This window comes from Mizuhopecten yessoensis, unplaced genomic scaffold, assembly GCF_002113885.1.
Source record: "Mizuhopecten yessoensis strain PY_sf001 unplaced genomic scaffold, ASM211388v2 scaffold11067, whole genome shotgun sequence".
Lineage (NCBI taxonomy): Eukaryota > Metazoa > Mollusca > Bivalvia > Pectinida > Pectinidae > Mizuhopecten > Mizuhopecten yessoensis.
Window position 1 is genome coordinate 284,842 of NW_018408863.1, and position 66,713 is coordinate 351,554.

Below are 66,713 nucleotides of genomic sequence, written 5' to 3' on the forward strand. Positions count from 1 at the left end.
GGACAGAATCTAATTTCAGCATCGGAACAGTTCCATGGATACGGATCCTGGTATTGTTATGAATTATTACATTGTTACAAAAAATATCCTTAGTGGTGTATGTCATTAAAACTGCAATTATGTCGCTATGCTTCTGCTATAGTTTTAAGTTTTTAACATTGGTAATCTTTTAAAGTGATTCCATTTTAATACGATTCTCATTGGATACGCTATATTACAATCCTATTTATGAACGCATGAATTCCATAATGTACATTTGTGTTTTTTCTCAAACTTATCATTATTATGATTATGCCATTTTTCCTGTCGATGTATTGTCACCCACCTCACCACTCCTGTTTTCACTACCGACCAGTCAGCATTTTACCTTGTATATCAAAAATGTTTGAAAGAACCATGTGTGATCAACTGACTGCCTTTTTAGTAATGTTTTTCATCCTTTCCTTGCAGTCTTCCGACCAGGATTTGGGTGTCAATCCACCCTGTTGCGACTTGCTGAGGATTGGCGTCGAGCCCTGGACAACCATGAGTATGTCACTGCCATACTGATGGACCTGTCCATGGCTTTTGACTGTCTTCCTCGTAACTTGTTGGTCGGGAAGCTGGAGGCCTATGGCCTGAGTAAAGCCTCAGTTAACCTGGTGTCCAGCTACCTGAGCAGCAGGAAGCAGCATGTAAAAATTGGCTCTAAATGCGGTGACTGGCTGGAAATGTTGAAGGGGGTACCCCAGGGTTCTATTTTAGGACCCTTGCTTTTTAATGTATTTGTAAATGATATGTTTTTATATGTGACATCCTGTAAATTATATAATTATGCAGACCACAACACTGTCAGTGAATCAAATAAAGACCCAAATGCTTTAAAACATAATATTAAAAATGACTGTCAAAATTTAATAGACTGGTTTATATTAAACCAGATTAAAGCAAACCCTAATAAATTCCAGGCCATTTGTATAGGGATACGTTCGGTAGATGCTATACAGTCTTTTAGTGTTGGCGAAATAGATATTGTTCCTGACAGTGTTGTCAAACTTTTAGGTGTGAACTTTGATTCATTTTTAAACTTTGAAGCTCATATCTCTGAAATTTGTAGGAAAGCCTCAAGGCAATTGTCCATTTTAAAGCGAATTGGGAGTTTTTTAAACAAACAAGGTAGACTTGTAATTTATAATTCTTTTATTGTTTCAAGTTTTAACTACTGTCCTTTAGTCTGGCACTCTTGTTCCATGAAGAGTGTCAGAAAGCTTGAAAAGATTCAAGAAAGAGCTTTAAGGTTTATACATAATGATCACAACTCATCCTTCAGACACTTACTCAGTATTACCAACAGCGACAGGCCTCATGTAAGGCGTCTGGAGGAAATGGGTTGTGTGGTTTTTAAAATTATAAACAAAATTTCTCCTGAATATATTCATAATCTTGTAAATATTAAGATGTCTAATTATGACTTCAGGAAAGAAAATACTGCAGAGGTGCCCAGGGTCAACACTGTGAAGTATGGACATAAATCATTTGCTTTTGTGGCCGCCCGGGTGTGGAACAGTCTCCCATATGACTTCAGAAAAGTTGAAAACTTCAAAGAATTCAGGAGGCTGGTCCATTCCTGGGATGGCCCCATCTGCCTTTGCAATATCTGCAAAGAGTGATACTTCATACTGTGCCCTGGTTACCTCTGCCACCTGACATTTTGGACTGTGTGATACTTTTATTGTCTTATCTCATTTCTTATATGTTTTAATTCTATTCTATATTTTTGCTGCATCTTATTTGTATTTTAATTCCATATATTCTAAAATACAATTTTTTACAAAACTTGATAAATTTTGTTAATTGATTTCAGTATCATTTTTAATTCACACTATAATAGTGTATATTCTGTCAATTTTTATTCTTTGCTATATTAGTATTGTATGTATATTCCACTTCATAGTGTTTTAATCCTAAGTCCTAAGTACTTCTTGTGTGATATACAAGTATTCATTCACTATTAACTATGTCTTTTATTTACCTATTCTGAATACTTCTTATCTGTGATCATATTTAATGCTTTTCATATATTAACACCATTTTTATATATATATCCCGGGGCCTTTGTAGGTAGGGGAATCCCAATCACTTAGAAACCTGGGATATGTATACTTTCTTTTTCTGTGATGATTATTACTGTTTTATTTTATTATTAATATATGTGATTATCTCCCTTTACTTGTAATATAATATGTTATTGTTATTTTTACATATGTTTGTCGCAATAATAGCTCTCAGCCCATAATGTTCCTTGTTTACCCGTATGCGATGTTAAATAAAGTATCTTGTATCTTCTTGTATGGTCGACAAATTTATAAAGTCGATCATCGCTGGTGCCAACTGTTTGCTACATATAAGTAATGTATATAGTTTTTTTACTATGCCTTTTAGATCCTTGTGTTCTTTCCCTGTTTTTTCTTCATGTGCCTCGTTCTTCTCCATCAATCCATTTCTTTCCTCTTCTTGACTCCACTAACCCTTCCTCCCTAGGATATGCTTGTTCGTCCAAGTCACTGTTGGCAGACCTCCATCAATTTTAAGTGATTTTTTATTTTTGTCCCTCCATGACAGGTAATGACTTATGTGCGCTTGGAGGGCTGCCATATAATAGGCTACAAAGCATTTCCTGGGAAGATCGGGGTATATTTGACTAACTATCAACCCAACCCCTTTCTCTCCAACCTCTGACCCCACTCCTGTCCTGTCTCCTGTTTCTTTTCTTATCCTCCTCCTCCCCCCTCTCTCTCTCTCTCTCTCTTTCTCTATGAATACGATACATTAATAACATATTCATTTTCTTACCATCATGTGACAATTGTGTATTATTATATTTGTCTTTAATACAGGAGAAGTCAATTAATAAGTTGGAAAAACTTACCGACTAATCCTGTTGTCAATATAATGTCAATAAAATATGTTTAAACTATATTAGTTTTGTCTAAAATATTTAAAAGAATAATCTCAGCACTGATTTGTGTTCAAAACACTAGAGGCACAGTAGTCTAGTGGTCTGACACCGGGCTCGTGACCGAGGGGTTGCGGGTTCGAGCCTCAGCACGCCACTGTGTTGTATCTTTGAGCAAGATACTTTACTCCGCTTGTTCTAGTCTACTCAGCTGTAAATGAGTACGTGGCTGGGCAGTGCTAGAATTGCTAGCTGTGAACGCCGAAATGACAGCACCTATGTCGTTGTCTTTTGTTGATATTCGTTTCCGTAGCCCGAGTTTCCTCTGGCCCCGACACCAGACTAAGACATTTTGACAGATAGATGTACCAGACATGTATCTGTCAAAATGTCTAAGTCTGGTGTCGGGGCCATAGGAAACTCGGGCTATCGATTCCGATATTATTGGTTGTGGCGTTATGGTAAACCTTTTTTTTCCTTATTCTCCTCTAGTCCCTTTTCTATTCCTTCACTCCACACTTTATCCCTTCTACTCATTTTCCTGTCTTTTCTTCATCTGCTGGATAATAGAACTACTTGGTAGTAAAGCGGACGAAAATTAAAACCAATCAATTAATCATTTATCAATCACTCAATGAGGATAATAAGCTTTCAACCAAAAATTATTAGCATTTTCCCCATCTGTTTACAAAATGCTATACAGTAAATTACTGATATTCTCAATTCATGTGGATGTGTATCCACATCAAATAAATTAACTATTTACCTCTTGGGTTATGTGTCAAACCACAGACTTTGATAATCTTTTATTTTTTACAAATGTTTATTGTGCTCAAATAATGAACATTAAGCATTTCGAGACGTAGGTCATCACCAAGTAATTATTGACAGAGGGAATTATGTCAGTGGCGTAACAAATCATTTTTTGGGGTGTATGCTAACAGCAGATCTAGCATCCGAGGCGCGTAGAGTTCCCCCTACCATAACTGGGGAAAAAATCAGCTAGGCTCTAGAAGCAATCTCCTATGTTCTAGGAATTCCTTTTAGTCTGATTATTTACAAGTAAAACCTAACTTTTTATAAGAATAATATATATATATATATATATTACTTCACTAATTAGTTTTTGATTTCCAAAATCCTTCGAGATTTGTCAATGTGTCAAATTTGTCAAAGAGAAATTTATAAAAATATATTATTAAAATAAATCGGCTTAGTGTATGCTTGAGCATACAAGCATACATGTATGCTATGCCACTGTCTGCATGTCCATCAGCTGCAAGTACTCATATCATTCACAGGGGTTCGTTACAAATGTCTGAAATACACATATGCTATACTGATATGGGTCACAGCACACATAAATATACACAAAATAATCTAGTTCCGTCGTCCAACCGATTTGAATTTGCGATAAAGTATCGTGGGAAAAATAATTTAAAAACATAGAAAATACAAGTCGTTTAAACATTCCATATTTTAATTGTATATGTAATAATAAGCAAGCTATGAGTGATCCTTACAATAACATGGTTCAGAGTTGTAACAATTCTATGACAAAAACCTTGTATACCATTACATCAAGACTCTAACACAACACCATGGATAAACAAACACGTATACTTGGCAGTGATTCAATGTTATTGTGACGTATATGTTTTATACAGTGAAACTTGAGATAAATTGGGGAACAAGCTATTCAAAGATTTAGTGAACAGATATTCAAGATATTAGAACTATATAGAAAATTCAATGACAGTGTAAAAAAAGAAAATGAATTTCTAGATATAAGAGTAATTTTTAAGTGTACCGTAATAACTCATTCCCCCTGAAAACACATTTGAACTCCTCCAATTCAAAGGTTGGAATAGTTCATTACAAAATTTCAGGGGTGAATGAGTTAACGCTAATTCCATGACAAATGAATGTACTTTTTTTTTTATTTCGGCTCCTTGTGAAAATAATAGGCTGGTTGAGGAAGATTATTCATTCAGGGGCTGCGAAAAATTATGTGTCTAACACTAAACATTTCTTGAATTTTAAATATTTAGGTACCAAAAGTCTTGAATTACGACATCATGATTTCAATCATCAATTTGAAAAGGAAAATACATAAATGCACACAGGTTGCATTCCAATAGAAATAAATACATAACTAAAATGTGTACCTAAATTTACAACTTAAATTAAATACTAAATATGGATTATGGATTATATGCGCAAAAAGCAACTATAAATACACAATAACGAATAGATAATCATACATATGAAACACATTGCAGAAAATGGACATTAAATCGGACAGAAGACTAACCACTGTATTTAAAGTTATTTAAATCTGTGCATGCTTGATGTAACAATATGGTTCTGATGCAATTATCATTATGGAATTAACAGGGAACTCCGGTCTAGTATTGGACATATATTTGAATTTTAACTTTGATGGGATAATATTCTCTTAAACCACATTAGGTAGTCAACGCTAACATGGTACTTGTTAATTTTCTCTCATCAGAGAAAAAGTGAAAAACTACAAGGACCCATATGATTCCTTGAAATTATTCATGATACTGTAAACTCGTTAAGTTTGGCAGCAGTCTAAGTTTTCATGGACAAAAGAATCTGAAAATTTAATGCAGCCACCATAAAGAGCTTTTGCAATGTCAGATCCATGAATCCAACAAAATGTGAAAGGCACATTTTCACAAGATTGCCAAAAATCACAGTTGTAAGGCATTAACTACTGTAGTTAAATTGTATTAAAGGATATTAATAACATACAGAAATTTCATATTTTTTAAAATTTTGCAAACCACAACAAGACTTAAACATAACTGCTGAGAAAAAGCCGAGGTATTTGTATCGTAACTCATTCACCCCCTGAAATTTCATAATGAACTATTCCAACCTTTGAATTGGAAGAGTTCAAATGTGGCTTCAGGGGTGAACGAGTTAATTGGATGTATTTGTCTTGCATACTTTTTATAACAATGCATAGGTTCAAAATATTTTGGCTGTATCTTTTACAAATATTTTTCCCAATTAATTTTTGGGGAAATTTTTAGTTTCAACACTACAAGCAAAATGACAAGTTAGAGGAATTAACAATCAAATTATACATTTTGGTCGCTACATTTTTGAAATAATTCAACAATGAAATACAAAAGAAGCAATGAAATTTGAAAAAAGATAAGTGGCAAATTACTATGAATCACTTGTATTTGAGGTTACTGGCAGGGAGACATATGCAAGACCACACACTTGTGTTTTTCTAACAAATCAGAAAGCACAAGTTGATTGCGCGAATGAATATATAGGTCCGCACAATAAATGAGTGCTTTCTGATTCGTTAGAAAAACAAAAGTGTGTGGTCTTGCTTTTATCACATACCTTCCGTATTTGGTAGAGATTGATACAAAGATTTTATAAACTTTGATATTTTTTGCAAATACCGGGAACTTTTCAGTTCGCCATCGCAAGGGGATTCCCATAAAAAATAGTCCCGGCTAGTAGGTAAAAACAACATTCCGTATTGCACATGTGCAATATAGAACGTTGTATTTCATGGTCTGAAAATTGCTTGTATTACTATAACAAGATTCAACAAGTATGTGATAAATGACCACATACCCTAAATGTCTTGCTGAAAAATTTAGTCAAGAACATTATGAACATTAAAACAAGATATCCATATCTGCTCTAACTCATTTTGTGATAAAAAAAAATCCAGCAGAAATCTTCCGCAGCACAAATATCAAAAACAAGCACACACAAACATTTCAAGAGTTAAAGGATTTTCTAAACAATGAAGCACCGAGCAGCAGATTTGCTGTAATAATGACAGCAATGCACAACAGGCGTACAGAAAGCAAACGTTCACACGGAGTACGGTGGTTGAATGTACTTTTGGCAACTGAACTGAAAGCTCTGCTACAAACTGTTTTGAAATTAATACTATTGAAAAGAATGTTAATGAAAGTAAAGACAGCACTGTACGATTTCAAAACTGTTTAAAAACAAATTGGACAACAGTAAAGCCATTGTATAATAAAACCATTTTTTATGGTGAAAAAAAAATTGCCATTACCAAGGGGTTAAGAAAAACAACAGGAAAATGATGTTTAAGAGTTCGGCACTAACATTAACAAAGGCACTATACTATTTTACAAATAATGTGGACGCTAAGCATAACAGTTTAGATGTGATATTTCTATGATCTAAGAGCAGTTTCAACAATGAGTTGGCAGTGATTATTTACTTAAAAGTTCTAAAACGAGTACTCATATATTTCTAATAATGAGTAATTACTCAAAAATTCTAAAACAAGTACTCATATATTTATAAAAATCAGCAATTACTCAAAACTATTACTCGTATATTTCTAATAATAAGTAATTGCTCCTAAAATCTTAAACGAGTAATTATTTATTTCTAATAATAAGTAATTACTCATTACTTCAAAAATGGGTACTCATTTATCTCTAATAATGAGTTATTACTCATTCCTCAAAAATGAGTACTCCTATATTCCTAATAATGAGCAATTTACTCATAACTTCTAAAATGAGTTCTCATTTATTTCTAAGAATGAGTAATTACTCAAACCTTCTAAAACAAGTCAATACTGACTAATGACTCAAAAACCTCACCAATGACTCATTACTACAATAACTTGATGGCAAGTTACTTAGTATTGAGTCAAAATTTCTAACAATGAGTGGACTGTACTCATAAAAACATTTCAATCATTCTAACTAAAGGGTTATGGATAAATGTAGATTTTCATGCATAACCTGTGTGAGGTAAACAAAGAGTATTTTTCACTTCTTATCAGTTAAACATTTAATTAACCCTTTCACCCCTATGTAACTTTAGTAGACTCAACCATGCATTGATATGGATCAGTCCATTATGGTCTACAGTGGTGAAAGGGTTCAACACTATTTACCGCAAGAAAAATACCTGACAATACTGGAGTCATCTAATGATAACTTAAGTTTATTAACTATTTCAAAAAAATATGGTATGCATATATAACATATACAAGTATAATGTAATAAAAGGCATTGCCGGCAATTGTATATATGGGCCGTTTTAACTTTAGAAGAAAAGTTATCGAATCAACAGCATCATAAGTATCGAAACACAAAAATGTGTCCATATACAAAGTTGTTGTGACACTTTTAGGTAATCTTTGATGTTTTATTTATCTTTAAGTAAAGAAAATCAATCAGATTAATTAACATCCTGACATTTTTTTGCAAATTATCTCCCTTCAACCACACGTGTTAAAGTAAAATTTCACACGTGTGGCATAAATACACCAGTGACAAATATTCTCCTCAGTTTGTTGAAAAATTTGTCCCGACATATGGCACCATGTGGAAAGAAAGGCACAAATAATAATAAAATAATTGACAGAATATATATATATCAATGCTAATATACACAAAATCATTTTTACATCAATCAGACGATGACACTTCCCAAAAATTGATTAAAAATAAAAAAAGCATTTTTGTTCATGTAAAATATCTCCATGAAAAAAATTACTTTTCATGTTCTATCTTCAGCAATAACAACTTAAGGATGTATGCTACCCTCACTTTCAATAAAGGTCATTCACCCCTGAAATTTCATAATGAACTATTCCAACCTTTGAATTGTAAGAGTTCAAATGTGTCTTCAGGGGTGAATGAGTTAATTTATCGACAATATTTTTGAATGGTATTTACCATTAACACTTTGGAAATACTGATTTCCGAAAGGTTGTTAAGGGGAACAACTCCAATATAACACAAATTTATAATATAAATCACAGGATTAATGTAGCATGCATCCTTAAATATGAAACAATTAAAGAATTGTACAAAAAATAAATATTTGTTTTTTTTCTTATAATTTTTACTCAATACCTGAATTGGATAAATACACAGGAACCTGCAAACAAAGGCTTGCCCTAATCAAATAATGGATTAACATCAGCTTAAACAATTAATTTTTTAAGGCCAGCACTAATTAATTGTTTGGTTTGTTTGAATTTTACGTCCTATTCACAGCTATGGTCACTTAAGGACGTGCCAGGTTTTGGTGGTGGAGGAAAGCCAGAGTTACCCGACAAAAGACACCAACCTACGGTCAATACCTGGCGACTGCCCCACGTAGGTCTCAAACCTGCGACCCAGTGGTGGAGGGCTAGTGGTAGCAAAATGTCAGACGCCTTAACCACTTGGCAACGCCGGCCCCTAAATAATTGTATTCCAAACATTTCTGTTGAAATTATTGCTAGTCAAGTATTTATTTATATGCTGATGTGAGATGAACACTTATAGCTGGTATGAAACGATTGCCGACATATGTTTGAAATTGCGAATGAAATATTTCAAAAATTAATCCGACGATCAAACTCTTGGACATCATGAGTGAAACGATTCATTAAGTTGTGTAGAATAATTGTTTTTACTTCCATAATGGAAATAATTTTAAACACTGAATAAATAGGTTTGGCAGTAACAGGTAACTGTTTTCCATCTTATAAAAGTTAGCCTTAATGACAGGTTCTCAATACACAATACACATTTCATACATAATACTAATGACTTAAAGCATTGACTACCTATTTGTGTCCGACAACAATTAAGTGGATGATTTCTTGTTTACTTCTTCGTGATATTTCTTCAGTCTTTTCTTCAACTCAGCCGGAAACTTCTCGTGACAAACTCGACAAACTGGCTTCAAATCAAATTCGAAAAATTTAGTTCTGGAAAACAAAAGAAAAAACCTGACCATTAAATGATGTTAATACAAAATATGTTAAGTAAGTCAAGCTATTTTCAACTGTTCAAGAGATGAACTTTTGAGTATATCTGTGAGGAGATTCAATCATGAATTTTTTAAATTTCCACAAAAATGTATTCCATCAGAAAATAACTGCAAATAATTGAAATAGCATCCTCTTAAGTCTTAATCATGAATCCAAGTTATCTGTAAACTACAGACATGGTTCATTTAATATACAGTTTGAGGAAAAATAAAGCAATTTATAGTATTAAGTCTCATGGAAATTAATTTTCCTTTCAACTTTGAAGATTGTTGCATATACATCTGGAAATATTTTTTGTAAAAATTAAAGCTAATTCAAAAATTACTGAAAGGGTTAAGGTGTGAAAAACTGAATGATGAAACACTATATATATGTATTATCTACAGGGAAATTTTCACAGTAGTATAATTTTTGCCTTTTTTACCAACCGGATATGCGACACCTATTACCTGGTTGTACGTAATTTTACTTACTTGTGACTCATCTTCCTGTCACAGATGGAGCAGGCGAAATGTCCAACACACCATGACTTGTTAAAGGCACTGAAAACTGTAACAAATCATAGAACAAACCCATTATATTCTATAATACAAGAATGTTTTTGCTCTATGAGAATATGTTAATTTCGTATTTACTGACCAACATGATAAGATATTGTGTGAACAATCAATTTTACCATTACGCTGCCATGCTATATACTTTTATTTCTAATCAAAGCATAATTCTGTGATTACAAATGACTTTGACATTAAACACTTTTTTTAAAGCCCTTTTGCATATCCACATATAACTGTGAATCACCTTGTCAAATTTCCAAAAGATTAGCCTTTTGGATTCTGAGATAAGGACTGTACATCTCCTCCCCATCCACGTGCAGAGAAGACATTTATAGAATTTTAAAGTCCTGTGCTAGTGTGAGAGTTATCTCCCTTCATTTTCAATTTTGCAGGTTAATTTGCAGCCCAAATTGCCATTCATAAAATATATTTAACTTTGTATGGAACTCTTTTGTAAAAAGAAGCATACCGCCTTAAATGAGGTTTTCTTTTTTATAATTGTTTCTCTGAAATGTTACACTTACCATCCCCTGCTACCACACAATTGCATACAAAGCAGATGTTCCCAAACAACTGAAACAAGCAATAAAATATAAAATTTACAATCGCTCTATGACAATACATACTGCAATGAGATGTATTCAACGGGACATTCAATGAAAATGAAATTTGTTGTCATTTTTTTAAAATAAATCCTTCATCCTGGTCTGATCCTCTTGTATCCTTATGGAAAACCACCACAGACTTTCCAAAATATCAAAATATATGAGGATTTTTGAACGGCAATCGAAAAAGGACAACTGGTCCGAAGTCTCACTTTGTTTCACTAGAGAATGGCACTTGTTTTAGTCTACGTTTTTATAGACACAGAGGAGAGGGGAAGATTTGTCATTTTTTTCACAGACGTTATCAGATGTTGCATTTCATTATCAGAATACTTGGAAAAGATTATGGGAAGCTTATGCTTAAAATTTTAACATGAGTTTTGTGTTTTGTTAAAATGATCATTTAAAATTCTATCATGTGCATTATTGACTATAAATTTCACTGAATACAAAATATTTGAGACTGAAAATATTGGTTCGCATTGCATTAAGCTAGCAGGCTGTGATAGTATTACCTGATGGTAGTGAGTTTCACAGTAGGCCAAGCCTTTCTTCTCATAATGCCTGGTGCCTAAGAATGGCCGCTCACACTTAGCACACACAAAATGCTGAAAAAACAAGAAAATATTTGTTATTATTAGTTATTATTATATTGTTTTAAAAATCAAACCATATTATAGTTACAAATGAGAACTGGCAAGAATTTGGGAATAAGTTTGAGTTTATCACTATAATTTCTATTTTCATTCATGGATATTAAATTCCTTTTCAATACCATGAATGCCAAGAACTTCATATAAAGGCTTTAATTTAATCAGAAAACTTACCTCTACATGCCAAGCTTTTCCCAGGGCATGAACCACTCTTTCCTCAATTGGACGCCTGTAACACACACAAAAAATAGTTATAATATTCATTCAATATTTTACTTTAACTCCTTCACCGGTACCCCTACATATCTAAACTGGACTTGACCAGTCATTGATTTGGTAAGGTTCAAATGTGACTTTAGGGGTGAATGGGTTAAATTGTTTTGAATTACCATAGGTTATACATCTACTTCAACTGTGTGTTAATCTGAAAACTAAAACATCCCTGTATGACTATCTTCCTCGCAGTAATGACTGCATAAATCAGGCAAGATGTGGGAGGAGCTTGTAGTGACTAGACCCCTCCTTCTTGTTATCAATTACAAGACTCGGGTGCAGACAATACATTTGTATTAACCCTTTTACCCCTTTGTAACTTTAGTAGACTCTACCATGCATTGATATGGGGAGGTCCATTACGGTCTACAGTGGTAAGAGGGTTAACGAATAGATAGGTTTTTAGAACTTAGTTTGGTTTGAAAAAATTCTTTGCCTATACATTTTGATTCAGAATAATAAACACTTACGGTATGGGATTTGGGGGATTTAGCAAGTTTCTGGTTCCCCTCAACCAGGCCTAACTCCTTCGGCTTCACCATGGGAACAGACCTGGTCTAGGGGAACCAAAACCTTGCTACATCCATCAAACTCATACTTTAACTATAGTAAACATTTCACTCATAAAAAACATTCATGGTTATATAGAATTACTACTTGATCATTTATACAATCTTTTTTTGTAAAAGAAGGAATCTGTCAAGAAATATACCTGCAGGCTCCACAAATAGGTATTCCCATTTTGTCGTGACAACGCAGACAGAACAGGTCGCCATTCTTCTCTCTTGCATCCGCATTAAGTTCCCCACTGAAAAATATATAAGGTATACAATTAGGATGCACTGTATGGAAAACATTGAAACAAAATGTGTATCACATATAATTTTCCCTGCATTTTAAATTGATCTAGTATTCTCTAAATCTGAACAGGTGTATCTAAATCTGAACAGGTGTATCAACATTTTTCCTGGTGTGAGATTAATAGAATCTTGGGGGTGAGATTGGAGATTCTTAAGTTGCCAAACACGAGTTGCTTTATCGAGTGTTTGGCAACTTCAAAATCTTTCCCCGAGGGTTGAGATTATCCTATATCCCCCCCAAGGGAGTGAGAGATTATTTTTCTCTCACCCTGTTCTCCCATTGTGTATCATATACACCCACTGTGCATCATTTACATAATGTAATGATAACGTTACATGCTAAATTCAGGGTTGACGTGACGTGACGTTGATGGATTGTTGACATGACGTGACGTTGATGGATTGTTGACATGACGTCATACCATTGTTATGAATAGGGGAATCCCTCCGTCTCAACCCTAAGGGTGAGACAAGGAAATCTCACACCGGTAAAAGTGCGGATACACCTGTCCAGGGTAAGAGAAAATGATATCTCACACCGGTAAAAGTGCAGATACACCTGTCAAGGGTAAGAGAAAAGGATATCTCACACCGGTAAAAGTGTGGAAACACCTGTCCAGGGTAAGAGAAAAGGATATCTCACACCGGTAAAAGTGCAGATACACCTGTCAAGGGTAAGAGAAAAGGATATCTCACACCGGTAAAAGTGTGGAAACACCTGTCCAGGGTAAGAGAAAAGGATATCTCACACCGGTAAAAGTGCAGAAACACCTGTCAAGGGTAAGAGAAAAGGAAATCTCACACCGGTAAAAGTGTGGAAACACCTGTCCAGGGTAAGAGAAAAGGAAATCTCACACCAGTAAAAGTGTGGAAACACCTGTCCAGGGTAAGAGAAAAGGAAATCTCACACCAGTAAAAGTGTGGAAACACCTGTCCAGGGTAAGAGAAAAGGAAATCTCACACCAGTAAAAGTGTGGAAACACCTGTCCAGGGTAAGAGAAAAGGAAATCTCACACCAGTAAAAGTGTGGAAACACCTGTCCAGGGTAAGAGAAAAGGAAATCTCACACCAGTAAAAGTGTGGAAACACCTGTCCAGGGTAAGAGAAAAGGAAATCTCACACCAGTAAAAGTGTGGAAACACCTGTCCAGGGTAAGAGAAAAGGAAATCTCACACCAGTAAAAGTGTGGAAACACCTGTCCAGGGTAAGAGATAACAATATCTCACACTGTGTGGAAACACCTGTCCAGGGTAAGAGAAATTCTTGTTTCACCCTCAGCAAGCTTTGTATCTGGCAATTTAAGTAGTATCCACCTAATAAAGATCCCCCCTTTTTCCCTAAAGGGATGATAGATTATATTAAATCCATATCTGCAAAAGATTATAAAATATTTCATCCATTAACGTCACTAAGAGTTTACCTGCACGAAGAACAGTTGAAGTGGTATGGGTGGTAGGCCTCCCCTTTGTAGCGGATGTGGCCCTCCTCGATGATTGAGCTATGAAAAATTAATAATCACATAAATTATACAATTCTTTCTGTTATACCATACGAATATACATTTAATTTAATATTTGCATATTAAATTATTGTACACATCACAAATTAGACTTAAAGATGCTTATTTTAGCACTGATATTATTTTAGCGCCTTCCGTGCCAATTACCAAATCACTGCATCCTACAGATAGTTGTCAGTGCAGTACTATATGTACGCTTGCAGTAATTGTTTTACGCGTCCGTTTATTACATTCATATACATGTTTTGTAATGATGATCAGTACCAAATTTCTTTGATCAATTTTTCATGTCTCAGACAATGAAACAAAATTCAAAAACAAAAAGCTACAAATTAATTACTTGTCTATATCTTTCTTACTTATTACATTAACACTGTGCATACATGTACATGTATGCAAGGAGGTACAAAACTGGAAGGCGATACTGAATGTGAAATAGGCCTACAAATATAACATGTGAAATATCAAAGTCCATAGTAAATGCTTAACCCTTTCACCACTGTAGCCCATAATGGACTCACCCACATCAATGCATGGAAGATTTTACTTAAGTTACATAGGGGTGAAAGGGTTAGAATCATTTAACAACAATCTAAAATTTTAGCAAAAAATCCTTTGTGATCAGCATCAGAACAAGATTGAATTTTGTCACTGATGACCACTTCCTGAAGCTGAATTCTGGCTACGTAATATACTCACTGACACTTGTGACAGACATATTTCCCCAGTCCTTTGGCTTTCTCCTTGGCATTGCATTCTCGGCACAGTGCTCTGATTAACATAAACACAGGCTTTTTATATAATTTCTATTTTTTATATTTCTTTACCATTACTGGTTTTTGATACATAAATAGTATCAAAATAAAATTGGATGTATTGATCCTGTATTTATTACCATCGTATTTAATTTTGTAAATTCTTAGCAGATTTCTTTTTTTTCACCACTTCTTTCTAAGTACATACAGTACCTAGAACAAATCAAAATCTGAGAGGGGATTCAATGCAGTTAAATACTAAAAGTAGTATTTTGTATATACAGTTACCTCCCCTTATTTTGTTTTGGATATAAATGTAGCACAACGTCCGTTTACCACATAGCTCAGTTGGTTAGAGCCACAGTATTTTAGGTCCAGGGTTCGAACCTTAGACTTGTTGCATTTTAACACTCCGAACACTGTGGTTGATGATTGTTTATTTCATCTCTATCATTTTTTCTTGAAAAGGCCTACAAAGTAAGGTTTTTCCGTTCAGAAATTATTTATCAAAACTATAGTCAATCTGGAAAAATCTGTTTCCAATGTTAGATCCTTCAGTCATATTCACCTAAACAAACACAGAGTGGTTGGCACTTCTAATTGTATTATCCGAGTTTACCTACCTTCCAGCGTTTTTAACGAAGCCCGCATCAGCCAGTGGTCCGGTACAGATCTCGCACCTGAAACAGTTGGGGTGCCAGCTGCCGTTCATGGCCTTGATCACACGCCCGATGATGAACTCCCCTGCAAACATCATTTAGACATGGTCACATGGAACATACCGTTAAAGGTTAAGCTGATGTTTATGCTGTAGACATTTGCTACTTTTGCTTTTAGAATTTACTACCAGGAAAATGAGAAACCAAGTTTGTGCTTGACAACACTCAGTCACTGACAAAGTATGAAAACTACATAATGCAGCAACAGGATGCCAATATGAAAATGTCCAAGAGTCAAAATTCTACAGGTATGGAAATATGTAAAATATACAGCATGAGAAAGATATATTTACAATATTGAAGTTGCAAACACATTACTTTTAAATTCTGATGTGTCTGACTGAAATGGTCTTTCATTTCCTGAATTTCGTTTCACTAAATTTCAGCAAGTTACTGGCATAATATCATGATTCTAGGGTTAGATGAGCTAAAAGGCAGAGATGAAAATTTTGAAGCCAATAAAGATGTGTCTTCTTTTACATTTAAAGCTATAGATAGCACAGCCCCCCCTGGCCTATCAGTATCACATGTAAACAAACTATTACATACCACACTTTCCACAGCATGGAGCGAACAGGACGTGGAAGTCATGCTCACAGTATTTCCTGCCTTCGAACTGAAAAACAAGTATTATATGTTAGTGATTTTCTAAACATCATGATGGACTCAACCTTTCTAACCGATACTCTTAACTGATTTAAAAATACTCTAGTAATTTCAAAACTCTTTGGCTGAATTTGTCAAAAATTTTGATAAAGAATCATCAGATGTTTTCATTAAGAATCAAAATATTGTATTTCAACTGAAAAATCCATACTGAAGACTTGGACTCTCATACAAGACTATGTGCATGTAAAATATGTTTAACTTATTCACCCCTCAAGACACATTTGAACTCTTCCAATTCAAAGGTTGGAATAATTTATCATGAAATTTCAGGGGCGAATGAGTTAACATGGGGTTAAATTTTTGACAAAAGAGAACCAAGTCAGATTCTGGACATTGAAAAAATACTGTATTATAAATGAAACAATGATTATCAACTAAAATTTTATAATACTATACCTCATAGAAGATTCCTTCTGGGAACGGCTGGAAGCACTGAGCACATCTGTAAAGTTATAAAAAAGCAAATATTAAACAACTTAATCTTCTCAAATAATATATGTTAGGTCAAAATATTAAATATATGCAGTTGAATCCCCTAATTCTAGCCACCTTTAATAATAATTTCAGGTCTAAGAGCCTGGTGGAGGGACAATCGGGCTAATGGTACAGTACATTTCGTCTAATATCACATCCATTAATGTCACTTTTCGGTTATTATCATGTTTTTTTGATGCACCGTTTTTCCTGCTATGTAATCTATGCAATTCAATTCTATTATTATCACCTGATTTTATGTCGATTTTCTCTTAATACCAATTTTGGTACACCATTGGGGGAAATAATACACTTTTAAATGGAATCCTAAATTGAATTGTTCTTTCAGATAAAATCATCAGATCAGAATAGAAATAGGTTAGCAAATTCACTGGTTGAAAATGCTCAATTTAAGGGTCCAAAATTAGGCGTCTCCCTCCAAAATTGGGAGAGTTGGCAAGTATGAGAGGCTTCCACACAGGTAAGTTAAGTATGAAACAGACCATAAATGCTTTGCCATTGTCTTCCTTTAATTTGTTCTCTTAAAAGTGGGGGAACTGAGAACACCCCGTATGAGATTACACAAGCATTTAAAGTGTTTATGGTATTGCATAATTTGCATGAGTTTTATACAGATCAGTAACCATATGTTAATTGCCTTAATTCCCAATAAAGCCATTCAAGCCAGGATCTCCACATGTACAGGTAAACAGGATGTTATACCAGGTATATAATTACGAGTAAAATGAATGGGAGAAGGCCTTGAAGTTTAAAACAGGGAAACATGCTTGATAGTTATGAGCCACGATTTGAAAATAGCAATGTACATTTTAGAAGACAGATTTCAATTCATGTGAGGAATATGTTAAATTCTGCACCCCTGAAGACACATTTGAACTCTTCCTAATTCAAAGGTTGGAATAGTTCATTTTGAAATTTCAGGGGTGAACAACTTCATTGTGAAGTCTGACAGAGTCCCCATCAGACTTTTTCTAGACTTATAATTCAAGCGATTTTTCCAGCACATTTAAAACAGTTCTTTACAAATATGCAAGTCATAGTTTTCAGAATAAGAGGTCAAAGTTGTTTGTTTTAAGTGGCGGTTTACAAATACCGTTATGTAGTAGATTTATCAATTAAGTGCCTTCTTACGATGAACTTATACTGACAGTACATGTGAAAAAGTCCTCTTTGAAAGGAACTTACTTTCAACTGAAGAATCAGTTTAGGTGTAAAAAGGTGGACCATTTTAAATTGTTATCCTCATGTTCCCTTTCAGGCAGAGAAGAAATTAAATAGAGGCCTATCGAAGCAGTCCTTACAGTTGCTTAAGGACAAATGTTAATGGATTTTTTCACACATACAGGATAAGGCTATCAATCTGAATCTAAGTGACTGATATTGACTGACTGTTAATGACCTTATATAGGTGCATTTCAAGAGGTTACGTCTTTCTAGTCAAAACACCAGCACACACACCTACTCATCCCAACACACTGTAACTCTATCTGATTCCGCGATCCATGTCAAATCTATCTGAAGTTCCCTATCAGAAATATCAATCACACAGATCTAGAGAAAACATATAGTAACTGAAATATTGGCAAATCAAAATACAAAGCAAAACATCTTATTCTCAAAATAAAAAAAATGAAAATATCATGCACACACAACTCAATAACATATATAACTGTTTCAAGTAGTGCAAGATGCTGTGATCAATTGGTGTCCTATTTCAGATTGAAATATTCTATAAAATGTGAAGTGTCAGAATTGAAGTAATTACATCTTTCTTGTATTCATGACCAGTGCTCTGAATTTTGGAATTTTGCACATTAACATTCAAGCAAATTTTGTTTTAAAGAAAAATTTCAATATTAGATAATAAATGACAATGTTGTAATAAAAAACTTTCAAACACTCGTAAATAAATAAATAAATCTATTGATGCATTCGATAATCTTCAAACATTTCATTGATTCCCATATTTTATTTGAGCTAGTTTATCATTTTACAATTTTCACAATTTTTAAATGTTGGTCATTCACCCCTGAAGACACATTTGAACTCTTCCAATTCGATGATTGGAATAGTTCATTATGAAATTTTAGGGTGAATGAGTCAAAATTGTACATGTGATGTCTGAATACATACACTTGTAATGACATTCAGTATTGAATTGTTTTTTTTTAAATTTGTATTACGACTGTAGTTGTCAATTAAAACACTTTAACTGTCTTTGCATATATAAACCAAACAGCTGCCATTTTCTTCGAAACATGTAAAGCAGTGTTCACAAGCCTTGCTATGGTCGAGTAAATATTTTACCAAATATGAAAGGCAAAAATGTTAATTGCATTCTCTGCCATATTATTTACAACGTGAGCGAGCTAACACAGGACATTTTACGTACATCTAAATATTTTGAATTTATTCATGTTCATGTAATGTAGCATTTTATGAACGATTCCTTGATATTTGCATTAAATCATCATAAAACTATCATTACAGCATCATGAACTAACCTATTTGTACAAAATTTCTGCTCTGCACCTTGTTTACCAGCTTAGAGAGAATTCACATTTATATACATTTATATAAAGAAATACAAGGTGAATGGACTTTCTCAACATTATTTTTTGAACATTTTAATATACATGTATTGTAATTTAATTCATACCTTCCCTTTGTACACAATTTTATAAACTTGTGTATAATACAGCTGTAGATAATAGATGACTGTTATCAATATCGATGTTAACCCTTTCACCCCTATGTAACTTTAGTAGACTCTTTCATGCATTGATATGGATGAGTCCATTATTGTCTGCAGTGGTGAAAGGGCTAAACATACAAATGAAATAATTATCAGTTAAGGAATCTTGTCCGACTACCAACAAAATTTAAAACACAAGAGAATTCCACTAGAATTGTTCAGAGTAACCTCCCCTGAATTTCGTTCTGGATATGACTGAAGCACAATTAACTGGGCCACAATGTCTCCATAGAACAGATAGCTCAGTTGGTTGAAACAGTATAATGAATGATCAGAGGTCTAGGTTCTGACCCTACTCTAACCATGTGGTATTTTTACTGTAGAACACAGTGTGTTTTTTTTAATTATTTCATCTTCCTTCTTTTTTTCGTTTTTTTTTCTGCCTTCCATAGATTCAGAAGAAGACTATACATCCTTGACATTAAGGCTTAAGCATAAGAATGTGAGTGCATCAACAGAGAACTTATAATTAATATTAGTTTTTCAATCAAGTGCTTTAATTTTTATTAAGTTTTTGCCTGAAATTGAACAAATTTGTCCCGTTACATGGTCTGACATACATGTTTATGTCTGTTTCATGGAAACCGTAGTCTTTTTAACTCATTCACCCCTGAAGACACATTTGAACTCTTCCAATTCAAAGGTTTGCATGGTTCATTATGAAATTTCAGGGGTGAATAAGTTAATCTGTTTTAAACAGAATTAAGCACTCATTTTCCCATTGTATATTTGACTATATGTCACTGTCATTATGGTCTGTCAGGAAAGTAAACATACTGTACGTGATTCTCTCTTTACCTCGGCCCAAATGAACAGGCCTCAGGCCATCAGAATGGATTTCTATTGCCCTGAACGACTTCTTCATCAGCTTAAATGTTTGTACATGTACTGGTTGAAACCAGCAAAAAAATATTTTGAATTTTTTTTTTTACGAAAATTGAAATGCAAATAAACTTTTAAATCAATTTATTTTATGGTAATCAGCATGCATCGAAAATAGAAGTGACATTAATTACAATCACAGACATTGTGTATGGCTTCATTGTACATCAAATAGGCATGGGGTGATTGCTTTTTTTTAATTAAAGTATATATATATCTGAGTATACCATTTGACAGAATCATTATTTACAGGTGACAAATGAAAATAACAGACCAGGTTTTTTTTATTAAGTATTTACATGTTATTAAATTTGTCATTATAAACATTTAACACAGACTTAATTCTGTCTCTACCTGAAGTTCATGTTAGTGTGAACCCCATGAATTAAATAAAACAATGTTTCATTGATGCCATATGCTGCTCCAGAATACTAGGGGGTAATATATATACATGTACATTGTTGCTGGATTTGCTGATGTCACCTGATACCTATAAGCAAAAGTGCTGCATTTTTTTCTGCATTATCCACACACATGTATTCCTTATGCATTTTTCACTGACACCCCCCCCCATTGACTAGAAAATTCAAAAGCAGTAAGATTGTTTGAAACAAGATTGTTTGAAACACAGATTTCTTGGACCACCACCACCTTCCCACACCTTTGAGAAAAAAAAAGAAAAAAAAATGGAAACCACATGTGGTTCTGGTAAAAATGTCCGAGCAAGAAAACACTACATAAGTCATAAGAGCTAGACTTAGGTATATATATGAAACGTTTTAATATCTGTAATACGCTTGTTTAAATCATGATCCTATACACATAGGAACCAATAGAGATGTGTAACAGAGCTCAACAATGTATGTATGTGGTTATTGGTAACCACATGTGGTGCCGAAAAAGTGTTAACAAGTAAACACCACGAAGAAGATTGAACTTAACTCATTCACCCCTGAAGACATCTTTAAACTCTTCCAATTCAAAGGTTGGAATAGTTCATTACGAAATTTCAGGGGGTGAATGATGGACGAGTCCATTATGGTCTACAGTGGTGAAAGGGATAAACATGTGTTCTGATATATGAGCTCAACAAAAAATGTAGGTGGTTACCGCATGTGGTTCTAGCAGCTCCCACATGTGGTACTGGGTTAGTACTTACACGAAACATTTGGTGTGCCACACTTGCCCGTTGCAGTTAATCATTTGTTCCCACGGATTTAGATAGTCACTGCACTTTGCACATGCCAAGTCATACGGCTTTTTCTGCAGTTCACTGGTGTATGAACAGCACATTACCAAGATAAACAAAAAGCATTAAGATTGAGCAAAGAAAAAATAATAATGATAAGCATGAAAGTTGTAAATAATTCTTCCAAACACCAAAAGTGATAAATAAAACAGTGATGAAGCAAATTAATTATAAGAAATTTAATAAAAACATTACCAAAGGCCATAAATGGTAACCAAAATATGTATCATGCTAAAATAAATACTGGCCTGCATGCATAAATACGAAATTCTTACATGTGTAACATATACAAGAACGTAGCTTAGAGCATGCACCTAAGGCATTTTGGGCATTTCCAACATTGGAAGCAATTAATTCATCTCTGAACTTCAATTTACATATGATGTAAATAGCTAGCTTAAGGCTTCACAATTTAGTCTTAGAATTCCAATTTTTTGCTGCTTTTATAGTCAATCTTTTTCTTCCAAAAAGGTTCCAGTGAAAATAGTTGACAATTTGGAAGTAACAAAGAATATTATCAAATTACAAATAAAGGAGATATTAATGATGGTAAAAAAAAATTGTATAAATTGTGTAAATTACGAATTTTGTTGAAACCCTGATGGCAACATTGTAAGTGATATGAAGACAAGGAGATTTATAACATCTATTTCAGAATGGTCGGGAAAACATTTTTTTCAAGAATATGTAGGTATATATATGTTTAATCATTTCAGATTACGTTTAACTGATGATACAAATCAATCTTATTTATTTTGTATTTATTTTATTCTAGCTGAATATATCAGGAGGGATAATACATGTACATGTATCATGCATAGGAGAGTAATTTATATGCGTACATTCATTTATGTTCAATACAAATGTATGTTTGCATGCTATAACACTTCAAAAAGGACACATGCCTGCTTTGAGGGAGAACATGTGCAAAATGCAGTAACAATAATCTGATGTAACTATCATTCAACAATGGTATGCATTTTAGTAAGTTATATATAGATATTATGTTTAAAGTGAGGTTATAATCAGCGCGTGTTACTTTACTGTTCTTCATATGAATTCCAACATCATTAGCCAGTCACTAATCTGTCATTTAATCTACCGACATATTTTTATATTGTTGACTTAATACAATTATCAAATTCTGGTACACTTTGGAACCTCATAAACAAGAGGCCCATTGGTCGTAATATGTTACATTTTTCTTTGTTAGCTTGAAAGGGAGTTGAAGACATTCATCTGAACAAATTAAAATACTGTCGGTACAGAAAGCTACAACAGGGATATCATGACCCTAAGCTTTATGGCTCTGTAGAGGAAGTTGCTTTAGGTTTTCAATTGATTTGACACCTGTGACCTTGAAAGATAGTTTTGGACATTCATTTCAACAAATCTAAAATACTGTTTGTTCAGAAAGCAACAACTCAAATACCATGACACTAAGCCTTATGGCTCTGTAGTCTATAGAGGAAGTTGTTGGGGTGCTTAATGCATTTGAGCCATGTGACCTTGAGAGTGAGTGTAGGTTTTCATTGGAAAGATCCATACTGCCTATCACCTCATAAGGTGTCATATTCTGTATTATGAATATGCCTCATGGTTCCTTGAAAATCAGATAAGTTATATATTGACACATTTTTGATTCCCTTTAACCTTAACATTTAAAGTAGGCGAAGATCATTAGTTTGAACAAATTTGGATGACCCTCCATCTCAGTTTCTTTAACTAATAGGCCCAATGTTTCTAAAGAAGAAGCCGTTTAAAAGATTTTAGCACAATTGATCCCAGGTTTAAACTTTAAAATTGTCAAGGTCATAAACATGCCCCAACTTGAATGCCCTCATCCCAGCATCAATTAACAGGCTATTTACCCATTATATCATGAGTCTATATGCCTCAATTTGAGTTGTGTATGTTCAGCTTGGGGTAATTTCTTTTGCATTCACCCCACTCTACATTTGATATCACTGGGTATTATATGGAACCATTGATTGCTGTCAACACCAGGTGTAGTGAGTCGTGACACAGTGCTGGAAAGATGATACATCATTTGATCCGCAGCAGGAGTGTCTTACACCAGTGACTGCCTATAGCCATCAAGTGTCAAACTCTACAGAAATTTGTCTATAAAATTAACCATGGGTTATTTATGTATGGAGAACTTGACTCTCCCCTTTAAATCCTCAATTTTCCTGATCATAAAATCATCACAGTGTTCATATTCAACTTTAGGAGATACACCAGTCTAGTGAAATATGATCTATTGAAGGAAAAATGTTGGCAGTTTGTTTTTATATTTCTATGTCCTGTTGAAACTGAAAGCGAGACATTACATTACATTCAGTCAGCTGGTCCAACCTTACTTATACACCCCAGTATATCATGATCAGTTATACAGCTAAAGTACAGTGAGGTCTCCTAACCCATTCACCCCTAATGTCACATTTGAACCTCACCGAATCAAAGACTGGGCAAGTCTAATTTAAATGTGTAGAGGTGAACGAGTTAATCAAGCCACCAGTAATCCAGTTGTCCAACTGTGCCCTTGTATATATCTATACAACATACTGTCTCACAAATCCATTTATCTTACAATGGTGGAATCAAAAGTAAAATTAAAGTTAAATAATTTCCATTGTACATTAATGCAGCTGGCCTGCACATTTCATCAAAAAAGACACTTCTCGTAGATGTTGTGGACTCTTACCTTAAAGATGTACTAAGTAAAATATATGGGATAGCTTTTTAATTGGAAACCTCAGGAACTCCAAACATGCGTGCCTCAGCCAGAACAGTGAAAATAGATGCTGACATCTATAGTCCTGTTCTGTTGTCTTTAGACACAGCATGTATGGGTAGACTCATATCGCAAGACCCATTTCAAGCCATCATCTTATGAAGGTATATCTTTAGTGGCCAGGGGGATTATAATGTTTAGCCCAGAACACCAAATCTACATTTAGTGTACATATGCAACCTCTAGCAGGATCAAAACTTTAACCAATTTAGATACTACATTTTGTTCCTGGTGACATTTAATAAGTGTTGCATCTCATCCAGATTCGCTTTGTTATATTAAAGTATTTCATTTTCAATTTCAATTTGATGATATTAATTACTACAAAGTATATGGTTAAAAATATACTACTTACTTCAAATACTACATTAACTCATTCACCCCTGAAAACAGATTTGAACTCTTTCAAATCAAAGGCTGGAATAGTTCATTATGAAATTTCAGGGATAAATGAGTTAAATATGTGTTTTCTCCGGGTACTCCGATTTCCTCACACATTTAGACTACTCCTCCCCCCCACCCTAACATCCCGGCCAACAAGAGTGGTTAATGTTACCTGAGAAAACTTGTTTTATAATTGTTGATTTTTTTTATAAAGTTTATGTATTTAAATAGTACATAACCATAGAAGGTCACTTCCTGTCAACAGCCTGTATATGAAACCATGATCAACCTTCGTTTTACAAAACTGCCAACTTCAAATATTTGCACATCCCTACAATATGTGATAAGATAACAGCCATAAAAAGTTGACTAGAATTCCCAGCAGTCCTGAAACTTCACCTTGCCTTAACAAGAATTTACAGTTCAAGTGCAGCCTTATATAGACCAAGTGTAATAAGATTACTATGTGTACAAACTATCTTGTATATGGGATAGGTAAATATAATGGTCAGGTGGGTTATATATTAAACATCCAAATTGAAAAAAAATCTCCTGCTAGAAGTAGTCAAAACCTGCTGAAGGGACCACCTCTGTTAAGAGACTCTCTGTATAAGGAGATCAATTTTAAAGCTCAAAAACTCTTGCTAGAAGTAGTCAAAACCTGCTAAAGAGACCACCACTATTAAGAGTCACTCTCTGTATTAAGAGATCACATGAAAAACTAAAATCCAAATTGAAAACAATCTCCTGTTAGAATCAGTCAAACCTGTTCAAGAGACCACCTCTATTGAGAGACTGTCTGTATTAAGTGACCAATTTTAAAGCTCAAATCTAATTGAATGATATCTTCTGCTAGAAGCACAGTCAAGCCTGCTCAAGAGACCAGCTCTATTAAGAAGCTGCCTGTGTAAAGAGACCATTTTAAAAACTCAAATCCAAATTGAAAACAATCTCCTACTAGAAGTAGTCAAACATTCTCAAGAGACCACCTGTATTAAGAGACCACCTGTATTAAGAGACCACTTATAAACTTGCATCACAATTATTTTCATATTCAGTGAACCTGTATTGAGAGACCACCTGCAATCAAAAACTGACTTATGTACTTCCTAAAGGTGGTTTCTATAAATACAGGATATATTCACAATTAGAATGATAGAATTCAATCAATTATTTCATGTTTAAAAAGCCCCACTGCTACAAGACTTCTTTCCTTAATGAGATACACATCTTATAATTAAAATACATGATGTTATATGCAATAAATCAATGTAACAAGCATTAAAATTTACAAAATCAGACCCCACTTTTTTCTAACATTTAAGTTATTTTCATGTCTGGAAGCTAAGATATATCTCCTTTGTTTTTACCCAAGAAAGTGGAGGTATCAGGGATTAAATGTGTTTTACACCATTTATTTGTTTGGTTTGTTTGTGTTTTACATCCTATTAACAGCTATGGTCATTTAAGGACGTGTCAGGTTTTGGTAGTGGAGGAAAGCCGGAGTTCCTGGGGAAAAACCAACGACCTATGGCCAGTACCTGGCGACTGCCCCACGTATAGGTCTCGAACCCACGACCCAGTGGTGGAGGGAAAGTGGTAGCAGAATGTCAGACACCTTAACCCTTTCACCCCTATGTAGCTTCATTAGACTCTGCAATGCATTGATATGGATGAGTCCATTATGTTCTACAGTGATGAATGGGTTAACCACTTGGCCATGCACCACCTTTACACAGTTAAATATGTACACTTCATCAATACAAAATAACACTGACAGACAACCAAGAGAACATTAATATAACATGAACCTATAATAAGCTATATCAAAATGTACATTTTAAGAGAGTTTATTTTTATTTAACTGTAATTTAGTATTTTAAAAATATTTTCAAAGATTTTAGTACGAGTATTGACGTGTAATCATAAGAATATCGGAGAATACTAGTGAAGTAATTTTTTTTAATATGTGTGCAGCACATATACTTCAGGGTTGTAATGCTGGTGTACCTTCAATTTTGCTATGACATATTCCAGAGGTGCAGAGAGCGACAGTTCGGGTAACCATTGGAGTATCAAGGATGTACCAAACTGTGCATATTATAGCTCTGTCAATACATACTTTTCAATCTTTTAACAGGAACAAAATTAATGATCTGATGGTCCCATAATGAGTTTTATATTCAAAAATTCAAACTATATTTAGTATTTTAACATTAAAAGGAAAATTGATAATAACATTACAAATCTACTGTATTTGGTTTCGTAATAAAGTGGTCTGTTTTAGTTTAAACATCAGGTTTTTTTATCATTAAATGTAAATACATGTACAGTTACTGCCAATGGCAATGCATGGCTTGCAGATGCCTGTGTACATTAATGTGCAGAATAAATTGATCACATGGGTTTTTCTATCAGAGCTAGTATATATGTAGTCAAACCAAGCTACCGTATACAACATAATTAACACCCATGTTCGTACAAATTGCCCTGTTTTTGATGCTTTGAACATATAAAATATCAGCCATGTCTTATAATACAAAGTACACAATGATATTGGGACAGAAAAGTGTTTAACAGTTAAAATTCTTGAAAGGCATTTAAAGGAACATGGGCAGAAAAAGGTCAAATATGGTACATGGATTTATCATGATGTAAAATCTATATATCTCTTTGATATCCTATAGAACATACAATGTAGCTCCCATAATGTATGCACTGATAATATTGTGGACTTCACTTAATAGCACACTGCTTAATATCATATTTCTCTTTATATCATGCTTCCATTTAATGGTACATGATATTAAAAGGAATGCACTGTATTGACCCTTTCAACACTGTAGACCATTATAATGGACTCATCCATATCACAGGTAGTAGAGTCTACTTAAGTTACATAGGGGTGAAAGGGTTAATTAAATAATATGTGTCCACTACATTTGATATCTCAAAAATCCTAATGATGATGCTTTTCACAAAACAATTATCAAATTTTAAATTATTTAACTAATTATGATGACATTTGACAGCTATTTGTATAAATGTCTATATTTTATGCATACTGTGAAGGATACATAATGATGTAATTTGTAAATCTTCAAACTTGCATTCATTAAACTATTTTCTCTACCTATTTTACAACAAATGTACGACAGTAATTATCACACATTCTAAAAAGTACACACGCATCCATCAAATCTATGGCTAACATTTGCTGTAGTCTTAATCCATCTACACCATGCCAGCCAGGTGACTCGACACACACACATCCATCAACTAGTTTTCAGGTTTACAATACTAACTAACAGATGTACATACAGGTTATCTGGCTATACAGTACTGTACCATGCCAATCACCTGTTCTAGACAGACACAAGCATTGTATTCAAACTAATTCATAGGTTCCTTGCTCATTCTAATTAAAATTAGACTTGTAATTTCGCTTGTAAATGGTGCATTGTTAGATCTTGTATTGGAGTCTTAGAGGAGCGGAATTACAAGTCAAATTTTAATTATACTGGTTCCTTGCTGTGCACGAATGTTCCGAGAATACTGTCTATATTAAGATAACTACATTACTGTTAAAACTAATTTGTATCAGGCTAGATTTAAAAAAAATAAAAATGGCTAAAATATATATAAGATTGAAATTATGTCCATCTCCAAACCTGTTATGTCATTTCAAGTAACATTGTGTGTAAAATCATATACATGTTACATGTGTATATATTCAATTATCAATTACCACTTGTAAATATCATCTGAAGCATTCTTTTCAAATTTTATATCTTTCAAGTTTCAATTTATGTACAGGAAGTTGTACATGACACAGTATTACAAAATGTTTCGTTCTAATAATTTAATGACATAATATATTTATTCTTTTCAGATATCCAGGAATCCGGTTTCTCGTGCATTAGGACCTCCGCATCAAGTGCATCTCAACTCATTCACCCCTACATATTTAACCCATTCACCCCGGAAGACACATTTGAACTCTTCCAATTCAAAGGTTGGAATAATTCATTATAAAATTTCAAGGGTGAATGAGTTAAATAAACTGGACTTGCCTAATCTTCGATTCAGAAAGGTTCAAATGTGGCTTAAGGGGGTGAATGAGTTAAAAGAAGTTTTCCACATTGACCAATTGAGTCCAGATTCCTGAGTTAAGCTTCCATGGTACACTATAGTGTATCCTGTAACAGACAAAGACTTACCTGATCCAGTACTGTAATACTTACACAAAACACTTGGTGTGCCATATCTCCCCGTTAGAGTTCATGATCTGCTCACTCGGACCGAAGCCTTCATTGCAACGGTGGCACACAGAGCTCCCAAGGGACATGCTTTTACTGAAAGGAACAAAAATATTCATTGTACCAACATGTCGTGTTTAAGGTAATGGCAACCACTGCACCAGTTGTAATTGCAAAGTTCAACTTGGGTCATTCTAGCTCTCTTTACATTAAAAAATGTAGAAGACAGAAGCAACAGAAAGAATTTTTTTTCTGGCTCAGAGTTACTTCCCTTGCCAAAACATTCACATTTCATTTTGATTCTGTGCATTTGTAATTCCTGGATAACAACATCAGTTAAATACAGATTCAGTAGTAGATGATTCCTGAGATTGGATTTTTTTCTGGCTCAGAGTTACTTCCCTTGCCAATTTGTTCATCTCTCATTTTGATTCTGTGCATTTGTAATTCCTGGACAACAACATCAGTTAAATACAGATTTAGTAGTGGATGATTCCAGAGTTCCACTGTTGCAGCTTTTGCCATTCTCTTTTATTTCTATCTTTGTTTTCAAAAAATCCTATTCTGAACAACTTATAATAATTCCGTAAAATATTGCAACACAAGATGTCATTTGTATAGAAAAGTGCCTCTGTAAACATGCAATGACTTCAAAATATTTCATAAAAGTAGTAATGACAAAAACATTTTATAACTTCATGACCTAGATGACCATTGAAAGGGTCAACTTGTGATAGTAGAGCACTTCCGTGCATGGTGACCTAAATAATTACCAAATTGACACATCTATAAGCTATCATGGACACAGAATATGAAGCATGATCCCCATGCAGGGCCAGTTTATTATGATTTATTATCATCAAATGATTCCCTGACCTAATTTATCCTTTTTATACAAAGTGCACACTGGTAAATAGATAAACCTGAAAGTAATTGATCATGACAAAGTCTGAAAATAACTGCATTTCTGCTTTCGTACACATTATAAGACAGGAAGGTCTGTTAAATTTCCACCAGAGACAAAATTCTACAAGTGAACATTGCAGATAATTTTGATTATTGATGGCGATCACATATACATCTATAAATATATATTCAGTACATTCTTTAAGGGTATACCCACATGTACTAATGAGAGACAGTATATAATATTACCCAGTAACAGCTGCAACGTCGTCAAAATCAATCTCTTGCACAAAGTTACCTTACTTTTTTCTTTTGCAAAACTTTTTTTATTGCAATATATCTCCCAATGCTAATTATATAACCAAACTAAATGCTCCTTTCTGAAGGATGCTGTACTATAAACATATTATAATTGTTGGCATGTACACAAAAAGTGGACAACGAGCATGTTATAATGGACCTGCAGTTACTAAATCCCGCCCCCCGCCCAAAAAACAATAATTGATGAACTTACTGTGATCTTCTCCATAAGAATTTAACATGTATGAAATATGGTTCCAAAAAGTACTGTCACACACACAGGGAAGAATATAAGTGATCAAATCATCTGCGTGAAATATCATATCTTGATTCCTGTAGTCATATGTGCTGCAGGAAACAAGGCATAATGCACACCCTATTGTGTTTGTGACGGGGGCCTTCGATTGCAGGAAGGATATGGTAACATGTAGGTGACGAGGAATGCATCAAATTTCTCATGATCAGCTCCTGTTCAGTAACAGCTAAGGTCTTTCAGAGTAAAACCAAGGGAAGTAACTGTGACAGGTAGCAGTGATTTTTCTGGCCGATTTCGGAAATTGCCACCTAGCTGGAATTCAGATTTTTTTGTGTGGTGTATGTGGGAAACTGGGAAAGACTAGCTTGTTTAATCAACGAACCAAAATTATTCCTGTTATTTTGTTCTCTTTCACGTAAAAAAATATCAATGAGAATTGTGGATTTTTTTCGGACTTTATTGGGAAAAAATACACAACATACACAATTGGAAATAGGGGCCTCAATTAGGCCCCAAATATAAAGGCAGGAAAAATACTGGATAGAAATGGGATTAAATAGATATTATTCTGTCCAGGATGTAGTTCACCATACTTTTATCTATTTTTTCTTATTGCATCGTCTATTTTGTATAACCTGGATTGCTGAGGCATGAAAGTACTAAATATATAGTATGCATGCAGTCTGTGTGGATTTGAATTTCACATGATTATATAAAACCTGGCATTGTATAGGAGGTATTTTGTATGTGCTGTGTCAAATGATTCGTATAATGGGTCTATTTACATTCCCATCTCTAGATCTGTATATAAATATGCATTATAGATACTTGATACAGTATAATGCTATCATCATTCTGTTATCGCCTACCAATCATGCTCCAGTTATACACATTTACGGTCAACAGAAATATTACAAAAATTGGTATATTGTGATTTGTGCTTGAATAGATGAATAAATTTATTCTAATTCATGTGAAAATGTCCTGTTAATACCATACTATCCAGCAAAAACCTTAAAGGGCCAACACATACTCTTTGACTTAAAGTGGAGGGTGGGCTTATATAGAACAATGAAATGTAGCATTTGCTTAAGGATGTACTCTTCTGAGGTTTCAATCACATTCAAGTCTCGTTTTGATCTGGTGTAATAGGTTTTTGTAATATTTAACAAATTACGATCAAGTTTATTAGCAAACACGCACCTGAAAAATATGTCAAAAAACTAGATGCCTGTTGTTTGTAGAACATTTTTTACAAGGATTTTTAAAAAATACCAATTTGGCGGCCATTTTGAAAATGTGTTTTAATGTGTATTTCTTGCGCTTCAAAAAAGGCCAAAATTTCAACTTTTTTGACACTAGATTGATCACTTAAATTGTCATTGTGTCGCCATTTTTAATTGTAGCTGAAGGTTCAATTTTGCTGTACAACTTTATAATGTTCAATATGATAAAAATAATATGCAAGAAACTGGAAAATTATACATTATTGATATTTTTGTTACGTATTTAGTGTTACTGAAGCACTTTTGATTTTTGACCCCGAAAAAGGTAAAAAAAAACACAAAGGATAATGGGACAAAAAAAGAAGCACACTGACCCCTCATTTTTGTAGATATTTTAGAACGAGAAACACATTTTCATTTAATTCATTAAATATTAAAAAAAGTTTAATACCAGAACTTTTTCTATCAAGCGTTTAATCTGCAAAAAAATGGTAAAAAATGAGTATTTTTTCATTATAAAATAGGGGGTAGGGGTAACTCAAATCGGCTTTCTGAGTTAAAAGCATAGGATTAAGAAATTTTACTTCCATAAATTAAAAGAAAATAATATTTTCATCAATTCTACAAACATTCATACATACAAATGTATCTGATAACACACTTGGAAGAAATTGTATGAATTTGTTCTGCAAATGGTCAAAACCCCAAAAAAACTAAAATCACATGTTGTGTTAAATTGGTATCTTTGACCGATCATAGCACAAAAACGAATACACCGACGACATATAGTTTTGTTTGCATTTTATACTATGCCATTAACTCCTTTTTCCAAAAATCCATATAAGAAAAAAAGTTAAATACAGGAAATTTCTGACTTCTCAGGGGTGTACATCCTTAACTCAACTGCAATATTGTATGTGGGTGGGCTTATTACCAGACATGGGCTTATTGTCATATAACTATGATATACACATCTACACTGAAATTAAAAATGAAGTTGTATACATTTCAGGGGAGTAAACATTGCTACATTATAGGCTTCACAAATTATATTATAACCATTTAGGGGTTACAGCTTAGAAAGCTATATATATATACTACCGTGGTATATAGTGTACCAGGTGTTATATAGGGGCGACTCATCTTCTACCTCAAAAAATTAAAATATATTCCTTTTTTTTTTTAAATTTCACTGTTACCTAACTATTGCCTTATAATTATGGTACATTTACTAAAAGTTGCATCAAAATTCTTTAATGTTCAAAGCCATCATTCTAGGGTAAAGTATATAGGTGTACACTGTACCTATACATGTATACTTACATTCTTGACTTATAAAAGAGCACGTACTTCATGTCGACATTTCGTTTGTTAATGTATCTACTTTACAACATTTATAGTGAATAAGTTAAATAACCAACCAGATCAAATTTCAGACCTCCCTTTGTTATCTTTTGTAATACATGAACGGTATCTTTTGCCGCATAATAGACACAATGACAATGACAAGGTTAGGTGTACATGTTGGAGACAATGTATCCATATCGTTCATAATCATTATTTATCGTAACAAAGAAACCCTAAACTATTTGTATTTTAAGAATATGGACACACCTGCTCGCTAAATCTCAGATCCTTATGTGCAGATCACGTATTTTTCATTGTTTTGACATTGTGATTTATACTCAATTGTTTTGTAAAAATCTATTGCGCTAAAATGTACTATTTAATTTACACCAGGGGTGCAAGATAGGGAAATTCGACCCCTCAGAAATTTGTTTCAAAGTTACTTTAGAATTTATTTCTTTTAAGCCATGCCAGGAGGGTCAACTACACGTCCCTAATGAGCCTCTGTTTGGACTGATGCCAGACTTGTACACATTTCATTCATAAAAGTTGTACAAGAGTTGAAAAGATATTCCCCACCCTGTCTATGATCTTCTAGTTATTCAACCCAACTAAATGTGCTAATTCTCCATACACGACTGTAAGGTCCTAAATAAAAAATTTGTAGGGAATGTATTTCTGTCGTGAATTTTTAGTCACCAGATGTTAAGTCATCCATGAAATAATGTAATGTTGAAACGGACTTTAATTTATAAATGTACAGCATTTATTGCCTGCAAATGGAATTCATCATGAGGTGTGTTTTTTAGTAAATTATACTTTCTCTGGAAAAAAAAGTCCAAGATACCACATTCTGATAATATTCAACTTGATCAGAAGATTCACAGCTTTGATAGTTTGAACTTGTTTTTATGAAGTAATTTCAAACAGATTTTACTTGATACCACACTGACATTGGACTCAGTCTAGCAAGCCACATACAAATGACTGGAGAGTTCCTACAAAGCCTGTTAAATCTTCTAGTGGGAGATTTAGACCAGCCCTACAGGTATTTAAAGTAATACTGTCAAATAAGAGACCACATCTAATGAGGAAACTTTACCACCACCACCATTTCTCATCCCTGCAAAGCTTTTTATTAATTTTACTATTCATTATTTCTGTACATATATTTGTCCCTATTTTCAAAACTAAACCCATTTCTATTGTCCTAAATGGAAAGACAGATGCTCTTTTCCAGTATATAGCTCATTCTACCAAGCTATAGTTTCAGGAGCTATTGTCCCAGTCATAATGAACCAACGATAAACATAAAAGCTGATCATTATAAAACACTTGCTCCTCCAACATCAATGCCATCATATATGTCACGTGCATGGACAGATCTAGCCAATCAGGTGAGACTAAATTCACAGTTAAGAAACTACTTTAAATATTCCACTAGGTTGTCTCTTAAAAAATTGTAGATTTGACCTGTATCGTGTACTAAAGTGCACTCTTTTTATTCAGCCCTTGGACCTCATAATTTGGCCAGTTTGCACAGATCTCTGGATTTCATCTATCTACACTGACAATATTTGGCCAGTTTAGACAAAACTGGGGACTAGAGAGAGTCCTGGTTTAAGACATTGTACTATAATAAAGGTTATGCATATCCCAAAAACCACTTGCCCTGAAAATAATACAACATATTGAAGATAAATTTTACCTGTGCACAATATTTAAAATTTTCAGCTATATAATTAACTTATTCACCCCTGAAATTTCATAATGAACTATTCCAACCTCTGAACAGTAGAAGAGTTCAAAAGTGTATTCAGGGGTGAATGAGTTATTAGAAAATACAATTCTGTTTTGTATTTTACAGCAATACTGCAAATTTTGCTTTTTATATTGTGTACACTATCCCTTTCACCTCTGTAGACCATAATGGACTCATCCTAATAAATGAGTGGTAGAGTCTACCAAAGTATCTTAGGCGTGAAAGGACTAATTGTCAGCTTATATACAATATATGTCGACACCTGGGTGAGACTTACTAAGATAAACTCTCCTATATCCATCAAAGATTATCGATACAAGATCATGCGTTGATAAGATTGATACAAACACAAAGTTTTCACTTAACCCTTCTAAGAGGTAAGAAAAGATTAAATGTTTTGTGATTCAACAAAACCTCAAATTGTCAAATACCAGAGTCAGAGAGCAAAACTTTGTGGGCAAATGAGGCATATAAAGACTTTATAACTCAGAAGTTCAAAACTTTTTCAGGGATAAGTTATTTCTTTTCTTCAGTACTTCATCCATGAAATTTAAGTCAGTGAGTGTTAAATTGCCATTTAGAGTCACAGGTACAGTACTATGTATACCACAAGCAATTTTTCATACATGTATGTTAAGCTCATTCTCACATGACCAGAAACTACTATCATACCTGTACATTTTCAAATTGGAAAATATTGCAAAATTTTTGAAGACTGGGAATTTTAAAAAATCAGTTCTGTAACAAAGGAATTTCATTTTTTTTTCGCTGCACATTCTTGTAACTTCTGACTGCCCTGGCGGCCACCCTATAGAATAAGTAGGGCCAGGGGATGATAAACAATGATTTTAGGAAACATCAGTCATTTTATAATATTTCATCATGTGGTCTTCCTTTGCTGTGTGGACTTAATATCATAATTTATTTTGCAAAATTAGATCATTTTTTTTTCCTCTTTCATTTAAAAACCTTCTTTATTTCAACAACCTTTCTAATATTGATGTCAAGTCACGGCTGGTCCCTACATGTAGTAGGATTACAAGCGACCTACAGTTCGTATCATTGAGGGGCTATCATTAACCTACTAGATCTCCAGACTTTTATAGAAGCCAAGTATTTGCCCATCTACCTGGATCAATACCTGATATCAAGGTATTTAATCTGCAGCCCTCATTCAAATGTTTTTACCCGGGTATCGAGAATTGAAAAATGCTGATGTATGGTAAACAAACAAGATATAAGAGATTTTCTAATGTACCCCGAGGTAAAGAGGTTCGGAGAATATCAGTACCAGTATACAGTAAACAAGTATCAGATTAAAAGGATTACGATTAAACCAGTAATAAGGGAGATTACATCAAACCCTTAAGTATTAAACAAGTTAACTCATTCGACCCTGAAGATACATTTGAACTCTTCCAATTCAAAGGTTGGAATAGTTCATTATGAAATTTCAGGGTGAATAAGTTAAAACAATTTAAACTAAAATTGTATTATAAGACACTGTAAGGCTATCTTAAATACCCCACTCCCAAATAAAACTAAAATAAAGCAGTTTGTAATGTATATTTATCAAGTGATGACAAAATAAGCTATTTTATTGAAGTCTGTTAAAGGGTTTTATGAGGTTTTAAAGCTCCACATATGTACACAGAATTTAAAAGGTTTTAAGAGCATCATTCTGCACATGATGTAAATCAGAATGAATACTTGAATATTAATTTACAAAAGGGGGTATATCTCCCATAAAATTAAACATAATGAAAACAAGAGGGCCATGGGCCTTAACGGTCACCTGATTTCTGATATATTTATACAGAGAGTTGATGAACAGAAATATTATTCAAAGTGACAAAAAACAATAAAACCACCTTATTCAATAACTAGCATACATATTTAAGACTGAAAAGTATTTGAAACTAGCACCTCTGATTCTAAACAAGGAAAATGACGAAATTTTAGCACACTGACCCCAGTTTGACCCTTTTTGGCTCCGCCCCTCAGGCGCTTAGCCACAATTTTTGTTGACCTTTGGCCATGGAAGGTTTCTGCAAAATTTCATTGAAATTGGTTCAGGGGTTTTGGAGAAGAAGTTGAAAATGTAAATTGTTTACGGACGCATGACGTACGATGGACGACCGACGTCGGCGGACAAAAGGCGATCACAATAGGTCACTTGAGACTTTGTCTCAGGTGACCTAAAAATGAAGTCCATGTGCACAACTTCAGAGAGGGGTGATTATAACCGTTGAATTTCACAAAATTCATTTGAAAACTGTAGGAGGAGTTACTAGTACGCCAACAATTTTGTAAAAGGGGCATAACTCTGATAAAATAATCTCATCTAAAAAAAAATAACAACAGCTGGTGGATAATTTAACAGTGTGGCCACTAAACAGTTAAGTTTTAAGAAATTAGGTTGAAAACTCCAGTAGGAAGTGTTGTACGATGGGATGCCATATGATTTGTGGCATGCAGTGACACACGGACAAACCTGTTTCTGGAACACCCGCTTTTTGAACTATATTTTTCATTTTAAATCATTGATTCAAAATTTAGCTTCGAGTATTAGTAAGCTTTACTGATTAATGAAGCTCAACAAACCAGAAGCTTGTAAACTTTACAATATTCCTAATTAATAATAATGATAGTTTTCACTCACACGTCCAGAACCTTATACATTCACATTATGTTGTTTTTCAGGTACTTAGTTTCACTATATATAGTTCATTTGTAAAGATCTAGACTCTGACTTCCATAACGTTTTATCATGTTATCAACAGATTAACATTAAAACAAAAACCATCAGGTTAATAAAATGCTAAACATGTACATGTACAGGTTACTGGTATTGCTTATTCAAGCCTCAGGCGGACAGAAGTCCTTCACCCTCGCAGCCAGGTGATACGCATATATATATATATATTTATCACATCGGTACATGTATATATGTACAGCGGTAGACATGAACAATCGTAGTATACATGTACAAAAAGACTCAACCTAACACGAGTCCATACAACAAATATTCCTTTCCACTTTTTCAGTACAAACGTATACTTTAGACCTATAACAACTTATATTTCAGAAATATGGATACATGAAAGTGAAATCATATTAATATTATTTATAAGCTGGATTGACTGTAATATTTGGAGGTCAATTTACGCAAATATTTTAAGAAAACATATGACAGCTGGCAAAGAATGTTACCCTTGTAAGCGTGTTTGTTTTTACTTTAACATTTTTAATACTGACTTTGACGGCAAATGTAATTTCTAAAATTTTAAAAATAAAAAAAAATGTTTGATCCTAAGAAAAGGATCATACATATATTTCACACAAAATTTTTTGCTCTAATCAAAACTAGATTCTTGTGAAGTAGTCATTATTCCAGCTGCTCTAGATCAATATATATACGTTCCAAATACAGATCCCCGCCTTAAACATTCTGTTTAAACTAGTACTCACCGAAAGCATTCTTAGAACTAAGTTTAAGATAAAACAATTTTGAATTCACATCAATACCTTTTATCTCCGTTAGGTTGTACAGCCGTTCCATCTATACCATTGATAGTGGAATAGTGACCCTCATCTTCGCCTCCAAAATTAAGACGTCTCCGTTGGAACAAATTGCTTTCTGTATTGTCGTTGAGCGACTGCAGACGTAGCATCTCGCGCGTTGGTTTACCAGAGCGAAGGTTGCCTCTACTTGTTGTCCTGCTAGTGGTGGTGGCCATATTCAACTGTTAAGAATTATTGAATCCGACTACCAAGTAAGAATTTTATACTTGATCTGACGCGCAAAATCGGTAGTTGCTTACGTACACTATTTATACACTGCACGTGAATAAATCAGTTTTCCGTAAATTTTCTTCTTTTCTCAACAACTTCTTGTTCCAATACAAATAAAAATATGATAGATGGTCTTATTTTTAGGACACTGTAATTTGATAAACTAGTTCACCGAGTAACCATGCGATTCGTGGCGATTATTAATCGATATGTCTGCCGCAATTACATGTATGCAGTTTCACGATCCTTCAATGGAAATTATATCTGCTATTCAATAAACTGTTTCAGGTTTCTTGATGAGTGACTCAGATGATATTGATTGTTCACGAAACTACAGACAAAATTTTCATCGTTTATTGGCCATCAGCAAACACAATAAATCTTTTAAAAATTATTCATAAACTCGTCCTTGCATCACTGTAATCGATCTTTGATAAACACAAGAACAGCACTGCACATAAACATTCACAAATTGCATGAATGCTTTGTTTTAATTTGTGACCCTCCGATTGTGCTTCTCTTCAAAATTTCCACAGCACTAATAATGTTTTTGATTTACAAGTATTTCCAGTTGATTTGAGAAGCTGCCATTGTTTTCCAAACAAGACACTTTTTTCCGTTCCTTTAAGTAATTGGATTGAGGCTTGACCATCAATAAAATTTGAACTCACAAAGATCTAGATATATAATACACTTTTCCTTCTTTCGAATATAAATTTCATATGTGTATATATACATATGTTCTCCAAGTGTATTTCCAGATGACTTGTGGAGATGTTATTGTGTTCCAGACAAGACTACAGACACTAATGTAGCCGGTCCATCTGTTTCGCGTACAGTATAAACACAGGTGTGATATCTATCCACCAATCAGAATATCGGTCATGAGTTGGCGATAAACAGTCCTCAGACCCTTCCTTAGTTTAGTGTTTAAAAGTGATATCACTGGAAATGATTAATATTTGTATTTCCACTGTTGATGAAGTCCTAGCTGTCTAGGTGTATAATCAAGTCAGGATGACATCTGCGTCTGACATCCTTTAATGAATTAGATAAAGCGTCGAATCCTGTGGCTTAATACACGGAATGCAACATCATCTTGCACTGAAACCACAGCACTGACCGCATCAGGTATGTATCATACAATACTGGATTTTCACAAATTTCTGTTCCTTAATGACACAACGTTGTGACTGGCACGATTTTTCCTTATACTATCATCAAGGTCAACCTGTATGGTATTATAAAGATCTTACTCCGTGAGTGATTTAATCATGTGTGTTGCAATCCAGTGTCTGTCCAACATATAAGAGGGCATCCGATGAAAATGCGAAAAAATTGTAAAAAATTCCAAGTGTATTAACCTGTATGTCCACACAGCATTTTCAAAAGATGTATTTTACGTTGTAAATATGAGCACATTTGTCACAGTTGTAAGCTGGCATGGGACACCCATAGATAAATCATCAGCTGAATGGGCGCTCTACGATATGTGTACAGGGATCGTGCACAAGGTAAACAATCGCAATATGAAATGCTGGAATATATTGCTGTAAATATCATATATACATACAGTCGTTGACACAGGGTAAAGTTATCAGGTATAAGGGGTATACATATACGTAGACCCACACACACAGACAGATAATCTCTTCACAGCTCGGTACACAGGTGTTCAGCCTACCTGCTAGAATCTACAGACAATCTTTTTCCGGCTCATAAATACAAATGTATATACTGTATCTAGTTTTCATAAATCCACACCCTAAACCTTTAGTAAGGGTCAAACACCCCACAAAGCACGCTGGGTTGTAAACGTTGTAACTGACCCAGATGTTAAAGTCGGTGACAATATCCAGTCCTTGGAATTAAATTAAGCTCCACACATGTACACAGAATTTAAAACAAGTTACGAAATTCCTTAAATATCCCCACAGGTATTAGATTAACTCCAAAAGATTACGACAAACATTTTTTTTTGTCAAAGAACTATTGGCACCACATGACAACACTGGCCATTTAACCCTGTATGTAGTGAATTCCATAAGACGGAAGATATTCTGGCCACGTTATTCTGCTTGTTGCCTGACCAGCTTAGGTCTGTAAACCAGGTAAAATATTTGCATAAATGTTCGTTTAACCTTTTTTTTCCCCCTGACCTCCTCGACTCTCGACTGGTGTATGTTGTTTTTCCCCCGGGGGTATGTATACAAGGGATTGTATTGGGACTAGGGTTTGGTGTATAGAGCTGGTACTGGAGGAACTTCATTAGTATTCTAGCATATTTATCCACGAGCTACCGCCGACAGTGATCTCCATTATGTATCTACCTGAGACAAGTGCTACTGTGTCCCTAGTGTTACAGGTAAGAAAATAACACTCATTATCTCAGTCAAAGTAGTTTAGTACAGGTGTCTTCTTTAACCTTCATCTGAAGATACATGTACAATAAGCTATGTGAACAAGTTGTAATTGGTACGGGCAATCAATTGATGTACCTAAGTATGTTTGTCAATGATTGCCGAGCCTATTACCACCGAAAAATATGTTCAATTTAGATAGAAGTGGTGTCTTAAGAACGTAATATTTCTCCCATGACTGTGCAGTGCGGTTTTATATGTTGCTGTGATGGTTATAACTTTTCAGACATTAACTTCTCATATTTGATTATCTCCAAGTTAAAATATCACTCCAATACGTACACAATATCATCCTGAAAAATATCATTACATTTTTGTATCCAAAACTGTAAGTATATCATTACATTTATTTGTTCTACCTGTTCTTTTAACAGAAACACAGAGACAGCAAATATCCTTAAGTATCTAAACTGTTACAATTCAAATCACCACAAATATCCTTATGTATCTAAACTGTTACAATTCAAATCACCACAAATATCCTTATGTATCTAAACTGTTACAATTCAAATCACCACAAATATCCTTATGTATCTAAACTGTTACAATTCAAATCACCACAAATATCCTTATGTATCTAAACTGTTACAATTCAAATCACCACAAATATCCTTATGTATCTAAACTGTTACAATTCAAATCACCACAAATATCCTTATGTATCTAAACTGTTACAATTCAAATCACCACAAATATCCTTATGTATCTAAACTGTTACAATTCAAATCACCACAAATATCCTTATGTATCTAAACTGTTACAATTCAAATCACCACAAATATCCTTATGTATCTAAACTGTTACAATTCAAATCACCACAAATATCCTTATGTATCTAAACTGTTACAATTCAAATCACCACAAATATCCTTATGTATCTAAACTGTTACAATTCAAATCACCACAAATATCCTTATGTATCTAAACTGTTACAATTCAAATCACCACAAATATCCTTATGTATCTAAACTGTTACAATTCAAATCACCACAAATATCCTTATGTATCTAAACTGTTACAATTCAAATCACCACAAATATCCTTATGTATCTAAACTGTTACAATTCAAATCACCACAAATATCCTTATGTATCTAAACTGTTACAATTCAAATCACCACAAATATCCTTATGTATCTAAACTGTTACAATTCAAATCACCACAAATATCCTTATGTATCTAAACTGTTACAATTCAAATCACCACAAATATCCTTATGTATCTAAACTGTTACAATTCAAATCACCACAAATATCCTTATGTATCTAAACTGTTACAATTCAAATCACCACAAATATCCTTATGTATCTAAACTGTTACAATTCAAATCACCACAAATATCCTTATGTATCTAAACTGTTACAATTCAAATCACCACAAATATCCTTATGTATCTAAACTGTTACAATTCAAATCACCACAAATATCCTTATGTATCTAAACTGTTACAATTCAAATCACCACAAATATCCTTATGTATCTAAACTGTTACAATTCAAATCACCACAAATATCCTTATGTATCTAAACTGTTACAATTCAAATCACCACAAATATCCTTATGTATCTAAACTGTTACAATTCAAATCACCACAAATATCCTTATGTATCTAAACTGTTACAATTCAAATCACCACAAATATCCTTATGTATCTAAACTGTTACAATTCAAATCACCACAAATATCCTTATGTATCTAAACTGTTACAATTCAAATCACCACAAATATCCTTATGTATCTAAACTGTTACAATTCAAATCACCACAAATATCCTTATGTATCTAAACTGTTACAATTCAAATCACCACAAATATCCTTATGTATCTAAACTGTTACAATTCAAATCACCACAAATATCCTTATGTATCTAAACTGTTACAATTCAAATCACCACAAATATCCTTATGTATCTAAACTGTTACAATTCAAATCACCACAAATATCCTTATGTATCTAAACTGTTACAATTCAAATCACCACAAATATCCTTATGTATCTAAACTGTTACAATTCAAATCACCACAAATATCCTTATGTATCTAAACTGTTACAATTCAAATCACCACAAATATCCTTATGTATCTAAACTGTTACAATTCAAATCACCACAAATATCCTTATGTATCTAAACTGTTACAATTCAAATCACCACAAATATCCTTATGTATCTAAACTGTTACAATTCAAATCACCACAAATATCCTTATGTATCTAAACTGTTACAATTCAAATCACCACAAATATCCTTATGTATCTAAACTGTTACAATTCAAATCACCACAAATATCCTTATGTATCTAAACTGTTACAATTCAAATCACCACAAATATCCTTATGTATCTAAACTGTTACAATTCAAATCACCACAAATATCCTTATGTATCTAAACTGTTACAATTCAAATCACCACAAATATCCTTATGTATCTAAACTGTTACAATTCAAATCACCACAAATATCCTTATGTATCTAAACTGTTACAATTCAAATCACCACAAATATCCTTATGTATCTAAACTGTTACAATTCAAATCACCACAAATATCCTTATGTATCTAAACTGTTACAATTCAAATCACCACAAATATCCTTATGTATCTAAACTGTTACAATTCAAATCACCACAAATATCCTTATGTATCTAAACTGTTACAATTCAAATCACCACAAATATCCTTATGTATCTAAACTGTTACAATTCAAATCACCACAAATATCCTTATGTATCTAAACTGTTACAATTCAAATCACCACAAATATCCTTATGTATCTAAACTGTTACAATTCAAATCACCACAAATATCCTTATGTATCTAAACTGTTACAATTCAAATCACCACAAATATCCTTATGTATCTAAACTGTTACAATTCAAATCACCACAAATATCCTTATGTATCTAAACTGTTACAATTCAAATCACCACAAATATCCTTATGTATCTAAACTGTTACAATTCAAATCACCACAAATATCCTTATGTATCTAAACTGTTACAATTCAAATCACCACAAATATCCTTATGTATCTAAACTGTTACAATTCAAATCACCACAAATATCCTTATGTATCTAAACTGTTACAATTCAAATCACCACAAATATCCTTATGTATCTAAACTGTTACAATTCAAATCACCACAAATATCCTTATGTATCTAAACTGTTACAATTCAAATCACCACAAATATCCTTATGTATCTAAACTGTTACAATTCAAATCACCACAAATATCCTTATGTATCTAAACTGTTACAATTCAAATCACCACAAATATCCTTATGTATCTAAACTGTTACAATTCAAATCACCACAAATATCCTTATGTATCTAAACTGTTACAATTCAAATCACCACAAATATCCTTATGTATCTAAACTGTTACAATTCAAATCACCACAAATATCCTTATGTATCTAAACTGTTACAATTCAAATCACCACAAATATCCTTATGTATCTAAACTGTTACAATTCAAATCACCACAAATATCCTTATGTATCTAAACTGTTACAATTCAAATCACCACAAATATCCTTATGTATCTAAACTGTTACAATTCAAATCACCACAAATATCCTTATGTATCTAAACTGTTACAATTCAAATCACCACAAATATCCTTATGTATCTAAACTGTTACAATTCAAATCACCACAAATATCCTTATGTATCTAAACTGTTACAATTCAAATCACCACAAATATCCTTATGTATCTAAACTGTTACAATTCAAATCACCACAAATATCCTTATGTATCTAAACTGTTACAATTCAAATCACCACAAATATCCTTATGTATCTAAACTGTTACAATTCAAATCACCACAAATATCCTTATGTATCTAAACTGTTACAATTCAAATCACCACAAATATCCTTATGTATCTAAACTGTTACAATTCAAATCACCACAAATATCCTTATGTATCTAAACTGTTACAATTCAAATCACCACAAATATCCTTATGTATCTAAACTGTTACAATTCAAATCACCACAAATATCCTTATGTATCTAAACTGTTACAATTCAAATCACCACAAATATCCTTATGTATCTAAACTGTTACAATTCAAATCACCACAAATATCCTTATGTATCTAAACTGTTACAATTCAAATCACCACAAATATCCTTATGTATCTAAACTGTTACAATTCAAATCACCACAAATATCCTTATGTATCTAAACTGTTACAATTCAAATCACCACAAATATCCTTATGTATCTAAACTGTTACAATTCAAATCACCACAAATATCCTTATGTATCTAAACTGTTACAATTCAAATCACCACAAATATCCTTATGTATCTAAACTGTTACAATTCAAATCACCACAAATATCCTTATGTATCTAAACTGTTACAATTCAAATCACCACAAATATCCTTATGTATCTAAACTGTTACAATTCAAATCACCACAAATATCCTTATGTATCTAAACTGTTACAATTCAAATCACCACAAATATCCTTATGTATCTAAACTGTTACAATTCAAATCACCACAAATATCCTTATGTATCTAAACTGTTACAATTCAAATCACCACAAATATCCTTATGTATCTAAACTGTTACAATTCAAATCACCACAAATATCCTTATGTATCTAAACTGTTACAATTCAAATCACCACAAATATCCTTATGTATCTAAACTGTTACAATTCAAATCACCACAAATATCCTTATGTATCTAAACTGTTACAATTCAAATCACCACAAATATCCTTATGTATCTAAACTGTTACAATTCAAATCACCACAAATATCCTTATGTATCTAAACTGTTACAATTCAAATCACCACAAATATCCTTATGTATCTAAACTGTTACAATTCAAATCACCACAAATATCCTTATGTATCTAAACTGTTACAATTCAAATCACCACAAATATCCTTATGTATCTAAACTGTTACAATTCAAATCACCACAAATATCCTTATGTATCTAAACTGTTACAATTCAAATCACCACAAATATCCTTATGTATCTAAACTGTTACAATTCAAATCACCACAAATATCCTTATGTATCTAAACTGTTACAATTCAAATCACCACAAATATCCTTATGTATCTAAACTGTTACAATTCAAATCACCACAAATATCCTTATGTATCTAAACTGTTACAATTCAAATCACCACAAATATCCTTATGTATCTAAACTGTTACAATTCAAATCACCACAAATATCCTTATGTATCTAAACTGTTACAATTCAAATCACCACAAATATCCTTATGTATCTAAACTGTTACAATTCAAATCACCACAAATATCCTTATGTATCTAAACTGTTACAATTCAAATCACCACAAATATCCTTATGTATCTAAACTGTTACAATTCAAATCACCACAAATATCCTTATGTATCTAAACTGTTACAATTCAAATCACCACAAATATCCTTATGTATCTAAACTGTTACAATTCAAATCACCACAAATATCCTTATGTATCTAAACTGTTACAATTCAAATCACCACAAATATCCTTATGTATCTAAACTGTTACAATTCAAATCACCACAAATATCCTTATGTATCTAAACTGTTACAATTCAAATCACCACAAATATCCTTATGTATCTAAACTGTTACAATTCAAATCACCACAAATATCCTTATGTATCTAAACTGTTACAATTCAAATCACCACAAATATCCTTATGTATCTAAACTGTTACAATTCAAATCACCACAAATATCCTTATGTATCTAAACTGTTACAATTCAAATCACCACAAATATCCTTATGTATCTAAACTGTTACAATTCAAATCACCACAAATATCCTTATGTATCTAAACTGTTACAATTCAAATCACCACAAATATCCTTATGTATCTAAACTGTTACAATTCAAATCACCACAAATATCCTTATGTATCTAAACTGTTACAATTCAAATCACCACAAATATCCTTATGTATCTAAACTGTTACAATTCAAATCACCACAAATATCCTTATGTATCTAAACTGTTACAATTCAAATCACCACAAATATCCTTATGTATCTAAACTGTTACAATTCAAATCACCACAAATATCCTTATGTATCTAAACTGTTACAATTCAAATCACCACAAATATCCTTATGTATCTAAACTGTTACAATTCAAATCACCACAAATATCCTTATGTATCTAAACTGTTACAATTCAAATCACCACAAATATCCTTATGTATCTAAACTGTTACAATTCAAATCACCACAAATATCCTTATGTATCTAAACTGTTACAATTCAAATCACCACAAATATCCTTATGTATCTAAACTGTTACAATTCAAATCACCACAAATATCCTTATGTATCTAAACTGTTACAATTCAAATCACCACAAATATCCTTATGTATCTAAACTGTTACAATTCAAATCACCACAAATATCCTTATGTATCTAAACTGTTACAATTCAAATCACCACAAATATCCTTATGTATCTAAACTGTTACAATTCAAATCACCACAAATATCCTTATGTATCTAAACTGTTACAATTCAAATCACCACAAATATCCTTATGTATCTAAACTGTTACAATTCAAATCACCACAAATATCCTTATGTATCTAAACTGTTACAATTCAAATCACCACAAATATCCTTATGTATCTAAACTGTTACAATTCAAATCACCACAAATATCCTTATGTATCTAAACTGTTACAATTCAAATCACCACAAATATCCTTATGTATCTAAACTGTTACAATTCAAATCACCACAAATATCCTTATGTATCTAAACTGTTACAATTCAAATCACCACAAATATCCTTATGTATCTAAACTGTTACAATTCAAATCACCACAAATATCCTTATGTATCTAAACTGTTACAATTCAAATCACCACAAATATCCTTATGTATCTAAACTGTTACAATTCAAATCACCACAAATATCCTTATGTATCTAAACTGTTACAATTCAAATCACCACAAATATCCTTATGTATCTAAACTGTTACAATTCAAATCACCACAAATATCCTTATGTATCTAAACTGTTACAATTCAAATCACCACAAATATCCTTATGTATCTAAACTGTTACAATTCAAATCACCACAAATATCCTTATGTATCTAAACTGTTACAATTCAAATCACCACAAATATCCTTATGTATCTAAACTGTTACAATTCAAATCACCACAAATATCCTTATGTATCTAAACTGTTACAATTCAAATCACCACAAATATCCTTATGTATCTAAACTGTTACAATTCAAATCACCACAAATATCCTTATGTATCTAAACTGTTACAATTCAAATCACCACAAATATCCTTATGTATCTAAACTGTTACAATTCAAATCACCACAAATATCCTTATGTATCTAAACTGTTACAATTCAAATCACCACAAATATCCTTATGTATCTAAACTGTTACAATTCAAATCACCACAAATATCCTTATGTATCTAAACTGTTACAATTCAAATCACCACAAATATCCTTATGTATCTAAACTGTTACAATTCAAATCACCACAAATATCCTTATGTATCTAAACTGTTACAATTCAAATCACCACAAATATCCTTATGTATCTAAACTGTTACAATTCAAATCACCACAAATATCCTTATGTATCTAAACTGTTACAATTCAAATCACCACAAATATCCTTATGTATCTAAACTGTTACAATTCAAATCACCACAAATATCCTTATGTATCTAAACTGTTACAATTCAAATCACCACAAATATCCTTATGTATCTAAACTGTTACAATTCAAATCACCACAAATATCCTTATGTATCTAAACTGTTACAAATCACCAGAAAATGATTTACAAACGCCCAGATTAATTTAACGATGCAGGAATAATTCAAACTCAATATAACACTAGACATACATCGCATGATCAATAGACATTAATCCTGGGCCTATATTCAGGAAACAGTTCTCATGCTCAAGCATAGGTTTTGTGCTCAAACCTGAGTGAGCTTTCTTGTAACTCACTTAAACCATATCAAATGATCAACAAGGCAATTGTAGACATTGAAAACAGATCAGCATTAAGTTTCTTCAAAAACTTTCCAAATCATTTACAAATTGATCATTTTTATGAGTTTATAGCCAGAACAAGAAATTGGGTTGAGCACAAAACCACACTTGAGCATCAGAGAACCGTTTCATGAATACGGGCCCTCAGGTCCTGTCCTGTGTTTCTCTGTCAATTTTTACATTAAAACTTGAAAATGCTTAATCATTCATGATCAGCATTCATTGGTACACTAGGTCCCTTCAATGGAGTTGATACGAGACTAAAAAAAATCTCATTATATATAGTGACACATTAAGTGTCAGTTACATTTACCTGGTACGTGTAAAATTTGTAAAATAAATATTTAAAGTCATAATCTCCTTTCATGTTAAATTTGATAGCGCAGAAAATATAGGTCATAAGAAGTTATGGAGTATAAAAAACAAAAAGAGACAATGGCTTACAAATAAATGTCCTCTGATCCTCAGGGGAGCCGAAAAAATAGGTTACTGTAACCTAGATTTACTGTGTGACACACTTTCATCCAAAAATTCTTGCATTAACCCTTTCACCACTGTAGACCATACTAGACTCATCCATATCAATACATGGGAGAGTCTACAAAAGTTACTTAGGGGTGAAAGGGTTAATATACAAATGGCGGGGGAAAGTTATTAGACACATACACGAATGCACAACCAATAATTATACCTTATTAATATACAGGTGTGTCTGGTATTTAAGTTGTATGTCTGGCGAAATTGCACACCTACCAATTCAAAGGCAGCTTAATTATAGGGTGTAAGTATGCATGAATGCTATTAAAAATGAACTGACACATTTTAAGACTCAATTTGTCTTCGAATTATTTAGTATCTTTGATAATTTATTTACACAGAGCTTTCAATGACATTTGTGAAAACATTACATTATTCTGGAAAAGTAAGATTATTTTGATAATGTATTATTATATAATTTTAAGTTAACCATTATATCATTGAGATCAGCAATTCATAACCCATTAAGTTAGTGATGGGCAATCGGTTTAAAATCATAATCGATAATTGGTTTGTAATCGGAAGTAGTAAACCGATCGATGATCAATTGCATTATTGGTTCATAATTGTATGGGACTGAATACCCAAATAAAGTGAGAATCGAACACTACTGTTACATCAACAGACAGAGTTGTTCATGATCACTATACACTAGTTTTTGTCCTTTTATAATGAATGGATTTCAAGCAATTTTTATGCTGTTTTATCAACTATATAGTAAAAATCATAAGAATATATGACTTTCAATATAATTTTTACATTGAAAACATTTAACACTTTGATTTAATGAAGAATTAAATTGATAATGGAATTTGAATTCAATAACCGGAATCGGAAAGGACAAACCGATCGATTTTCGATTATAATCGATCATCAGCCCATCACTACATTAAGTAAACTGTTTGTTCTTTTTTGTTGTTCCTGGTATTCATTACAAAGTCAGTATTTCCTGGATAATTTCAATGATAATTAATTAACTAAATGCCTCAAGTGTGGAACTCCACTAGACTATTGCTAGATAATCATACAAAAATTATACTGTACATGTATTTAAGTGATAAGTACATACATGTATATAAAGAGATGTATCTTACACGTTTTCTGTTAGACCACTTAACCTGTTTTTATCGTTTTAAAACCAACAATATCAAGTTTACAATGTGCAGCTTTAATATTTAATCACAAATCTATTCTAAATCAGCATTAAAATTGAAGTTTCCTTCAACTATAATTCAATTAATTTGTAACAAGGTAATTTTGAAGCATATGAAATATTACCGGTAAAGAATAATTAACTGTTAATTCACAAACACTTTGAAAAACTTCCATTTTTCATTTTATCAAAAAAATTGCTATGCTACATGTAACAATGCTTTTTACAACAAGTCCTGTAAAATGAACATGGATCCTTTTATTAAATAACCTGTATATTTACCGTACATTTAATTTGTATTCTTTCCTGTGAAAAACCTTGAGATAGCTATCAATTTAAAAGTGTAAATGGTAGAAAGGTGTCCATGATTGTATACCTGTTATTTAGATTAGTATAATCACGTCAATAGGCAAAATATTATAACACTACTAATACCATTCATATCTATCACTAATTAAGTCAAATTATTCAGTCCCCCTTCTAATATGTTTTAAATAGATAGTCAAATTATTCAGTTCTCGTTCTAAATATTTAACACGATAAGAAAATTAATTTTGATCTTTTGTATGGTCTGTCACCCTTTACTTTCAATGTTTTCAATGTTTTTCCACACCTGACAAATTACATCCACTAAATGTTTTTCCACACCAGACAAATTACATCAACTATCGTCCTGAATAGGATTCGCCAAGTGTGTCTCTAGCTCTTACGATAATCATCTTTTATCTATTTTTACAACCGAGACGGCTTGTGCTTTGGCCTACTTGGGCATTTTCCGTGTCATATTTCAAGGAATTATATTCTAAATGCCTGAGAGGTATTCAGGTAAGATATATAATATTTAGATTGCGCCTTTAAATCAACCGTCACGTGACACTAAAAAAAATGTAGCCTCTGTCACATTAGTATGCTGTTGAGCTGTTAACGGGCACTTAAATCTCTGAAAAAATCTCTCCTCTAGCTGTGTTCTGTTGGAAAACCATGTTTCCTATTTTTTTGTAATTTATTTGCTGTGTTTTATTGGGATCCATCTTGACACAGGTAGGTTCTACCTATTTACAGCAAACGATGGTTTCATGTCATGTTTTGGACATAAAATTAAGACTATAGAATAGGGGAGTTTAGTTTCTTACACAGGGCTGTATATCATTAGTCCGAAGGCTTGTTATTTCAGAGTATACTGTAGCTAGCTTCATATAGGTCAAGTGATTAACAGGTAGATTTAAACCAGGTAATCCAATGATAAACATATATTTATGGCATGCATATATATTAATTTATATTTGCCTGCTCCTTGTCATAATTTACGTAAGCATGTTAAAAAACATTTTTGTATTTGAATATTAGGATATTAAGTATTTTCTAACTCAACTATTACTTTTTTTTGGGTGAAAACTAAAACAATTTTACATTGTCAACAATTTAACGAGGCTGAGTTGTTCTCACACTTCTTTATTCAAGCATTAAGATACTCCTCAACAAAACATTTAGAGAAATTTAGTAAAATTTACAAATACTTTGGAGTTTTTTCTATATATGGCATTGATCATTTTGGATATCTTTAGATATTAAATACAATATTTTTTTTAACTTTTAACAACAGTGCATGCACTCTGTCTAAACCATATTCTGTCCAACCTGGACCTTCCTGCAAGTCTGAAACTCCAGCCAAAGAATTTGGTTCTAACATCTGCACACACCATATAGTGTGAGTTGTCCCCCTTTGGAATCTACCTACATGTTTTATACTACAACTAGTTAATTTCACTGCTGCTTGTTTTATTTTATTTAATATACTTCAGTAATATACTTATTACATAATTGATATTTATTTTAGATTTGAGCTCCATTATTTAAAAGATCATTACTTTTTTACAATATCATAATTACAGCTCTGTTTCTATCTAGCACTTCATTGTCTCTTTTTAATTCACACAAACTAGTGTATATCCTGTAAATTTTTACACTTTGCTACATTAGCATATATGTACATTACACTAGTATAGTGTCTTAACTTGTCTTTTGTAACACTTGTGTGACATTCAAGTGTGATATCATATGCTCTACTGTATAATTTTAGCATATCTAATTTGAATTGTTGTCCTGGTTTTTATATTTATTCATAAGTACTGTGATCCTTGTTAAATTTTTCATATGTTTTGTCGCAAGAATAGCACTACAGTGCTAATGTTATTATGTTACATGTATATGTTACATGTATATGCGACGTTAAATAAAGCTTCTTGAATCTTGAAACAGTGACAGCTGGACATTGCAGCTTATATATCTGTAAACAAGCCAAATTAAGCGGTTCAATAAATCGGTGTCCGGTTTAGACATACATATAGTACGATGTGTCATAGTACAGTGTATATACATGTACAATGTACTAGTTTTTCAGGAATTTGTCATTACATATGTCAACCTGGTAAAATACTAGGCGCTTCCTACTTTCTCGGCTAGGGGGAATTTCTCTTTAGCTCATTTGGTAGAGCGTAAGATTAGTAAGCTAGTGGTCCCGGGTTCGATTCCTAGCTGAGGCATTGAAAAAATAATGACTTCTGTTACATAAATATAGCTCAGCTAAATAGGATCTTAAAATACCTAATGCTATAACAACACTAGCAACATTGTAAATTGTCACTTTATTTTCGCGAGAAATCAGTTTTTGAATTTATGAACAAGGACTCATTAGCGAAATTAATTTTTCCCAATTTCAATAAATATTTACTTCCATATGTTATACATGTATGATTTAACAATCAATAATATGTTAACTAGCCTACTAGTACCGATTGATACAACGCATTTATGAGGAAAAATTCTTTAGATTTTTTTAATAAAATTAATACCGGTAAATACACTGGTCAACATGAAGTTTCTCCTATTTTCTGATTAGAGCTTCATATAGGGTGCTAAACACAAACCTGAACACAGGTTTATTGATCAAAGGGAAATAACTCTCCAAATATTTATCTAATCACAGGTGGTTGAATAGCTAAATATAAACCTGAAGAGCCCTGTGAAGGGTGAAAGCAGCTATATATATATATATTAAAAACTAGCCAGTTCAAAGATGATGAATAGCAGGCTAATTTTGCCAGCAATCTAAGATTTTAATGAAAATTGATGCATGCCAATTTTAATTTTAATTTGCTAATTCAAACTACCTGTTTAACGGCAATGTTATGCATCATGATACATGTGAAGTGTACTAACTTTTACGTAACAATTAACCACAAAACACAATATTTTCATATCTGGACATGCATTACATATGTTTATATTATAACAAAATTACTACCTTTCCTCTTGTGATGTTACAGAAGATACAGAACGTCTCTGCTCCCTCACGGAGAGAACCTCCCCGACTTCGGCGTACATGATCACTTTGTAATACACTTTTTTCAACAATTATAAAATGGTTTCCTCAATAACATTCAGTATGATGTAGCTTTCATCACACTGTTTTAGTTCAGACAGCTGACATAAACATTTTGTATAAAACTTGCTACGTGCTGGTGTGTCTATAAGTTACTGGTACATAAGACGCTGCGAGGTGAAAAATTCCCCATCCCATACAAATCAGGCCAAGAAATCTGATTTTCAGTTGATAGCAGTTTCTTCCTCCCAACCTTTAAACATTTGATCAAAGTATAAGACATCTTTTCTAAAACACTTAATTGAGCTGATGTAATACTGACTAAAGTAAGGCAATGGTACATGCATGCACAGTACACATACACATACACATATTATAGTTTAAAGTTTGCATGTAGATTTTAAAGTGACAATAATTATGCCCTGGTCTGTTATAAATTTTATCCTACAAAGCACAGTATCCAATCTATCACTGTAAATCTGCATCACTGAAGTTAAAAATTTCTCCACAGGAGGACATAATACTGTAACAGTGTTTTTTTGGGACGCAGTTACATGTATTTGAATCATGGATTCTACCTAGATTCATTGTGGGCCTCAACAACTTTCTGAAAACCAAGGCCACTTCTGGTATATATATATCTGACTTAGTAATTGGGGCTAAAAATTTACGAAATGATGCTCATGACATCGCCTATAGAAATTCCACAAAATCACTGATGTATTATCAAGAATTTCACATAATAATGAGAAAAAAAAGTCTGTAATCTTGAAATATTCTCTTTAGAAACACTGTAGTCAGTATGTATGCTCTGCCTAGTAGATTAGCATTAACACATGTGTTTCTAGTCTGATGAGTGATTGACAGGACTAGTGGCCAGGGTAACTTACGACTTTGGACCACATATGCTTCGAATCCATCAAACAGGTGTGATCTGTTACCTTAATACAGCAGCATCATGTACAAAACTGATAAGAAAAGTACACACAAGCAATCTGCATTCAGGTTCCACCTGCATTGAACTTCATGGACACAAAATTCTCAATATCAGCATAAACAATATAGGTATTGTCATAATATCTTGTCCAAGCACAATGCAGGTGGGTTTATCAATTTAATATTGTAAACAATCCAATTTTTTTTCTTTCAAATCTTCACCAAATATATAAATATCTGTGGAATATTACTGGGCTGCCGCCAGACTCCTAATATTTAGCATTTTTAATATTGAGCTCTGTCAATCATCATTTTCCCTGAAGTTTGAAACATGTCGCCCAATTAAATACTGTTCAAAATTAAATTTTGGAGTAGAAAACAATCTTTTCAAGAGTCTACTGAAATCCAAATATATGAGTGTACCTCTTCAATTGTGCATGCATCATACATTGTATGGCTATGCAGAAAACCACCTGTAATTGATCCCTAATAGGGCCTTGGACCAATATAATTACCTGGTACTACAGTATGTGACTACCAGCTAGCAGGTAGATGGTGATTTAACAGATATTTCATTCCCTTGACCTAAATATAAATCTCCATCAGCTACACATTCCACCATACAGTGGTACCTATGTGGGCCTCGACCTCTGACCCCTGGAACCTGGTTTATACATTTGTACATAAACTGTCATTTCCTGTGGAGACACTTATCTCACCAGCACAGCATCCGACACTAGCTCTATGTAACACAAACTCATCCCTCACAACAGGGGACTCATTCAGGATAAAAATATAATTGCCACAGCTTCCTCGATCCTTGATTGTATATATATATCACAAACGATTTATATACAATTGTCATGATCAATTTTGTGATGCGATATCCAAAATTCTATTTTTGGTGAAACTTTGACTAGTTAATAATTCAAGATCATTTTTCATGAAAAAAAAAAGTTATTTTTTTTATTAATCTAAATATATCCCGTTGGTTCCCCTGTATAAGCTCAAGACACCCTTAAAGATTTATTTCACCACAAGCTGATCGGGAACATGTACAGTGTTTTATATTTAACTTATATATTCTTCAAATGATAAAACCTTCCAAGATAAACACAGTTGGTTTCTGGTAGTGGTAAGTAGTAAAGTACATTGTATATGATTAATTATGTTTTGCTAAATTTAATTCAAAAGAATAACTTAATTCTTCATAATTGATAACTCAGTCTGATGGTGCACATTTTCATACAAGCATAATATATGAACTGCATGCATTATAGATCTAGAGTAGCCTAGAAATATACATGTAAAACAAAATTCAGCTGATCCTAGCTATAATATTGTAAATATTTTATAACTTATATATGCAATATATATTTCATATTCAACTTTCTAAACTATTATTTTTACATTTCTTTTGCATTATGAATTACTGTTTATAAATTCCAGGAAACCACATGTACCAATGTATTATGATTTTAATGTTAAAAGTAACTTCTTATATAACTATTTCCAAAATATAAAAAAACACCATTGCTACAATTAATGAAAGTGTAAGAAAATTTAATTAATGTTCATGTCACTGGGGTACTGATTGATTGCTTTTTTGTCCATATGGTTGAATTTTGTGTCCTTGTAACAACTTAATACAAATTTAAAGTGATATGAAAACTTTATCAACAGATGATGTACCACACTACTCAAGGATCACTTTAATCTTACATAGATTTCTTTGGTTTCATTATTATTCATAAAACCAATCTCTCTGTAAATCATTTAACTGGTCTGCTCACTCTCGAAGTCCTTGAAAATTATACAGCTCTTTGTGACAGATTTAACACTCAACATGGGAGAATGCTCAGACAGCAAAGTTTCAGAACAGTAATTACCAATACATGTACTGGTTTTAAATTAGCCAAAAAAGGACTAATACAATCAAGAAGGGTCGATAGTGAACACAGAAACTCTAGTTTTTGTTTGGCCTCAATAAGTGTTCCAAGATTCGGTTACTACATGCTTATCTGAAATATCCTATTTTCTAAACAACTTCAATTAGGAATTGCAAATTGTTTTCTCCAGCTTTTCAATTCAATTCATTGGGGCAACTCTGGCCTCTCTTTGAAAAACATTTTGCAATTGAGGGCCATTATCACATATTTATCAGTCTCTGACGATTAACAATCAGAATCTTTGGGTTGATAATTGTTTTTCTTCACCTGTCCTCATTAGTCTGAATGTCTAAACAACCTTGACTACAACAACTGCTAACTACCAAATCCCTTTCAGCATTCATTTGTGATATGCAAGCATCAAATGTCAAGATAACAACAGTTATCTCCCCTTCAAAAGAACTAAAATGCTACCCAACAAATTGAATAATTATCTATTGATGATATTTTTTAATCTTCAGACCAGACAACCACCAATAATCTGGTTGTCCCAGCGAGAAAGGCAGTGTATAAGAGGACAGATTGACCTTTTTTTCCTTATAATAAATATTCCTATACAAAATTGTTCCAATTATCTAGCCAACACGTACACTAGTGTGACACAGTCCGACTTTTGATTATAAAACATTGTATACTGTGTGTGATTAATACTAATGCAGTACTCAGTCCAACTATTTACTGGTAAATAGTTACTCAATGCTTGTACATATTGTCTATATGCCCTGGAATTTGTTATTTTTTCCCACTTTTTTACTTATGATATCACAGATTACCGACACTGCATGCGTATAAAAAAAACTTTCTCTTTTATCTTTCAGAAACTTGCCATGTTTCGGAATTTGAGAAAAAGAAGTATGTTTGTGATACATTAAGAGACCTGCTGATTACAAACAGATTGTTGTGTATGCAAGTTCTTTTGTGTAAAATTCATAATAGATCATTTAAATATTCATATCAGCAATATCATAATTGTTTCAGATTTTTTATTATTATTATATTTTAAAAATTAACTAGAACTATTTAAAAAATATCTACAAGAAATGTATGTATGGCAGATTTTAATTGTACATAGGATTACAGTCGCCTTAACCTTCTAACTTCTAGCTAGAGGGAATCTCCCATTAACTCAGTGGTAGATCTACAACATCTGACAAAGAAGTCTTGGATTGTGGGTTCGATCCCCAGTTGAAGAACACTATCAAATTATTCTCTTTCCTGTTACATATGAAACAAACCTCACTTTAATCAGAATTGAGCTTTTCTTCCTACATGTTTGTAAATGGGGTCATAAAACTACCCCATTTCCAACGGGACATTTTTATTCCCTGTCATCCAAAAATGCAATTTAAATTCCCAATTGGTAAACAAAAACGTATCCAACGAGATACAAAGTCGCTCCAGGCTCTGGGGAAAATCTATATGACTTAAATACCTCTTATACAATTTATGATGCAGTAATTTTGGGGCAGGCATATGCTATCTAAGTCTGTGGTGATCAGTTAAAATTTCATACTTGCACGATGTGCATGTTTGACAGCTTCTGACGACACATTCTTTACGATTTTCAGAAATTCACCAATATTTCAGAAAAAGTTAGCCCTTTTTTGCTTTTGACAATAAATTATGACGTACATGCAGTATCGATCACAATACATTTCTGCTGTAATAATCGGGAAATTCCATGTACTCTATGCGGTATATTACCTGAGGTACAATTTTATCTGGATGACAAAACAAGACAATGACCTTAATATTCTCTTTAGTCTCTGGCGGAATAGATCAGGAGAGAAATCCATAACTATATTTTCGAACCTAATTTATGGATATTATTTATACATCCAAAACATTTAACTGGCGATCAATATAATGGTTTGTATGTGACAATTCCTAGCTTACACCGCATAGCATAGTGAACTAAGTTGAACCAGAATATTTGTTCTACCTCACAAACACACATTAAACAAACACTAATACAACGCGCCTACACATTTGCTATTAGAAAGTCAAATACCCTGGCCAAGTTCAAGAGGGACATCAAAACTCACCTCACGTCTGCATTTTAGAATCTTTGCAAAGACGTCATGTATATAAAGGTGATTGTAAGCCTTTGTTTTTTGTTTTCACAATTATAACCATTACTATTATCCATATGTTGTAAAGCGCTTTAGAGTAATTTTACAAATTATATAGGGCGCTATATAAATATTGTATATTATTTTTATTTATACGCCATTGTTACTCGTCACAATAAAGCCATAAATATGTTTCCTCTCTGGTACATATCTTTTCCACCAATTATAACTACACTTTTGTGGGGTATTGTTATACAATTTGAAAAGGAAAAGTTTTGGAGATGTTGTATGGTCCAAATATAAATTTATTAAAATAACTTTCTCTAGGTCGGTGGATGATTTCTGGAGTAATTGATTTTCGAGCTGAACTTCAAACTGTCAAATGTAAAGGCAGATCACAGGGTTAGTTACAAATGTCAGAAATACACATATGCTATACTGATATGGGTCACAGCACACATATGTATGTATGCTGTGACCCATATCAGTATAGCATATGTGTATTTCAGACATTTGTAACGTGACCGTGTGGGCAGATGCTGACTGCTGAAGACCATGTTATGATCATTTCGTACGAATCGATAAACACAATAACTACGCCTTGTATTGTTATAATAAACAATTGAGCATATGGACGATTCTACTTTAACATAAAGTGCTTGGCCTGTGGGTTTGGACGAGGTGAAATTACCGAAGTGGGATAGCCTGACCCCCTAAACACCGGGCACCTGTCCTAACCAATTAGCGAGCCAAGCCCATCAGCCGACGACAGCATCGGTTTGCCGACTCCCGTCCCGACCAACATACGGGTCACCGGTACACATATATGTATTATATACATACCTGCCAGTCATATATGCTGTTTAACACAGAAGTGTTCTCAGTTTGTCAAAGTGTTTGCAGAAAACTTGGTAGGACCATCAAATGTTTTCGTTCACTCTTCTAACTTGGCGGAAGTATGAGGTCACTTCCGGGGGACTTATAAGGTAACATTTGAGGAATGTGTGTGGAACTGGAGGAGGTACCGATGGGGAATTCCCATTTGTATTAATAGACTTGAGTTGCAGCGACAACAGGTTTTACTCTAATGATAAGTAAACTGATAAATAAGACACAGTTCACGCACGAATGGGTTCTGATAATAACGTGTTGACGTCGCTTATATTCTATGTAAAAAAATGTAGGATAATATGATCTTTGTTTTCTTTTTGCCAACATGTTTTAGAGGATGCACGCATACACTAAAAAAATATAAGAAGATTTTTTCGATCATATATTGTTAGTTTTTTTAATGTTTTAATGAAAAATATGGACCGTCCGTTATAATCATTAAATAGGAAAGGAATACAAAAAACCTGAAAATTTTAGTCCGACGGAACATATACTGTTAAAACAGCTGTATATTAATTAAATTGCAATTTACAATATAAAACTCTCAGTAAATCAACGGTAAATCAAATTACCAGGTAAATCACTTCATACATGTTGGAAGTTTGGTACATGTTTAATTATAAGTCTCTGATTATTATCTGTATACTAATATACATTGAACATGTATGAATATGAATTTATGAATATGACATAATTTCAAGTCTTTCATGTTTCATCATTTTCCCATAGCCATTGTCAATCTTGATTTATTCGTTCCTTTAAGTTAATAATTATAAAACGACGAAAAAATCGTGACCTCATTTGACTTCAAATTTTGATTAATGTCGCATCGTTTTATAGAAATTTTCATGTCGACGTACATTTACATTTCATATACATGTATATGCTGTCGATGTAATTTTCATAGGACACAATGTTATATTTAACGGCAAATGACATAGTCAGTTTACTTTTGGCCAATCGGTTTATCGTTGTTAAAAATGTACGAAGCATATAATCGTTATATAAAATTGTCCCAACAGAAGCGCTTAATAATTATCTAGCTGTAAGCCAGATTCATTGAAATGACTCAGGTGCCCTGCCATGCTTGTAATCAATTTTCTGATTTGATGAACAATTTCTTTTCCCTTTTTCCACATAGTTTATATTTAGACATTCCTTCACCTTTAAGGAAAGATAGATATAGAAAGAGTTCAAAGAAGAGCAACTTATATAAGTGTCTCCCGGGAATGGGGGACCTAACTTCCACATAGTTTATATTTAGACATTCCTTCACCTTTAAGGAAAGATAGATATATAGAACGAGTTCAAAGAAGAGCAACTAATATAAGGGTCTCCCGGGAATGGGGGACCTAACATACGGCGAGAGGTTGGAGAAACTAAAGCTACCGACACTGGCCTTCAGGAGAATTAGAGGAGATCTGATAGAACTGTACAAAATAAGACAAATTTATGATAAAGAACGTTTTTATGCTGTCATACAATTAACAGCTGCCGCTGATTGTCACAGATGCAGAGGACACGCCGAAAACTATTCCCCAGGCGATCAATAAATATGTTGAGAAAAAGATATTTCCCATCGGAACAGTGACAATTCGGAATGAACAGCCAGAATATGTCGTATCAGCAATAAATGTTGATTATTTTAACAAATAAGCTAGACAATCACTGGAAAAATAAATAACTTTTCTTCAAATACAAAGCAACAATCACATCATAGACATCAAAGCATACGTACATCTATATCGGTTTTATATTTTGTTTATTTAATTGAAAGTCTGGTACAGAGGACTTTAAAAGTCCTGAACCAGAAATAAACTTGATTTATGTCAGTAATGTATTCTAAGCCCATATTCAGGATTCCGTGAAATTATGCTTAAAACATACTGGGCAGCTTGGGCGTGGGCACACATATAGCGAAATTACTACTACAGGTAGGCTTTGTTTTTCACAAGCGAGCCTCTATTTTCAACACTTAACTCGATATATCAGAATAAAACAGCATTTCAGACGTTCCGACGTTGTTGTTGACAAATTGACAAGTAGTACCTTATTTATGTATTTATTTTATCCTTAACCATATCTATATTTACTTATATATCTTGACATAACAAGAAACATGTATCAAAAAAAATCAACCCTCTTAGCATAGGGGTTTGACGCTATGCAGAGAGAGAAATTAGTATTATCATTTTATTTCATTTTTTATCAAATTTTGTTCATAATAGCAAAACACCGAAAAATGCACCAAAGTTGTCTTTCTAGTACACACAGGTTTTATCAAAAAAGTTTCAGCCCGACCACAACATACATACATAACACATGTATGTATTTGGTACACACGGGATTACAAAACAAAGTCTGTTATAATTTGTTTGGTGTACATCGTTTGGTGTATAGAATATTATGTGATGAAATAAATATATTTTTAATCTTCGTTTCTGCACATGCTAATAACGAGCGTCATACTCCTTTTCGCCAAGATACGTCCGTTAAGTCACTGACAGCAGCACAACCGCACACTCTTAAAAAAAAAAATGAAAGCAAGTTTTCATTGTGAAGTATGGATAACTCATGTAGTAATACTATTTATAAAAAAAACCACTTTGATATTATCATCAATTCCGGTACCTTTAAATGATGGCCTGTACACTTTTAACCCGGGTTTTTCCCCAGTAAAATTCTTTAGGATTCCCGATTACCGTACCACTTCCAAAAATTGTAACAAAGTATTGAAAACTGTTTCTGGCATGACTCAATGATAGCATTAATAAATAAATTCTGAAAAGAAACCCGTACCTTGCGGGATTTTTTATGAAAAAAACAAATTGAGATAAAATATAATCAACACCAGTTTTCCAAATGTAAAAACTCCGCTTGGCTGGATCGGGACTCGAACCCTGGACTTCATATTGTTACGCTATTGCTCTATCGACTGATCATGAGCTACTCGGTAGACGGAAGTTTGGTTTGTTTTGGTTTAGTATCGTTTTAACGTCCTATCATCAGCTAAGGTCATTTAAGGACGGCCTCCCCTGTGTGCAAGATGCATGCGTGTAGTGTATGCGTGTGTGCTTTGGGAGGCTGCGATATGTTTGTGTTTGTCTCCTTGTGATAGCGCGGAACTGATGCCGACTTTATAGTGGGTAGACGGAAGTGTCCTGCACCAACTGACTACAGGGATGTAACTGTCTACACGAAAAACAACAGTGGGATATCTAGTGTTTCGTTTGTAGTGGGATAGAGGCCCCTTACACAAGAGAATTGGGGAAAGATCCCAAGAACCAATGTCCAATAAGTCCACATCATCTGAAACTAAGAGGATAAACTTTAATATGCATGTTGACTTCAATAACTTGAATTAATAAGTGTAATTAGACTTTGGTTCTTGGACATCGTCCTGTGGTTTATTAAAACTGGTCGATGTTAAAACGAGATACTCCTGTTATTTGAATTAAGGGTGACGTGATGTCTGGGATCGAATCCCTCTGACAGGAGAGACCCTTATATCTCAAAGATTACGTATTGAAAAACTTAGGAATTACGGAATAAATGACCAAGTCACTAATTGGGTAGAACAATTTCTTAACAAAGGAAACAGTGAGTAATTGTAAATGGAAATTCATCCAAATACCATCCCGTATTAAGTGGAATCCCTCAAGGCAGTGTCCTAGGTCCACTACTATTTGTAATCTACATAAATGATCTACCAGAATGTACCTTGTCGAATACCTTCTTGTTTGCCAATGACACAAACATATATAGAGAAATTAGGAGCGATGAGGATAGAAAAGTGATACAACAAGACCTGGATAATTTACAGGACTGGTCCAACACATTGCTTTTGAAATTTCACCCTCTTACATGTAATTGTAAGGTACTTTCCATAAAAGGAAAGGAAGTGAGAAACTACCAAATGGGTAGTACAGGTAGACTGTAAAATATATCATCTGAAAAAGACATTGGAATATTGATTAATAAGAATCTGAATGTTTCGTCACATATTAAACAGGCAGTAAACAAAGCAAACAGGCTCAGCATTATATGGGACTTGTTAGAAGTTCATCTGTACTTTTGGAAGAAGTAACTTTTAAACAGTTGTTCACAGCGCTGGTCCGTCCACACCTGGAATAAGCGGTAAGTGTATATATAACCCACACAAAGTCAAAGTCATTGAAACAATTGAGAAGGTACAGGGAAGGGCAACACAACTTATACCTGGGCTGAAGGATCTTTCCTACACCGACCGTCTTAACCACGTAACTTTTAAGCTACAAATCTAGTAACGGGAGTGATTTTTTAATTAAAATTGTTATATTATATGATATGGACATAGAGGCAAGTGAATGCCTGCGTCCATGATCTATCCTATTACATGACCGATTAAATCAGGGAAGGGAAGGGAGGCAACTCTAGTATATGCACTCTGGAACAATTTGACACTGGCGGGATATAATTTGTACTCTGGTTGTAATACTATTTGGTTCATGTTGTATTTTTGAAACCCTGTATATGCAGATCTATTCTTTTTTGATATGGTAGCTTATCTGAATCATAAGTAGCATTTTATAATCCAATCAGACCGCATACGATCGACAATTTGCTTGGAATAAACTCAGAGGGAAGTAGAAGTCATGTTGGGACTACTTTTGATCACATGTAAGAATTGAACGGCATTTTATTTGGCTTCATGGCATCCTCGATATCCAGGGGTTACGCTAACTGACGCCCTCTGCACCCCTGGAAAATGTCATAGCAAAAATTGAAGGCTCAGTGTGCGCCACATTGTTGATGAGACAAGAAGACTAGTTCGATGCTTTGATGTACATCAAAAGAATCTCGTGGTCACGTAACGGTAAAAAATGACAGGCTTTGAAGTTGGGTGTCACTCCTTTGTAATCTTCAAAGGACAGATATCAACCTAGCGATTGGTCAGGTTTCTTTTACCTGAGACCAATCAAACAGCTATCTTCGTGCCTTCGATTTTGCTATGACATATTGCAGGGGTGCAGAGAGCGAAAGTGAGCGTAACCCCTGTATATCGAGGATGGGCTTCATGATACATATGTATGCAACCGATTTGCGTTCATACCGCATGAAAAATGAACAAATACTGTTCAATCCGTATATCTAAAATTCTAAACATTTAGTTATTACAGTATTGACCTAACTATAAATCCGCTATTGAAGTGTCGATGTTGTCAGCGCAAACAAGATTCTTGGAACAGCCTAACGTCACCAAAATGTTTGATTCTAACAGTTGTCTGATGTTAATCGAGGCGAGAGGAGAAGCTTCACAATGACGCTGATCGAATTCTGTTCATAGCTCTTTGAACGCAATTTCTTCCGCTAATGTTTATAGAGGAATTTGCATTGGGAATGTACTGAAATATCGGTTTCGATAGAAGCGAAACTCTACTTGCTTCTACTTGTTTTGTAATCTAGATTTTCTCAGTTAAGTTCTTGTCAAATGAGTATTTGTTTACATAACGTTAGAGCAGACAAATTACCCCAAATTCGTCATCTTGTTACGAAAACGTCATATGACGTTAAACTACACCAGATGTCACATAAAAAAGTCACCAACGTCATCAACACTGATAAAGCTTTCATAATGTTTGACAAGAAGATGTGTAAGGATAGCAAGGTAACACTAAATCAATATTTAAACAGTTATGCAATATTGTACATAACGAATATTAAAATAAATATTCGTCTGTGCGACGGACATCTCTTCAACAGAATTGATTGATTTCGGGTCTGTTGGTTGTCAAATTGAAAATACCGTTTCTTAACGCCAACTACAGATTTATGGTTGACTGAGTGGTAAATGTAAGGAAGCCCGGCCAGTTTGATAAGGATTGAATTCGAAGGTACAGTACTAGAGAAGGTCTTCATGTTTACACCCAGTCCGTCTGTCGTCAGTCCATTCATCCGCTGCTCCATCTTTTAAACTTAAACCAATTTGTTTATAGCGAATTTAAAAACAAGACGGCCGGACTCTGTTGTCGCCCGATATTACATTTTAAAGATTTTTTTTTTGTGTATATCAGACCATTAGGGATGATTCAGACGGGCCAATCCAGAGAGAATTCCTGACCTCCCTCTTGAAATATGCCGTGAATAACCTATGTTCCAAGTACAGAGTGTAAGCTTGGCAGAGGGATACCCGAACCTGGGTTAACTCTAAATAATGTTGTCTTCGGGGGCATAACCGCCTTATGCCCCCNCAGGAAGGATGGAGCCGTTTATGCACGATCCCTGAATTGTCAGATCCACAAACATCCAAATTTTGATTAAAAAAATCCGTCTCACTTCCGCTCGTGAGAAACAAGTCCTCACTCCGTTCGACATTAAACATAGGATTATCCCACACGTTTAACGTTACTTTCTGCAAGTTCTTCATGGAATAAAGTAAATGTTTTGAGATTAAAATGACAATAAGGGAGGGACCTAGTAAACATGTTTTAAAAGATACTGACATTAAATTGCTCAAAATCTTTTTCTTTTCTTTTGACAATAGTAATAGCCCCCCCCCTCCCC

The 66,713-nt window shown here is 33.4% G+C and overlaps 2 protein-coding genes across 7 annotated transcripts in view; one reads left to right on the forward strand and one right to left on the reverse strand.

Annotated features, from left to right (window-relative positions):
• The window catches only part of LOC110465257 (solute carrier family 22 member 8-like), a 9,344-nt gene extending 8,523 nt beyond the window's left edge, over positions 1 to 821 (forward strand). For both annotated transcript variants that reach the window (XM_021520962.1, XM_021520960.1), the window contains exon 8: positions 1 to 821. This exon is cut by the window's left edge and continues 1,162 nt beyond it. The gene's annotated coding sequence lies outside the window, so the exon portion shown is untranslated.
• A 5,594-nt stretch (positions 822 to 6,415) lies between these two features.
• LOC110465242 (LIM and senescent cell antigen-like-containing domain protein 1) lies at positions 6,416 to 60,254 on the reverse strand. Of its 5 annotated transcripts, none has more exons than XM_021520946.1 (14): positions 60,123 to 60,254; positions 29,175 to 29,285; positions 21,660 to 21,773; positions 16,765 to 16,810; positions 16,249 to 16,315; positions 15,604 to 15,724; positions 14,925 to 14,996; positions 14,127 to 14,204; positions 12,559 to 12,654; positions 11,748 to 11,802; positions 11,436 to 11,528; positions 10,840 to 10,888; positions 10,232 to 10,307; positions 6,416 to 9,695 (listed from the first exon to the last, which is right to left on the reverse strand). In XM_021520946.1, the coding sequence occupies exons 1-14, from the start codon at positions 60,131 to 60,133 to the stop codon at positions 9,572 to 9,574; spliced, it is 1,113 nt and encodes a 370-aa protein (XP_021376621.1). In that variant the 5' UTR covers positions 60,134 to 60,254; the 3' UTR covers positions 6,416 to 9,571. The 5 variants fall into 5 exon arrangements, with proteins under 5 accessions (XP_021376621.1, XP_021376620.1, XP_021376617.1 ...); XM_021520945.1 differs by lacking the exon at positions 60,123 to 60,254 and adding an exon at positions 54,245 to 54,519; XM_021520942.1 differs by lacking the exon at positions 60,123 to 60,254 and adding an exon at positions 38,515 to 40,889.
• Between the last annotated feature and the right edge of the window lie 6,459 nt (positions 60,255 to 66,713).

Excerpts from the sequence above, each read along its gene's own strand:
- LOC110465242 (XM_021520942.1), bottom strand. The coding sequence starts at position 38,726 with ATGGCCACCACCACTAGCAGGACAACAAGTAGAGGCAACCTTCGCTCT. Across the intron at positions 29,286-38,514 it reads CAACCTAACGGAGATAAAAG|TAAAAGCATGTCCCTTGGGA; the intron begins GTATTGATGTGA and ends TGTTCCTTTCAG. Across the intron at positions 10,308-10,839 it reads TTGTGTGGTAGCAGGGGATG|TTTTCAGTGCCTTTAACAAG; the intron begins GTAAGTGTAACA and ends GATTTGTTACAG.